The 72,089-nt window shown below is 36.6% G+C and overlaps 1 protein-coding gene and 1 pseudogene across 2 annotated transcripts; both read right to left on the bottom strand.

Moving 5' to 3' along the window:
• Window positions 1–20,125, bottom strand: part of LOC106842095 (SWI/SNF-related matrix-associated actin-dependent regulator of chromatin subfamily B member 1 pseudogene) — a 20,167-nt pseudogene extending 42 nt beyond the window's left edge.
• Window positions 20,126–26,848: 6,723 nt separating this feature from the next.
• Window positions 26,849–59,038, bottom strand: LOC139040378 (cytochrome P450 2C19-like). 2 transcript variants are annotated; one of them, XM_070486751.1, is made up of 10 exons: window positions 58,963–59,038; window positions 58,646–58,842; window positions 57,285–57,450; window positions 56,967–57,116; window positions 47,063–47,223; window positions 45,698–45,874; window positions 38,573–38,714; window positions 35,578–35,765; window positions 29,068–29,209; window positions 28,562–28,803 (listed from the first exon to the last, which is right to left on the bottom strand). In XM_070486751.1, exons 2-10 carry the CDS (start codon window positions 58,811–58,813, stop codon window positions 28,577–28,579), a joined length of 1,521 nt encoding a protein of 506 aa, XP_070342852.1. In that variant the 5' UTR covers window positions 58,814–58,842; window positions 58,963–59,038; the 3' UTR covers window positions 28,562–28,576. The 2 variants fall into 2 exon arrangements, with proteins under 2 accessions (XP_070342854.1, XP_070342852.1); XM_070486753.1 differs by lacking the exons at window positions 28,562–28,803; window positions 58,963–59,038 and adding an exon at window positions 26,849–27,468 and having other exon boundaries at window positions 58,646–58,909.
• Window positions 59,039–72,089: the final 13,051 nt, after the last annotated feature.

The raw sequence follows: 72,089 nt of genomic DNA, 5'->3' as shown, positions 1-72,089 counted from the left end.
ACATTCTATTGTATGACTTTTTGAAAGTCAAAACTGTAGTGAAAGCAGACAGATAAGTGGAAAAAATGGGTAGGTTGCAATAAGCGCATAAGGGAACTTTGGGGTGTCATGGAAATGTTTTATATCTTGAGTGGTGGTGGTTACATTACTGCACTTATTTGAACTGTACACTTAATAGAGTAAGTTTTATTTTACATAAATTATATCTCAATTTACAAAAATAATATTACATTGTCACAAAACAAATATGGTAGAAAGCAAGTCTCTCTCCTGTCTAATCACAGAACTTTATTTAAACTTTCAGAAACAACCATTCTCACTTACTAGTCATATGCCATTCCAGAAAATACATCTTCCATATATATTCTAAGCAGATCACATAGATAAACTTATACACACTTATGCTACTTCTTTTTTTACCTGTTGTCTTTTGTTTAAAAAGTATTGCTAACCCTGCCTGGGGTTCCTACTAAAACATACACACACTCCAAAATGAGGCTTCTTCCTACAGCAGGGTGGTGGGAACTGGGGCTCAGCCAATATAATGTGTGCCCAGGGGGAGGGTGACATGGAAGTTCCCCTGTCTCCCCGCTGTGCCATGTTCCTCAAAATGCCACCCAGCTGCCCCCTTGCTTCCCTCATTGCCTGAAGATGAAGGAGAGGCTGTATCATCTTCTGAATGCTCTGTGGGAGCCAAAGGCCAATTACCATGACCCCAGGAAGTGTTGGTGGAGATATCTCAAATGCCTCGTGTTCTTGTCCTGGTCACAGATCTTATTTTTCATCTTGGCATCATCAGTGTCTCCAGTAGTGGGCACCACTAATTAGCACCGCCTGTGTTCCGATGGCAATCTTCACCATAGGCAGGGCATTCTCCCTGAAGGTGTAGGTCTTCCTATGCCAGCTAGACTGTCCCTGAATGTTGTATGCAGCGGTGGTGACAACCTCCTCCATGCCCAGCCCCAGCTCTGAAGACAGCTTCAGGGCAAGGTTCTCTAGGGAGTTCTCCTTCTCTGACATGTCCCACTCTACTGATCCACTACGGCAACATTTCCCAAAGGGTTGTTCAGCTTAATGATGACGCACTGCTCCAACTGGTCCTCTAGGATTCTGTGGGTGGGTAGGACTTGATCTTCTGTGTGATGGCAGAGGTGATAGCTGAAACAATGTCTGCAAGTTCAAATCTAGGTGGTCACAGAAGATTTCCGAAGATGTCTCAGGGGTCATTGGCTTCTCATTCTGGTTTCAGGTAAAGGGTCTGGCACCTTCTGCCCCTTGGTCTCCATTTCCAGTGAGATGGGGACTAACACCACAGGCTGGGACATGTTGTCATGGATCACAGGTGGGTCGTGATCATCAAAGCAGAGAGGGAACGTTCTCTTCTTGTCCCAGCCCGTGAGGCTGCTGTTAATGGTAGTAGAGCATGGCACAGTATCCAGATGGTGAGAAATGTTGGGCAAGATGGGCACCCACTGGCTGTGTCTCTTGGTTTTCTGTTCCCTGAAGTAGTTTGGGGGCTCCATGCTGATGGACACATACCTTGTATTTCTCATCCTTGCTGTCTACTATCTCTTCCACCTCAGAGGCTTCTTCTCTGTTAGAGTCATGCTGGTGGCCAGGGTCGTGTATCCATGATCATGTGAAGATAAAAGTGTTTTCTTCCTCTTTTCCACTTTGGCCATTCAACTCCAGAGTGAGGGGACTATGGTACAGAAAACCTCGGAAAATACCTTTGAGATCTTTCTGACCTTAAAATTAGAGAAACAAATGGGATGGATGGATTTTTTTGGCAGCAAAGAGAGGTAATAGTTTCATCAGCTTTCTTTTAAGCTGAATATATTTGAAGTAGTCACATTTATGTCTTTTTCACAAGAAACACAAAAATTCAACTTTTCCTTCATATCAATACGAAAGTCAGAAATGACTAATCTCAGTCTGTGTTCCATGCAGGATCATGGGCATCATTGGATATTACAGAGGGTTCTTGATTGTGACAATGTAAGTAAAGCTAGAATGAGAAATTACTGCCTTCCACTGGAGAAAGTCAAGAGGAAAAAAAAATTTACACTAGGCTGCCTTTTTGACTGCTTGAGTTTTTGGTGATCTTGGTGTAATGGTCTCTCACTCATGCTAACTGCTGGCTGTGATCACCTCTTTCTTTGTTACAGAGAGCTCTAGCTGACCTCTTCCCACATATTATGTTAAATCATAATGACCATTTTCAGAAGGAAAAATTAATTTTATATCAAAATAATATGTAGTATTTGAAAAACTAAATTTTATTAATTGTTGTATAGGTATGTGTGGACGCGTGTGTGTGTATGTGTATGTGGAACCTGTAATAGTAACGTTTTCATCCTTCCCATGCCCCAGAGGAGGCCACTTTTATACATTTTAGCAGATCCTTCTAAAATTTATGTTCATATTTTAAAGTAATGATTCTATTTCTATTTATTGAGTCATCTATCTTTAGGCAATATCTAATGACTTTCTGGTATCAGAAATGAGGAATTACTTGTCCACCCCCACCCATACAAAATACACACAGACATACCCCAAACCAACAAATACACACACGCACCCACACACACACATACACACACTCACAGACACACATATTCCCCTCACTCAATTTTCCCCAATAGATTTACATCACAATATTTGGATATATCAATAATAAATGTTTACAATATTGTGACTATATAAATACTGTTCATTGGTGAAATAACTATGATTATGTTTCCTTTTTTTACAGATTTGGAGTTGAAAGTGTCTATTTTACTTCTAATTTCCAGATGCAGATTTGAGATTTTTTCTAAATGTTCAGATAGATGTTTCAAACACCTAGTAATAATTTTTCAAATGCTTAAATTTCACATTACCAACCACTTCTCTCTTGCTCTTGGTGTCTCCCCTCATGCCTGCTTTATCCACCTGGACCACTTTGAAATGGACATTTTCTAGGCCTGGTGCTCAACACCCTTCCTGACACACCCAGTCTCCTTCATGAGGTCTCCTGATTCCTGGAGCCCATGAGTTCCTCTGACTTGGTTTCAGTCATTCAGATGGAGCACATTCTCCACTATCTTTCTGAGTAAGTTTTAATAGAGGGTAAAACTTTCTTTCAAACTTTCAATTCTGAAAAAACTCTCTTTTCTGTTTGGATGGCAGAATATGGTGACTTTTGCACTGCGGCTATTTATTCTCTGCAGTTCTTATCTGGCTGCTGAATTTCAGAAAGCAGGATGGAGAAAGGAGCTTAGGGTCTCGGAATTTAAGAAGTCTTACCACCCTTTCTTTTTGGTCCTGCACCTCACCCTTTCTCTGTCACTGTCCCTGAGTGCAGAGATTCTTATGTTCAGTTTCTCTAGACAGTAGACCTCCCTTTTCCTGTGAGAGAAAGAGTCACCTTCTCACAGAAGTCTGCAGGGAGGCTTGGCAGGGACAGCCTCCATTTTCAGCCTCATTCTCCCAGTGTTCCTTTGAACTTGGTACTTCCAAATAGCGAGCTTTATGAGGATTTTAGGGACACAAATTAGCTTCTCCTCGTTGATAAATCTTCCTGTTAATACATTTTTGTCACAGCTTTGTCCTCTTTACTGAATTAGTTACCACTTTTCAACCTACTCTCCATATTTGAGAAATTTGTTGAAGACTGTTTGCTGTTTCTTGTACAACTCTCCCCAAATTTAAACAGGTATAATTCTCATTTATAATTAGTTTACAGTTCTTGAGTGAGATGCTGACACAGAAAAAAATATAATGTGTGTGTGTGGCTAATCTGTTATGTGTAATCATGATCTCCTTAAATGTAAATTAAAAAAAAATAGTTGTTCACAGCAGATAAAACTATTGACCCACAGAGAATTTTTTATCTTGGCAAAAAACAGTTTTTGTACACAGAATCCAAGAAAAATAAAATTTTTTTAGTCATATCTTCTGCATAGACAGGAATACCTTTTTTTTGGATGTAATCTTTGAGAATACTTCCCAGACTGTGGAAATTGTCTCAGGCTGCCTCATTAAATTTCAAGAATTTCCACTTATGTCTCAATAGGCACAGTCTCATCTTTTCTACTCCAGAATAAAAACACTGTATTTACAGAATAAGGAAAGATTTCTGCAAGAACATACCTGTTGTTCAAAGTGGCCTTATCTTAAGAAATCCAATATGCAGTCCTTAGCCAACTTGTGGTGATGATGTCTGCTGCAAATGACGGGCCATGAAATCTAGACACTGCAGTAAAGCTTAATTGCTTTTCCTACTGCCATGCTGTCTTCATTTTTCTCAGTCACCCTCTCCTATTGTGTGAAAATATGTCATTTTTATCCCTTCATCAAATTTGTACAAATTACAACTATTGGCACAGAAAGTTCAATAATGAAACTTCTCTAAGAGAAACAAGACGGAGTATACTAGCAGTGTCTCACCAAATTATATTCTGACACTCACCCTGCCCAACAAGTGTGATCACACCTGTGACCTCTGGGTGCTTCATAGGAAGTAGGAGTCCATATCTCAGGCTGATACTTATTGAGTGTGTCCCAGCACCAAACACACCAAATACATTGGTCATCAAGTTTTCAATAGTAAATTCAGACTATTGACTGTGGTTCTCCTATGAATGAGTTGATGCAATTATTTGACAAATTAATTTCCCAGCATATGTAATTTAATGGCTCCAAAACAACTCAGGCTATTGGCAAGTTAAGCAAACTTAGAAACTGGAGATTGCAGTGTTAGTAACAACTATTGTATGATATGGCACATATTGCAGATTGTTTAAATTACTTAGCCCCTTTCTATTTGCTTACCTAAATTTTTATTTTCTTACATCTTTTGCAGCTAGATTGGCCATAAAATGCAGTTCTTGCCAATGAAATATAAGAAGGTGCTATTGGTGCTACTTCATTTCTTTCCTTCTTAGTCAAAACACTGAGGAGAAAGTGTAGGTGGGGCAGACATTATCTTGGGACATGAGGGTTTAAACATGAAATTAAGGCCTATATACTAAGTATGGTGAAGGGAAATGGAAGACCTCTAATTCCATGATGCTTCAGGGCTACTGTAATAGTTCTAATCTGCCCCAAACAGGATTCCTTGTCTGTGAGATAAATATACCTACTGTGAGGGTTAATTTTGTGTGTCAATATGGCTAGGCTATAGTTCCCAGGTACTTAATCAAACACTAATCTAGGTGTTGCTGTGAAAGCATTTGTATATGTGGTTAACATTTACAACCAGTTAACTTTAAGCAAAGGAGATTATCTGCAGTAATGTGGATGGATCTCATCCAATCACTTGAGGCCTTGAGAGAAAAATTAAGGTTTCTCAGAAAAGAAGAAATTCTTTCTCAAGAAACATCAGTTCCTGCCTGAGTGTCCTGCCTGCTGGCCTGTCCTACATATTTTAGGATTTCCAACCCCACGATAATGTAAGCCAGTTCCTTAATTATTTTTTTCCTTTTTTTTATTCTGGTAAAATATACATAACATAATAGTTATCATTTCAACCGTTTGTAAATGTAAAATACAGCAGCATTATGTATCTTCACAATGTTGTGTAACCATCACCACTATCAATACCAAAAACTTTTTTTATCATCCCAGCATAAACTCTATACCCTTCTTCCCCCTGCCAGTGATAACCACTATCCTACTTTCTCTATGAATTTGCCTATTCTAGGAACCTCATATGTGTGAAATCATACAATATTTGTCTTTCTGTATCTGACATTTTATTCAGCATAAAGTTTAATGGTCCTTCCACATTGTAGCATATATCAAAATTTCTCTTTACGCCTGAATAGTATTCCATTGTATGTATTAACTACATTTAGTTTTTCCATTCTTGGGTTGATGGACGCTTAGGTTGTTTCCACTTTTTGGCTACTGTGAATAATGCTCCTGTGAACACTGGTGTACACATATTTGTTCAAGTGCTTTACTTTTGGATTCATACCTAGAGGTAAAATTTCTGAATCATATAGTAGAAACATGTTTAAATATTTGAGAAACTGCCATCTTGCTTTCCACAATGGCTGGACTATCTTACATTACTACCAGTAATGCATGAGGATTCTAATTTATCCACAATCTCACCCACTCTTATTTCCTGTTTTGTTGTTTGCTTTTGTTTTACTATAGCCCTCCTAGTAGGTGTGAAGTGGCATCTCATTGTAGCTTTAATTTCCATTTCCCTAATGACTAATGATGTTGAGTACCTTTTGTGTGCTTTTTGGACATTTGCATATCTTCTTTGGAGAACTGTCTAACAAGACCATTGCTCATTTTGTAATTGTGCTGTTTATTTGTTTGTTTTTGAGTTGTAGGAGCTCTTTATATATTCTGGAGATTAATCTCTCATCATATATATGCTTTGCAAATATTCTGTAAGTTGTCCTTTTGCTTTATTGATAGTGTCCTTCAATGCTCAAAAGTTCTTAATTTTGATGAAGTCTATTTATCTATTTTTAAATTTTATTCCCATGCTTTTGGTGTCATATCCAAGAGATTTTTGCCAAATCCAATGCCATGAAGATTTTCTGTAATGTTTTCTTCCAAGAGTTTTATGGTTTTAACTCAACTATAGGTTTTGATCCATTTTGAGTAAATTTTTGTATGTGGTTTAAGGTAAGGGGCAAACTTCATTCTTTTCCATGTGGACACCCAGTTTTCCCAGAGCTCTTTGTTGAAAAGACTGTCCTTACCCCAGTGAATGGTCTTGGCACCTTTGCCAAGAATAATTTGACCATATAGGGGATGGTTTATTTCTAGACTTTCTATTCTACTCCATTGGTCTATACGCCAGTCCTTTACTATTTTAATTACTGTAGCTTTGGAGTATGTTTCAAAGCCTGAAATTGTCAGTTTTCTAACTTTAATCTTTTTTCCAAAGTTGTTTTGGCTATAGCAATTCCCTTTCCATTATCAAGATCACAAATTACATCTTTATATATTTTGTGCCTATTAACATAAATTTATTTTTATGCTTTTGTCATTTAAATCTTGTGTAAAATAAAAAGTGGAGTTACAAACCAAATTTACAAAAATATCAGCATTTATAGTAGCCCATGTATTTATCTTTATCGGCTTTCATGTGGTTTTAAGTTACTGTCTAGCATCCATTCATTTCAACCTGAAGGACCCCTTTTAGCATTTGTTGTAGTATAAGACTAGTGATAATGGATGCTTTGAGCTTTTGTTTAAATTTCTCCTTCATTTTTGAAGGAAAGATTTTGAATTGTTTTCCTAATGTGATTAGATTTAAAGGTTACTAATAGCTCTGTTTCCAGCAGTAAAGAGGACACTGGTAGTCCATAGCATGATGTGGCAATAGAGATGCAGAATATCACCATTAAATACTCATAATGAAAGACTTCTAAGAGGCAGGGTCTGAGAGATGATGTATTTGACACCTTAGAACACGCTTTTCAAACTAATGAGTATGAGATTGAATGTAGATCCTAACCATGCTGGAGAAAGTAAAGAAAAGGATGAACTCAAGGTTTCAAGTTTGCAGTTCAACCTCTGCATAAATGACCTGACAGTTTTTATATCCAGCCTACAATAAACAATTATCTTCTGTAGGTGTAGTGCTGAGGTTGAAAACCAAGTCCCAATTCTCACCTTGAGAGTAGCTGAATTACAAAACAAATTGAATTCCCCCAACTTGCAGTGTGTCTGCTGTTAAAATGATGGCACTGAATGGGAATGAATGGAACCCTGAAAACTGTAATGGGGTCATGTTGACATACAGATTCTGATGATGCTGAGGACGTAGAACCCAAAAGTTCTGCTGAGTCTTCTTTGTCAACAGAAACAAACTTCCACCCCTGTCTGAAGAGATTAACTCTGCTTTGCCTGAAGAATCTGTTTATAATGGCTTCCACTGATGTATTTGTCTTGCAATATCCTGGTGATTCTCTACTAACCCTCTTTGTTTCTTTACTTATAACTAGACTCAATTCCTAGCAGGTCACAAATGGTAAAGTACAGAGTGTGCTCCATGAGGAGGTTCAATACACTCCAAAATAGCTGCATGCTTTTCAAATATATACAGATAGAAATCCAGGAAATATGTCTGACAATGAATATTAGAGGTATGGGATAATGGTGGAAGAAACACAAAGTTGGATCAGGCCAAATCATTGATATGAGTCCAGTAAGCAGAGATTCTGCATTCAATGTTATAGTCTGAGAGGTTAGAAAGGGCTTAACAAGATGTTTTGTTGTTTGGGTGAAACATCAACCAAAAAGTGGCTGTGATGATTAATTTGTCAAGTTGGTTGGGCCATGGTTCCAAGATATTTGGTCAGTCACTATTCTGAATAATTCTGTGAAGGTGTTTTTTTTTTTAACATTTAAAAATGAGTTTAACATTTAAGTTGATCAATTTTGAGTAGAGCAGATTGCCCTCCATAATGTGGGTGGGCCTCATCTAATCAGTTAAAAACTTTAATAGGATAAGGATTGGCCTCCCTCAGGCAATGAGGAATTCTGCCAGCAAATGGCCTTCAGCCTTGAACTGCAATGTTGACTCTTCCCTAGGCTTCTCCCACCAGTTGCCCTACTCTGCAGATTTTGGACATGCCAATTTCCTTAATAACATGAGCCACTTCATATATATATATCCTAGTGATTCTGTTTCTCCAGAAAATCCTGACTAATATAGTGGCCTACACTAAATTAAGCTTAATTTCCAGAATTGCCTTGGCATACTGTAAAGAAAGGCACCCAAAGACCTAAAGAGATTGAAATATTAGATTGAATTTATAATTAAGATTTTATCACCCACTCTGAGAAGGTCCAGAGGAAATAACTTATGCTATGACTGAGGAATAAATTTGTGGGGGGACCCCTGCATCCTTGAATAACTCTGTGACCATTCTTCTCTGCCGGTCAGGGATTACAGTGAGAACTGCTGCCATGGAACTGGGATCTTTAAATACAAATGAAGACAATTGGACCTGATGTGGCAGGGGTCAAATAATGGCATTTAATCACCAAAGACAAGGTAGGCTTGGTCACCATAATGTAAAGTGAAGCCAAAGCAATAATCATAATAATCTCACTCACAGAGACCTATAGTATTGGCTGGTCAATCCTGTTGCCCCTAGAAGAGAAACAGATCGCCAGTCTACTAAATTCTACTTGATCTGCATAAATAGGAAAGTTCTAGGTCAAGTGAACAGAAATCTAACTTGAATCACCCAAACATAGAGTCATGGCCTTTCAATTAATTCTCCAACTTGAGCCAGTTTATATACCCAAAACCCTTGAATGAAGGGGAAACTGAGTCCCTTTGATGAAGGTCTCCAGTACACTACTGAAAATTAATACTGATAATCATCCTCCCAACCTTCCTCAAAGGGGCCTATGGCCTTTTATCACGATAACTATACATTGGGGAAAAGGAAATAGTCAGACCTTCTGGGGACACTGGCTCTGAACTGACATTAATCCACAAGACCCAAAATGTCACCGGCATGATGTCAGAATAGAGGCTGAGTAGGTGCTTATGGGGGTCATGTGATCAATGGAGTTTATCTCAGGTCCATCTTGCAGAATTAAGTGTGTCCACAAACTCATCCTATGGTAATTTCCTTAGTCCAGAATTCATAACTAGAATAAACATACTTTGCAACAGGTAAGTGCCGCATATTGGATCCCACATTAGGAGTGGGTAGTAATGGTCAAATGAAAGTACTAGAACTACCTTTACCAGGAAAACAGTAAATCAAAAGTAATTCTGCAATCCTAGAGGGATTACAGAGATAAGTGCTACCATCAAAAACTTGAAGGATACAGGGGTTTTGATTCCCACCACATCTCTACTCTGCTTGCCTATTTAACCTGTGTAGAACACAGATTGATCTTTAAGAACAATAGTGGATTATCATAAATTAACCAGGTAGTGACTCCAATTGCAGCTGCTGTTTCAGATGTTTCACTTCTTCAGCAAATTAACAAATACCCTGATATCTAGTATATATTTACTGATCTGGCAAATGTTTTTTACTTGATGCCTCATCATAAAGATACAGGAAGCAGTTTCCTTTGAGCTGGCAAGGTGACTAATAGCACTTCATAGTTTCACCTCAAAGGTATATCAACTTTCCTGCTCCAATGTCATAATTATGTCCACAGGGAACTGATTGCCTTGCCCTTTCACGAGACATCACATTGGTCCATTAAATTGATGGTATTATGTTGATTGGACCTAGTGAACAAAAGTACCAATTACTTATTGACAAGACTTTTGTTTGTGAGAGGGTGGGAGAAAAAGTCAACAAAAATTCAGAGGCCTTCCATATCTGTCAAGCCCATAGCTAATACTATACTCAATGGTGAAAAGTTGAAAATTTCTCTTCTAAGATCAGGAACAAGAAAAGCGTGCACACTCCCACCACTTCTATTCCACATAATACTGAAGTTCTAGCCAGAGCAAGTAGGGAAGAAAAAGAAATAAAAGGAATCCAAATTGGAAAAGAAACAGTAAATTATATCTGTTCACAGTTGACTTGATGTTTACATAAAACATCCTAAAGACTCCGCAAAAAAACTGTTATAAATGATAAAGAAATTCAGTAAAGTTGCAGGATAGAAAATCAACATAAAAATTAGTTACATTTCTATACACTAATAATGAACCATCACAAAATGAAATTAAGGAAACAATTCTATTTATAATAGCATCAAAAAGAATAAAATTCTTAGCAATGAACTTAACCAAGAAAGTGAAGCATCTTTACCTGTAAAAATGCAAAACATTGAGGAAAGAAATGAAAAAAAAATACATATAAATGGAAAGAGATCCTATGTTCATGGTTTGAAAGAATTAATATTATTAAAAAGACCATATTACCCCAAGGCGATTTACAGATTCACCACTATCCTCTTCAAAATTCTAATTGCATTCTTTACAGGAATGGAAAAACAATACCAAAATCATATGTAACCATAAAAGATGCATGTTAACCAAAGTGATCTTGAGAAAGAAGAACAAAGCTGAAGTCATCACACCTCTGGTTTCAAAATATATTTCAAAGCTACAGTAATTATAAAGGAATGGAACTGGCATAAAGACAGACATATAGAGCAATGGAACAGATAAGAGAGCCCATAAATAAACCCACGAATATGTGGTCAACTGATCTTCAACAAGGGTGCCAAATACACAATGGAGAAATAGTAGTCTCTTCAACAAATTATGTTGGGAAACAGGATATCCACACGCAAAAGAATGAAATTAGAACTTTATCTTACACCATACATAAAAATAAATTCAAAATGGATTAAAGCCTTAAATGTAAGACCTGAAATTATGAAACTCCAAGAAGAAAACATAGGGGAAAACTTTCTTGACATTGGTCTTTGCAATGATTTCTTGGATGTGACATCAAAGGCATAGAGAACAAAAGAAAAAAATAGGCAAATCGGACCACATCAAACTAAAAATCTTCTCCCCAGCAAAGCAAACAATAAACAGATTGAAAAGGCAACATACAGAAGAGGAGAAAATATTTACATATCATATATATAATAAGAGGTTAACTTCCAAACTATATAAGTAATGCCTACAACTCAATAGCAGAAATACAACCCAATTTAAAAATAGGTGAAGGACTTGAACAGATATTTCTCCAAAAAGGACATATGAATGTACAACAGGTATGCGAAAAGATGCTCAGCATCGTTAATAATAAGGGAAATGCAAATCAAAACTACAACGAGATACCCCCTCACACCTGTTAGAATGGCTGTTATTTAAAAAAAAGTGTTGGTGAGGATATGGAGAAGAGGGAAGCCTTGTACACCATTGATGGGAATGTAAAATGTTGCAGCAGCTATGGAAAACAGTGTGGAGGTTTCTCAAAAAAATTAAAAATAGAGCTATTTTTAATAGAACTATAGAATAGGTATAGAAGTATAGAATAGAAATAGAACTATATCACATCAAGATGGTGATATAGGTTGTTACCAATTTAAGTCCTCCTCACAAAATGACCAACTCACAGCTATACATAGAACCGACACTATTGTGAAAATTCCAGAACACAAGGGTGATTCATAAGGTTCCCCCTGGACCATACACACTGAGGACTGCATTAGAAACATAAGGGGAACAGCTACACTCTGATTGCTTCACCCCATTCACTGGCCAGCACAGCACTGCACAATGGGCCCACCCCACCCCGGGACTACCATTTTTATCAAGTGGGAAAAAATCCAAAGATGACAGATAGCTCCCCCAGCATTGTGGGATGCTTCCTGGAAGCCTACTTGGGTCTAGCCTCATAGGGATCACAGAGGGAATCTGCAGACCTTGGCCACTGGAGATCAGATTAAGATGGAGAAGGGGGTGGGACTTACAGCAACCAGTGCTCAGACCTTGGAAGACCACATTTCCCTCTGCAGTAGTGCCCAAGTAGAGATCCCAGCCACCAGATCTACCCATCTTCAGAGCTGAGATGGTGACCTGATCTGGCCAGGGATCTTGGTAAGCAGTTCTGACTGACTCAGGTGCCCAGTCAAAAAGCCATAGAGGTTATGAAGGCTGTTCCACTGAAAGAAAGCAAATTTCATTCAGGAAGATCCTGTATTAAAATTCCTTTCTCAACTTACCATAAAGGTTAAGAACCTCATCATAAATGTTTAGAATCTTATCATAAATGTTTAGAACCTTACCATAAATGCTTGGAGCCCACCAATCAAAACGTATCCTGCCTTCATCTCCACATACCAGCCTGTTCTCCCTAACCTCTTTAATTTCACCCCAAATCCTGAATTGGGAGGCATGCCCCCTGTCTCCCTGGAGACTGATTTTTCAGATTAAAGCTGATCTCTCTCCCAAAAGCTGATGCCATAATTAATTGGTTTGTTTATGCACCTCAGGTGGGAGATCCCCATTTTTGTGCAGTAACAGTAGTATCCTTGGAGCCTGTTCTACTCCTCCAACCAGGCAGGAAAGCAAATCCAAAGCTCCATTTACTGCTGAATATAGTCCCCAATCCAACCCAACTGGAAACTAAACAGAACACCTAAGGAACTGCATAGCTCATCCTAAACCATGCTTACAGTGACACACAAGCAGAGAGCCCAGCCAGTAGATCTACCCATCTGCAGAGCAGAGCTGATGCTTCTGTCAGGCCAGGGACCTGGGTGGGCAGATTCATTTGATATGGGTCCCTAACCGGTAAGCCAAACCAGCTGTGAAGAAAATTCCAAGCACTACCTACTGGTGATCAAAAAACACTATGCAACTGTATTTTGTCAACAAGAATCCCACTTTAAATATAAAGACACACATAGATTAAAAGTAAATGGATGCAGAAAAATACACCATGCTAACATTAAACAGAAGAAAGCATGAGTAGCTATATTAATTTCATATATAGCAGACTTCAAAGTAAGGAAAGTTATCAGAGATAAAAAACAGCATTGTGTGTGATAAAATTATCAACTAATGATCAATTCTCCAAGAAGACATAACAATTCTTAATGTATATATGCTCATCACAGAGGATCAAAATAAGCGAGGCAGAAATTAATAGAACTTAAGGGAGAAATAGATAAATTCACTATCATAGTTGGAGACTTTAATACCACTTTCTCAGAAATGGAAAGATTCAACTGGCAGAAAATCAATAAGGACATAGTTGAACTCAACAACACAATCAACCAACTGGATATAATTGACATCCATAGACTACTTCACCCAATGACAGCAGAATACACATTTTTCTCAAGCTCGAATGGACAGTCACCAAATTAGACCACATTCTGGGCCATAAAACACAGTTTAAAAAGTTTGAAAGAATAGATACCATACAGTGTCTGCTTTCAGATCACAATGGAATTATACTAGAAATCAACAACAGAAAGATAACTAGAAAATACAAAAATACATGGAGATTAAACAACATACTTCTAAATAACACATGGTTCAAAGGAGAAGCCTCAAGAGAAATTTAAAAATCTTTTTAACTGAATAAAAATCAAACACAATTTGTCAAAATTTGTTGGATGTAACAAAGCAGTGCTTAAAGGGAAGTTTACAGCATTGAATGTGTATATTAGAAAATAAGAAATCTAAAATCAATAATCTAAGTTCCCAACTTAGTAAACTAGAAAAAATGCAGTAAATTAAATCCAAATGAAGCAAAGTAAAAAATAAAAATTGGAGGAGAAATCATTGCAATTATGATAGGAAATCAATAACAAAAACAAATTAAACCAAGAGCTGGTTCTTTGAAAAGATAAGTAAAATCAATAAGCCTCTAGCCACGTTAACTAAGAAGAAAAGATATAGGATACAAGTTACTCATATCAGAAATGAAAGAGAAAATACCACTACAGATCCCATGCAGATTAAAATAATAAAGGAACATTATGAACATCACTGTGCCCACAGATTTGATAACCTACATGAAATGGACTAATTCCCTGAAAGACACCATCTGCCAAAATTCACACAAGAAGAAATACATGATCTGAATAGGGCTATATCTATTAAGGAAATCGAATCAATAATTAATAATCTTTTAAAACAGGAATCATCAGGCCCAGATGGGTTCACTGGTGAATTCTAGCAATGATTTAAGGAAGAAATCATATCAAATCTCTACAACATCTGTCAGAAGACAGAAGAAAAGGGAATACTTCCTAAGTCATTCCATGAGGCCAGCATTACTCTAATACCAAAACCAGACAAGGAAATTGCAAAAAAAAGAAAACTACAGAACAATCTCTCTCATAAACATAGATGAAAATTTCCTCAATAAAATATTAGCAAGCAAGTCAAATCCAACAATATATAAAAACAGTTATACACTATGACCAAGTTGGATTTATCCCAGGTATGCAAGACTGGTTCAATATTTAAAAAAATCAACTAATGTAATCCACCACATCAAAGACTAAAAAAGAAAAAAAATCACATGATCGTATCAATACATTTAGAAAAAGTATTTGACAAAAATCCAACACCCATTCAGGATTAAAACAATACCAGTAAACTATGAATAGAGGGGAACTTTCTCAACTTGATAAAGACTATCTACAAAAAACCTACAGCAAACATCATACTCAATGGTAAGAAACTCGAAGCTTTCCCATTAAGATCAGGAACCAAGCATAGATGTCCCATCTCACCCCTTGTTACAACACCACACTGGAAGTCTCTACTAATGCAATAAGGCAATAAAAGTTATTCATATTGGGAAGGAAGATATAAAATCATCTTTGTTTTCAGAGAACAATCATCTCTGTCAAAAATCTGAAAAAATCAACAAAAAACTCCTGGAACTAGTAAGCTCTTAAATTTACAGGATACAAGATTAATATAAAAAAGTGAATTGCTTTCCTATGTTCTAACAATGAACAAGTGGGATTTCAGATTAAAAGCACAATACAATTTACATTATCACTCCCAAAAATGAAATACGTATAAATGTAACAGAATATGTACAAAATCTATATGAGGGAAATTATAAAACCAATGAGCAAAATCAAAGAACTAAATAAATGGAGAGGGATTCCACGTTCATGGATAGGAAGACTCAATATTGTTAAAATGTCAATTCTCAACTTGATTGATAGATTCAATGCAATCCCCCCAAAATCCAGGAAAGTTATTTTATGGACATTGACAAACTGATTCTAAAGTTTATATGGAGAGGCAAAGACCCAGAATAGGCAACACAACTTTGAAGGAGAAAAACAAAGTTGGAGGGCTTATACTACCCAACTTCAAGAGTTACTATAAAGCTACAGAAATCAAGACAGTGAGATATATGTGAAATAACAGACAAATGGATCAATGGACTAGAACAGAGAACCTAGAAATAGACCCCCATACATACAGCCAACAAATCTTTGACAGAGGGGTAAAGGCAATGTGATGGAGAAAAGATAGTCTCTTCAACAAATGGTACTGGAACAACTGGACACCTACATGCAAAACCTGAATCTAAGCACAGACTTTCCACACTTCACAAAAATTAACTCAAAATGGATCATAGACCTAAATGTAAAACAGAAAACTACAAAACTCCTAGAAGACAGCATAGGAAAAAACATAGATGACTTTGAGTATGGTGATACCTTTTTAGATATAACACAAAAGACAAAATCCATGAAAGATATAAATGATAGACTGAACTTCATCAGAATTCAAACTTCTGCTATGAAAAAGGTAATGTCAAGAGAATTAGAAGACAAGCCAGGAGACAAACTGGGAGAAAAATATTTGCAAAAAACATATCTGATAAAGAAAGTGTATCCAAAACATACAAAGGACTCTCAAAACTCAACAGTAAGAAAACAAGCTGATTAAAAAATACACCAAAGATCTTAACGGACACCTCATCAAAGAAGATATATGAATGCCGAAGAAGCATATGAAAAGATCCTCCACATCATGTATCATCAGAGAAATGAAAATTGAAACCATAATGAGAGGATGGCCTGGTGGTATAGTGGTTAAGTTTGCACGCTCTTCTTTGGCAGCCCAGGGTTCACCAGTTTGGCTTCAAAGAAAGGGTCAAGATTCAGGAAGGAATGCAACTTCTCCAAATCAACACAACAAACTATAATTCATTAAATAAAAGGCCTTAAACATTCAAAGAGATATTATTTACAATGTAGAAACCTATGCCTTGCCAACTTTAAAGTAAATGACAAGGAAAATGTCTGAAAATTTACCTTCCATGCACCTTTCCTAAGGAAAAAAGTGTGCTCTGCCAAACAAGAGAGTAAACCAGAAAAAGGAAGACTTGATGTTGACATAGAAGATGAAAACATATAGCTGAAGAGAAAACTTCAGACAATGCTGAAGGTAGACTCTAAGAGGTGAGCTTTGCTCTAGATTTCAAGAGCAACTAAAGCAGTTAAGAGTAAATAAGAAGATTGGGATATTTTTCTTCGAGAAGATAAAATTGATAGAATTTATCATGTATTTGATTGCACTGATAGTTAAATTTTACAACTCAGCGAGAGTTTAGAATTGAGCCAATGATAAGTATCTAGACTCGTCTAGAGAATTAAGCATGTGGGAATAAACAGACTACTTCCAGAGAAAACAAAATGTTGTAAAAGTGAAAGAAGAGTAACTATCATATACACTGCTAAGCTCTTTCAGTCATGAAAATGTAAGCACTGAATACTGACCTAATCAAAATTGTGTTACAGCTTTATTGGGAGGATCTGGGAGGGCAGTGGGTCATGCTCAGTTTGTGTGGTAATATGGTAAGATGAGGTAAGGGAGTCCACTAGGAGAGTACACTTGGAAGCTTGTGCCCGGTTTCCTCTGACTTGTATATACGTGACACCAATCTCGGTCTCCATCTTCACATGGCATGGTATTTAATATTTGGTCCTGGGCATGGGCTGCTCACTTAGGCCCCCGCTGAGGTCACCAACACCTATATAATGATGGTCAGGAAGGATCCGCCCAGGCTCAGCACCTGGGCATAACTAGGACCTGTGGGACATTACCTCAGGACTAAGTGAGGGTGTCACAGAGTTCCAGAAGATGCCTGAGGCCCCTCTCTGGCAGTCTACACAGTGGCTTCAACAGCAGGAACAGTACGTTCTAGAAGCTGCCTCTAGGTTCTATGGTAAACTTCAGCTCCTCCCCTCTCAAGATCTATGAGGGAAGGAGTCTTGAATTCCTGAAACTGGAATCCTTTTCTCCCTGGGGACCTGTGCCTAGCTGCTTTTCCTCTGTGTCCTTCAGAGTCTTCTCCCCACTCCTGTCTGCCCTAAGATGTAACCTTCTAGATAATGGCCTCTTAATCATTTAATGGACACATTTCTATATGTCCATGGTCAAGTTTCCTCTTTAATTACTGTTGCACATTGATTGTGAACTCTTCACCCCCAAGTAGTGGCTTCTCTCCGAACACATGCTGACTAAGCATCTCTAGTGATCTTTCTCTAAGGGGGTTCAGTTGAATGGGAAGCATGGGAAGAAAAAATGGACCATACTCTTTAATGGAGCAGTGGCTTTCTGGGATAGGGGTTGAAATGAACTTAACCTCTTATAAACACATGCACACACACTCACACTCACATACTCCTGCATGCAAACCCTCACACTTAGACACTTACATTTGTGTATACCATCACACATTCACACACACATACACAAAAACACACTTTGCATGTTACATTCTGTGTAATCATGGTCTCCATGAAACCCCTTGTGTCTCTCTTCATGTCGACACAATCTAGTGTTGAGCATTGTGTTGTTATGGAAGAATGCTCCTTATAAAATTCCCGTTAGTTTGGAGGACAGCACCTATGCCAGGAAGCAGTAGTGCCTGATGGGGTTGGAGCATGCGCAGAGGACAGGAATTCCATCTTTGAAAGCCTTATGATTAGAAGAGTCAGAAAACTGAACTGCTCTCTTACGTGGTAAGCTCCTGTTGACAGTGAGCATGCTTGGGATGAATATCTTCTTTATGAGGATCTATTGTGTTGCACTATTTCCATTCTGTATATTTAGCAATTAATACAATATATTAAACAGTATATTAGACACATCAGGAAAAACTTTAAAAATCACTGAAAGTGGTGTATCCTATGTAATTGATTAATCCTAAATTCAAATTTACAGATTTATAGATAATTAGGGGGAAGACTTGGGCTGATCTAATGAACAAAAAAGTTTTATATTAGAGGTTACAGATAACATCTCGATGTCGTCTGCCTTATTTCAGCTACAGTATCCAATTCAGCTCTGTCTTTTTATTATCTGCAGTTATCACAAGAACTTCATTCCTGTGGATGAAATAGACAAATGGCATCAGTGTCCCTTCAAAGCTCTCCTGTAATACTAGACTGACCTCCTACCCATGAGTCCCACCTCTTTAGCCTATGCCTCACTCTTTATCTCACCTCTCCCACACACCTGTAGACCTCAGTGGCAGAGGCTAGGAAAAGCACAGAATTAGGGGTGAGCCAGGCTTCAGGACAGTCGAACCCTTGTAACTGGATTCCTGAAAAGTGGAGCTGTGATCTCTGCATAGCTCACAATCAAACCAGGAATCAAATGGAGCCAAGGCTGCAAAGGTCCTAGACATGGAATGATCTCAGGAAGAAGACGATTGAGAAAGGACACATCCATCCAAGTGCTGCTCTGCCTCTTTGCTTTCCAGGCAGTGGTTTCCAGCCCTGTTCAATTGATACAGCATAAATACATAAGATCATAAGAGACTACTATAAACAAATATATGCCAATAAATTGGATAGCCTAGAAGAAATGGATAAATTCCTAGAAACATACAATGCACCAAGACCAAATCAGGAAGAAATCCAAAATATGAACTGACCAATATTTTGATGTTTGTGCTACTTTTTTTGTTGGTCAGTGTCAGAAATAGTGGAATGAAAGAATGCATTTTGGGAAAGGAGAAACATTTACCCATTTTAAGGTAGAATCAAAATAATAAAGTAAGAAAAAGGGAATGTTGCTGCCTTTCATTTTTTTTGCTAGTCATTAGCCGTGATTTTTTGCCTGAAGATAAATGATAATGGAAGTGTTTTGTGATTAGAGATTTTATTCAAGAAGTCAACTACTGTATATGCTGTGTACATATATTTTACATATATGCTTGTTCAGATTAACCATGAAAATTAAGGTTCTCTGAGAAGCAAATTACACCCGGTGTCAAGAAAGCAGATAAGTATGCACAATAGACATAAGCGAACAAAAGAATTTTTCAGTGAGGGCCTCTGGATGATAATAGATCCTTTTTAAGTCTGCAAAAAGCTGTTGCCTGAACTCAGTGGATGCTGCACAATGGAATGTCTGTGCTTATCATTATGAGAACCAGCATGACCTCTTTGAATTCTATGTCTTTTAATTTTTTAACCTGCATTATTTACAAAAGAGGACAATCTGAGAGCTGACTCAGAAAATAAGAAAAATTTTTCTTTGGAACATGCAGAGGAAAAGTGCCTGTGAATTAGCATACGTTAATAAAATATACATACCTGGTGGATTCCAAGAATCATTTTGAGAAGGCAATTCCACACCTAGGAGTCCAACTGCCTGACCATGGTCCATAGCTAGAGACCAAGACACAACTCCATACCTTAAGAACTTGGCTATAGCCATATTTGGCCTAGATTCTGTCACCAGCACCATATGCAAAGGACCTGGCAAGAGTCATGCTACCCATACCTTAAGTAATAGGCACACAGACACTGGTACGGGCTGTGAATCCTGAAGTGGCCCATGAAACAGCTTTAGGCCATCTTGGCTCCAAACTGGAAAACCCTGGAGTTAAGCCCATAAAAGTCAGTCTGACTGTAGATTATGAAAGGGTCCTATAAATGGTCTCTAGCCCCTCCCAGCCCAGTCCTTCAGAATAGAAATAAGAAGAAGAAACTCCTGCCTGTGCCCACAGAGATCCTGAAAGTGCCCTATACTCAGCTTCAGTCCTTCCAGCTATGGTTAGAGAGCAGTCCAACCTGACCAAGGACCCAGCAGGAGATACTCCCATTTTTCCCCCTAGAGATCCTAAAAGGGCCCTATAGCAGGCTTAAACTGCTCCAGCAATGGTGAAGAAGCAGTCCAACTTACCCAGGGACCTAGAGGGAGAGACGCCCATCCATGCCTCCAGAACCACATCTGCATACCTCAATCTTGTCTATAGACCCTAAATCAGCCCTGAGACTCAGTTCCAGCCTCTGTCAGTCACAGTCCATGATTAGTCCTGCCCACTCAGGGAACAACCCAGGGACCCTCCCAGGGATGTGGCAGAACTCTTCCCAGTGACTTGGCAGGACCCGCACCCACTCACACACCTGGTAAGAAGCCTGCTGTCAGAGGACCTGATTGTGGACCCTGAAGTAGATCCTTGTTCCATCACCACCATACTGAACAATGTCCTGGAGGTGGTCCCCATCCACCTGCTGACCAGACAGAATCCATGCCTTCCTGAGACCCTGATAACAGGCCACCTACCACAGAACCCACCACAGACCCAGCAACAGGCTCATAACCAGACTCCTCCAACCCATAGAACTGTTATTCCAGAGATAATCCCATGAGCATGAGGAACCTACAGGAGAAGGTATTTGCCTGTGGAAACCAGACTGTAAAGACTGGAATTGAAAAATTCAGTTCAGAGCTTCAACAGAAGACGTAATCATGCAGAATAAAGAATCGGTGAACATGAGGACAACTTATTTGAAGGCAGCCAGTTAGAGGATCAAAAATAGAATGAAAAAGAGTGAAAAAAGCCTATATGAATTACAAGACAATATTAAAGGAGCTAATATATGCATTATGGGAGTCTCATAAAGAGATGAGAGAGAGAAAGGGGCAAGAAGTTTATTTAAAGAAATAATGCCTGAAGACTTCCTAAATCATGGGAGAGATATGGACACCTAGGTATGTAAGCTTAAAGGACCTCAGGCAAGATCAACCCAAAGAAGATTACCCTGAGACATATTATAATCAAAATGCTAAAATTCACAAATAGAGAAAGGATTTTGAAAGAAGTAAGAGAAAACTGACTTAGCACATACAAGGGAATCTTCTCACTGTTGTCAATGGATTTCTCTGCAGAGATGTGTAAGCCAGGAGGGAGTGTGATGATATATTCAAATGTGCTGAGAGGGGAAAAAAAACCGGCCAACCAAGCATACTATACCCAACAAAACTATCCTACAGAATGAATGAGAGATAAAGATATTTTCACACAATCAAAAGCTAAGAGAGTTCATCAGAACTAGACCTGCTTTACAAGAAATGCTAAAGACAATTATTAAAGTTGAAATGAAAATATGGAACTTAACAACATGAAAACATATAAAAGTATGAATTTCACTGGCAAAGCTTAATATATAGTTAAAGTAAAAAGTGCCCTAATACTATTGGTGGTGTGTAAATCAATTTTATCTCTAATTTAAAATTTTAAAGACAATAGTAATAAAATAAGTGTAGCTACAATAATTTACAAATGAATTCACAATATAAATGATGTAGAATGTGACATCAGTAGCATAAAATGTGGGGGAATAAGAAGTAAAAGTATAAAGCTTCTGCATGCCGTTGAAGGTAAGTTCTTATCAGCTTAAAATAGACTGTTATAACTAAGATAGGTTTTATGTGAGCTTCATGGTAACCACAGAGAAAAAACCTATAGTATACACACCAATGATAAAGAATTAAAGCACTGAAAACATATCAAGTATCCTTTACGACCACAATGGTATGAAATTAGAAGTCAATAACAAGAGGAAAGCAGGAAAATTCTCAAATTGTGGAAATTAAACAACACATTCATGAACAATGAATAGGTCAAGGAAGAAATCAAAAGGAAATCATAAAATATCTACAGAAATTGAAAACAAAAACACAACATAGCAAAACTTAAGGGATGCAGCACAAGCACTCCTAAGAGAGAAGTTTAAAATGATAAATGAAAGATCTAAAATAAGCAAGCTAATTCTGTACCTCAAATAACTGGGTGAAAAAAGAATAAAGTCCAAAGTTAGCAGAAGGAAGGAAATAATAAAGATTTAAGCATAAATAAATGGAGACCAGAGAACAATACAAAAATATCAGTGAAACTAAGGGTTGGTTTTTGGAAAAGATAAACAATATTGATAAACTTTTAGCTTGATTAACTATTAAAAAAGAGATAGAACTCAAGCATGTAGAAATAAAGAGAGGCATTACACTGATACTATAGAAACATAAAGCATCATAAGAGACTCATATGAATAATTACATGCCAGCAAGTTGGGTAACCTAGAAGAAACAGATAAATTCCTAGAATCACACAATATACCATGACTGAATCATGAAGAAATAGAAAATCTGAACATACCAATAACAACAAAGGAGATTGAGCAATAATCAAAATCTCCAAACAACAACAAAATCCAGGACCAGATGGTGTCACTGGTGAATTCTACCAAAACTTAAAGAGAGAATTAATGTCAATCCTTCTCCAAATCTTCCCAAAAAATTGAAAAGGAAGAAACACTCCCAAACTCATTTTACAAGGACAACATTGTCCTGGTACCAAAGAGATATAAGGACACTATGAGAAAAGAAAACTAAGGCCATTATCTATGGTGAATATACATGCAACAATTCACAGCAAAATATTAGAAAACTGACTTCAATAGCACATTAAAAGGACCATACACCAACCATTATCAAGTGGGATTTATCCTTGGGTTGCCAGGATAGGCACAAATCAATAAACATGATAACATCACATTGACAGAAATAAAGATAAAAATTGTATGAATCTCTCAATAGATGCAGAAAAAGCATTTGACAAAATTTAATACCCTTTCATGATAAAAACTCTCAACAAATTCAACATAGCAGGATTATATCTCAATATAACAAAGACTGTATGTGACAAATGCACAGCTAACATCATAGTCGGTGAAAGATCAAGAACAGGACAAGAGTGCCAACTCTCACCACTCCCATTCAAAACAGTAGTGGAGTGCTAGCAAGAGCAATTTGGCAATAAAAAGAAATAAAAGGCATCCAAATCAGAAATGAAGAAGTAAAATTTTCTCTGTAGACAACCTAATCTTATATAGAGAAAATCCTAAAGACTCTACAAGGAAACTGTTAGAATGAATCAACGAATTCAGTACACCTGTAGATACAAAATCAACATACAGAAATCAATTGGATTTCTAATTACTAACAATGAAATGTCTGGAAAAGAAATGAAGAAAACAATCTCATTTAAAATAGCATCAAAACAATGAAATACTTGGGAGTAAATTTAACCAAGGAGGTGAAAGATCTTTATGTGGAAAACCACAAGACAGTGAGGAAAGAAATTGAAGACACAAATAAATGAAAAGATATCCCATGTTCATGGTTTGGAAGAACGATATTGTTAAAATAGCTATACTATCCAGTGTAATCTAGAGGTTAAATGCAAACCCTATCAAAATTCCAATGGCATTTTTTTCAGGAAAAAAGCCCTAAAATTTGTTGGGAACCATAAAAGACCCCAGATATCATAGATACCCTGAGAAAGAAGAACAAAATTAGAGGTCTCACACTCCCTGATTTCAAAGTATACTACAAAGCTATAGTAATAAAAATGTTGTGGTGCTGGCATGAAAACAGATGCAAAGACTCATGGCACATAATTGAGATCCCAGAAATAAACCCACACATATGTAGTCAATTATTATTTGACAAGGGAGCTGAGAACACTCAATATGAACAGGATAAATCTTCAATAAATGATGTTGGAAAAACTAGATACATGCAAAAGAATGAAACTGAACCTCTATTTTATACCACTCACAAAAATTAATTAAAAATGGATTAAAAACTTAAATCTAAGAACTGAAACCATAAAACTCCTAGAAGCAAACATAGGGGAAAAAATGCCTTCATGTTGGTCTTGGCAATGACTTTTTGGACATGACACCAAAAGCACAAGCAACAAAAGCAAAAGTAAACAGCCGAGACTTGTTGGTACACAACCTGCCTGGAAGCTTCCTGAATGTAATCTGAAACTGGCCTCTGTACGTGGAGGACAAGGAGAGACTGAAGAAAATAGCAGACCATTTCAGATTGGTAGGTGGCAGGTTTAATAATCAAGGATAATCAAGGGAACTTACTTGTGAGGTTTGTCTAGGGCAGCCACAAGATGAATAATTTCTTCCCTCCTCCTCCAAATCTTATAAGTTTATATAGAGAGGCCTTAACTGGATTTAGTCATGTGCACATGGAGCCTTTACTGGGCTCAATCATATACCCAGTCCGTATGGGCTCAACACTACATTATTGTCTCAAGGCTGTGCCCCTGGGCAGATGCCTCCTGGGGAAGGCAAGCAAAGGATGCATTCCAAGGACAGGGGAGGGGGAGAGGAGCCTCCAATTGCCTGAGTCCAACTCACAAGCCAAACTCGTGGTCATGTCTTCTTGATGACCTGCCTCAATAGTACTAAATCAAACTAGAAATTTTCTGCACAGCAAAGAAAATGATACACAAAATGAAACGGCAACCTATGAAATGGGAGAAAATATTTGCAAACCATAAATCTGATAAGAAGTTAATATCCAAAATATACAAGGAAGTCATGCAACTCAGTAGCAATAGAACAAAAACGGTAGTTCTCCCCTTTACTAAGGTTTCACTTTCTGCAGTTTCAGTTACCTGCAATCACTTGCAGGCCAGGAATATTAAGTGGAAAATTCTATAAATAAACAATTCATAAACTTTAAATTCTACACTCTTTTGAGTAGCATGATAAAGTCTTGTGCCATCTTGCTCTGTCTGGTTTGGCATGTAAGTCATCCCTTTGTCCAGTGTACCACTCTGTATACAGAACATGCATTACTAACCTGCCCATTACTCAATTAACAGCTGTCTTGGTTATCAGGTCTATTGTTGTGGTATTGCAGTGCTTGTGATCAGGTAACCCTTATTTTACTAAATAATTGCCCCAATATATAAGAATAGTCATGCTGGCAATTTGGATATGCTAAAGAGAAGCCATAAAATGCTTCATTTAAGTGAAAAGGTGAAAGTTCTTGAATTAAGGAAAGAAAAAAAATCTTATGCAGAGCTCCCTAAGATTTATGGTAAGAACGAATCTTCTATCCATGAAATTGTGAAGAAGGAAAAAGAAATTGATCCTACTTTTGCTGTTGCACTTCAAACTGCAAAAGTTACAGCCACAGTGTGTGATAAGTGCTTAGTTAAGAAGGAAAGGCATTAACTTTGTACAATAAGGTATTTTGAGATAGAAAGATAACAAATTCACATAACTTTTAAAGTTTCTTATTATAATTGTTCTATTTTATTATTAGTTACTGTTGTTAATCTCTCACTCTTCCTACTTTATTAACTAAACTTTACCATAGGCACACCTAGGAAAATACATAGTATATATAGAGTTTGGTACTTTATGCAGCTTCAGGCATCAACTGAGGGTCTTGGAAAATATCCCATGTAGATAAGAGGGGACTACTGTAATCTAATTAAAAATGGGCAACGGACATGAATAGACATTTTTCTTAGGAAGACATACAAATGGCCAACAGGTGATCAATATAAGCAATCATCAGGGAAATGCAAATTAAATTCACAATGAAACATCTCTTCATGTCTTTTAGAGTGGCTATCACCAAAAAGAAAAGAGATAACAAGTGCTGGTAGAGTTGTAGAAAAAGAGAACCTTTGTGCACTGAGGTAGGATTGTAAATTGGTACAGCCACTTTGAAAAACAGAATGGATGCTCCTCAAAAAAATAAAGACAGAACTACCATATGATATAGCAATTTCACCTCTGGGAATATATCTAAAGGAATTGAAATCACTCTCTGGAAGAGATATCTACACCCCAATGTCATTGCAGTTTTATTCACAATAGTCAAGACATGGAGGCAACTTAAGGATGGACATCCATGGATGAATGGATAAAGAAAATGTATATACATATACACAACCAATGGAATATTATTCATTCCTAAAAGAAAAGGAAATCCTGCCATTTTCAACCACATAGATGAACCCTGAGGGCATTATGCTAAGTTAAATAAGTCAGACAGAGAAAGGTAAATCCTATATGTTCACACTTAAATGTGGAATGTTAAAAAAGCCAAACTCACAGAAACAGAGATTAGACTGGTGGTTGCCAGAGATTAGAAGTGGAGGAAATGGGGAGATGTTGGTCAAAAGGTCCAAACTTCAAGTTGTAAGATGCATAGTTTTTGTGGATTTAATGTATAGCAGAGTAACTATAGTTAACAATACTATATTGTATACAGGAAAGTTGCTGATAGTAGATCTTAAACATTCTCACCACAAAAAAAGGCAACTATGAGAAGTGATAGATACATTAACCAATTTTATTGTGGTAAACTATTTGCAATATATCAAATCATCATGTTGTACACCTTAAACTTACACAGTGTAATATGTCAAATAAATTTCCATAAAACTGGCTGAAACTGTTTTGCTGTTTAGTATTGATAGCATAGTAACAACTCAAATAAGTATTAATGACTGTGGTGGTCCATACAAGTGTTACACAGTATGATGAATAGAAGGCATATGTTTTTGCCATTAAAATAAAGAAATTTTCCTTAATAGAGTTTGAATGTTCACTTAATGTTGAGGGAAGAGGGTAATGGAGAGAGGAGGGGATAGAGAAGGCATTTCAGGGAAAGGGATGAAGTGGGAAGGAGGTGAACAATATCTTGAAGGACCCCTCCTTCAGGAGTTGCAGATGACAGCCCATCAGCAGCCAAATGGTCTGCCCTTCTTCATACAGGAACGAAGCAAAGCTGATAAGAAGGTGGCACAGAAGCAAACCCATTGACAACTGGAGTGGTGTCAATGTCCTTTGGATCAACCACGGATTTCAGAGTAAATTTTTGTAAAATAGTGGTCAGGAATAAAAACAGCTCCATGCGGGCCAGGCTCTCTCCCACACAAATCCGTTTTCCTGAAAATAGCAAACACAGAATGTGGATACTCCTAGGACAGTATGTTTCTGATTGGCACAAAAAGAACAAAGAATACACAGCAGCTATCTGAGCTATGATTGATTGGGTGGGTGGATTGAAGGACGGACGGATGAATGGAAGACAGGACAGCTGGAATGGTAAATGGACAGACAGATGGACAAAAGATGGACTCACATCTTCTTTTAACAGGTACACTTCACGCAACAAATTTTACTGAGTATCAGCTCTATATCAAGCATTTCATTAAATATTCCCACTTTATAACTGCTATTTTGACATTAGGGGTTCTATCAATCTCTTCCCAGAAACACATCCATGTTGCTTGTATTCCCTGTTTCCAGCCTGATGGTCCATGATCTTCCTTGCATTCTTCATACTTTTTTCACTCTCAGTTCTCTATACACATACTCTTCATTAATCTTCAACATGCCATACAGTTTCAAGATATATCTGATATTTTTCCCTCTGGCTAAGATGCTCTTATACTTCTCTTAGAAACCAGGTCAAATCTACTCTCCTCCTTATAATCTTTGCAATCCCTTCAGGCAGTAGAGTCTTACTCTCTCTGGGTTTCCTCAGCATCATCTTTATGCTACCAACAAAACATAGATCACCTTGAATCATAATTCTCTACTTTTCTAGCCTGTTAAAAAATGAGTTATTGAAAGGAGGATTCAGTCCTTGTCATCTTAGTATGTGCAATGCCAGATCCAAAAGCAGGCATCAAAAGCCAAAGAATGAATGCAGGCAACACTATGGCCAGAAACTCAGTGCACAGCTCAGGTGCAGAGGCCCCAATGTTAAAAAATGAGATCTTTATCCTAGGAAGGTCTAGATGCCAGGGAATCATTAAAGGGTAATCTTTTACATTCCCAAGTTTTCCTTGACCCACAGGTATTGGCAGGATTTTCTGACATTCTTGAACTAAAGCACATGTCCTGCTTCTATGGTCCATTACCTCTGTTAAAATGTCCTGCCTCTATTCTTTCCTTTTTCTGTGCCTTTTATGAGGCAGCTCAAAATTCCTTTCTTCTAGTATAGTGTTTCCCAAATCGTTCTCCCAACAGTTTTAATCCATTTTAGGCCTCACTTTGAGTGTGGTATGAGAGACCAGGAAGGAGGCAGCTCTTTCTCCCCACCGCCGCCCACCCCACTCCACCCCCCCCCAGCAGACAAATTGTGCTTCCCTTTCTTACAGCACCAGTCATACTGGATTATAATCATCTGTTTATTCATCTGCTTCACTCCCTGAGATGTGAGCCCTTTGAGTGCCCATTCTGTGTTTGTGGATACTCGTATCTTCAGAGCTAAACCTGGGGGTAAGAGGCAGAAATAAATCAAACCACTCTCTAGCTTTCTTACTTTGGAAGAACTAGGTCAGCTCTTCAAATCCCACTAATGTGGACCAATAATGAGATGTATCATGAAGTAGGAAAGTGCATGGACATTGGGAACTGGTGTTCTTGATCATGTACAAAGGTAAATTCTATGAACCTGAGAGTAGACACTTCAAGTTTAACTGATCCTGTGAAGGTAACCTGTCCTCTGAAGTATCCATGGAAATAAGTTTTTATTACCTGCTGAGAAAGCCATGAAGTAGTCACTCTTCTTAAAGTTGCCACTCTCATCCAGGAAGTGGCCAGGATCAAACACCCTTGGGTTGGGGAATTCTTTCTCATCATGCAGCACAGAAGTCAGGGATGTTAATATGGTCGTTCCCTGGAATGAATAGGTGAAAGTAAACTGAGTTATAAAGAAGTCATGGAGCTGGAAGAAATGCTAGAAATTACTTACTCCAACATATAACCTATAGATGAGGAGATTCAGGTCCAAAGAAGAGCAATGACATTTCCAGACAGCTATACCAAGTAATAAACAAGGATGATTTTAAGGCCAGTGTCAGCGATCTTACTAAAAGTAGCCTCTAATTACATTTGAAGTACTGAGTACTTGGGTACTTGAATGGCAAGCCTTCTGAAACTTACCTCTCTTCCTTAGCATCACATTTGGACACTGGTGTATTTCCTCACCTGCTGCTCTAGTGCATCTTTTCCGTTTTCATGCATCTTATACGTGAACTATGGTTTAAAATGGATGTCTCTTTAGGCTCTTGAAATGTCCAGAGTATCTGTTCAGAGGGAGTTCTAAAATAGAGGTCTGATCTAAGTAGAAATTATCTCTTCTGGGATGAGAACAACAAGCACTGTAACAACTATGGAGTGTTTATCATTGACATGAAATTTGTTTCTCTTAATTTAAAAATGTGGAGGAGCTCTTCTCTACAGATGAATCCCAGAAAAACAAAATAAAATAAAAGGTAGAAGGGATGATAAATTAGAAAAAAATTGTCATTTTTCAAAAACAAAGGTCTTCAATTAATGCTAAAACTGTTGGGAGAACGATTTGGGAAACTGGATATTCACAAGGTCTTAAAATACCATGCTGTAATTTTGTATTAATTACATACGAAAAACAGAACCTTTGCAATGGAGAGATCTGGCAGCCTTCATCCTATTAAGTGAGGAACACAGCATCAAAAACAATGGAATAAGTGACATTATGGGCTCCTGCCTCCTCTGTGTAATTCAATGGCACATACACACCAAGAACTATGTAGTTTTCTTGTCAAAATTGTAACTGGAATATAATCTCTAGAAGACAATGACACAGAACTAGACTGAGGAACATTTTACATGACAACTGGCCTGGACTCTTCAAAATGTCATTGGATTGAAATGGAAGTAACAAACAAAGGGAAGAGAGCCATTCTTGATCACAGGGAGCTAAAAGGATAAGAAAATCAAATTATAAGCTTGTTCCTTGATTGAAAATTCAATTGCAAAGGAAAAAAAACTATAAAGGGTATATTTTTTCATTTTTCGGTAAGATTCACCCTGAGCTCACATCTGTGCCAATCTTCCTCTGTTTTGTATGCGGGATGCCTCCACAGCATAGCTGATGAGTGGAGTACGTCTGCACCCAGGATCCAAACCCGCGAACCATGGCTGCTGAAGCAGAGTATGTGGCACTTTGACCACTTAGCCATGGGGCTGGCCCCTAAAGTATGTTTTTTAAAAACTGGGAAAGTTTGAATTGATATTATTATGTCAGAGATAATTCCTTGAATGTGAATGCTATTATTGTTATGAAGGAGAAAATCCTTGTTTTTAGTAGATACATACTGAAGTATTGAGGTATTAAATGTGATAGATAGATATTTAGATATACAAGTACATATATACACACTTTCATATATAATACATATATAAATGTATACAATTGTTTTTAAATGTTATTTAGATTTAAAAGGTTTTTTTAAATATAAAGTTGGGGGAAATTCCATCTTCTGAATTTATCATATATAAAGTCTATAATTTTGATTTTAAAAGTTTTCCCTTGAATGTTTTTACACAATTAATATGTCAAAACATTTCTTGAAGATGCAAAAGTAGATATATTTTAAACAAATAGTGCTGGAACACTTGGACATTCATTAAAAAAAAAGAAATGATGTATGACCGTAACCTCACACTACAAATAAAAATTAACTTGAAATGGATCACTGATGTAAATGTAAGAGCTAAAAGCATAAAACTTCTAGAAAACGGTACAAATAAGTGCCTGGGAACTTGTGCTGGAAAGTATGTTTTAGACAGGACACAAAAGCACAAATAATAAAAGAAATAATTGATAAATTGGACTCCATTAAAATTAAACACTTCTGTTCTTTGTAGGCTGTTCTTAAGAAACTAAAAGAAGAAGCCACAGACCGGGAATAAATATTATAAAGCATGTATCTGATAAACAACTCATATTCAACATACATAAAGAGCTAGAGCAATTCAATCATAATAAAAAATGATATCATAGAAAATAGGCATATAATTTGAGCAGACACTTTGACAAAGAATATACTTGATGGCCAGTAAGGACGTGAAAAGAAGCCATACATTATTACTCATGAAGGAAATGATTGTTCAAACAAAATGTGATATCATTACACCACCCGTATAGTAGCTGATATTTAAAAAGACTAAACATGGCAAGTGATGGAGGATACCCGGCACAAATGGAACTCTCATGCATTGCTGGTGGGAATGCAAAATGGCACAACTGCATCATAAAACAATTTGTCAGTTATGTATAAATGTAAACACTTCTGCAACAACCCCACTCTTTAGGAATTTACTGAATAGAAATGAAAACATATGTCCATACAAATATCTGTATGTGAATGTTCATAGCACTTTTATTCAAATAGCCAAAAACTGGAAACAACTAAAATATCCACTACTGGAGAACAGATCTTCAATTTGTGGTGTTCCACATCACGGAATATAACTCAGAAATAAAAGGGAATGAACTACTGCTACATGTAAGAAAGCAATGATTCTGATCAAGTGTTTTCCCAGCTTCGAAATAAAAACTTAAAAACATGAAGGCATAATCTGGGCACATGAAATACAAATCGCCAATCTGCACTCAGAGGAAGTCATCCTTCCCTAAAAGTGTTTTCTCAGCCATCACAAGATTATCACTAGGCAAACAATTTTACCCTCTTCCTACTTTTCTGCATCAGCTTATTAAATTTGAACATTTGTCTCTTCAAGGTATAAATATACAATCCCTTAAGTGAAATCTCTGGATCCTAATGTATTCCCATTTTCAGAGTTGTTTAATATTTTAGAACGGATTATGTTGTATACACTGTAGAATTTATGATACTTGCAAAAGATTGTAGAGTTATACCATATCATAAAATACATTGATACTTTTTAGCAAAATATAAATATTCACACAAAGTAGGATAAGGAGGAATATAAATGGTTCACTTCAGTCCAAGTCAGGTTTTGACCACCAATGAAACTATACGAAACTTATATTTATTTGTATTTTCAGGACTTTCAGTATTGCAAAGTTGAGGATGAGGGATTTCTAACTCTGGATTTAAAAAAAATAATTTAGATCCACACTACCCAACACAGTAGCCACATGCCACACATGATTATTTTTATTTAAATTAAATTAATTAAGAGTAAATAAAATTAGAAACTGGAGCTCAATAAGCATATGGGACAAGTGGCTACTGTATTGTACAGCACAGATAGAGAACATTTCCATCACTGCAGGAAGTTCTATTGTACAGGGCTGTCTTAAATCAGTTGTCAGCAAAGCACAGCTTGTGCAAATCCAGTCTGACACTTGTTTTTGTATAGCCCATAAGCTAAGAATTTTAAAATTGAAAAAATCAAAAGAAAAATAATATTTTGTGACGGGTAAATTATATGAAACTTAAACATCGTCATCCATAAATATTGGAACAAAATCTAATTTAATTTACGTACGGTCTATGACTGCTTTTGTGTTACAATGGGAGAGTTAAGTAGTCGCGACAGAGACCCCCATTGCCCCAATATTTACTATATGGCCCATTACAGAAAATGTTTGCCAACTCCTGTCTTAGATCAGTATCTCCACATAGCTCAGTGGCTCCACCCTGTGGTAGAGAAATCATTTATCTGCTTAGGAAGAGGGTAGATAGAATCAGCCACTCAGTCTTGCTTATTTCTATACTAGGCTGTCCCATGCAGAGAGAATGGGTCATTCCCTTGGGCTCTTGGTTCACCCTACTCAAAAGTCACCAGGAACAACATGATCTGCCATGCAGAGAAATTTATGGGTGTGTTCGGTAGATGCAATGCTGCCCTCAAGCAGGTACTCAAATCTGATGTAGCAGATGGAGGAGACTGGCAATCCTTATCTGATTCCTCAGTCTACTTCCAATTTAGTTAGTAACAGGAGGAGAAGCAAGTTTTATTAATATTACCCTCATGCTCCAAAATTAAAACAGAAAAGCCTTTGCCTGGTAGCGTTTTTTTGTTGAAAAAACAGTGGACTTGAAGTCCTAACCTTTGCATCTGATCTGTGGTCATCAGGGCAAGACCCATTACTTGTTGGTAAAGTCCTCAATTCCCTCTTCCCCAGAGGATGGTGATGGTAATTGCAACCTTACCAAGCTTACAACTCTTTTTCCCTCATAGAAATAGAATTTTTAGTTAAATTATTTCTTATTTTGCTAGTAATATGTGTTAGTTTCAAGTGGAATGAAGCAGCTTGCAGCATAGCAACTATAAAATCTGAATAAATATAAAAATAATGTGTTAGAAAGCATTGGAAATCTGCTAAAACAAAAACTTTTCTCAAGATTCTAGAGATGAGAGAATCTCAGAGAGGTCAGCTGACACCTACAGTCAATTTTAGACTGTCTTCATTTCCAATTCTGAATGAGAGCAGGAAGCATTACATTATTCTGACTGCCTAGTGGAGAAGAGCAGAATTCCTTCTAGAGGAATACAAACCTCTCTGAAACACTCTCGTTTTTCATATGTAATATCTTGTATTTAACCAAAATTGATTAGGCATTCAAAGACACTACTATGCGGCCAGAAAGAGTGAGAGGAGAAGGCAGTAAAAATAGACATAAACTAGGTAACATTTCCCACCTCATTTTATGATGCCAGCAATACTTTGATATCAGAAAACCATCAAGAAAATTTTGAGAAAGAAATATTGCAGATCAATCTATCTTATGAATGTAAGAATAAAAGCCAAGAACAAAACATAGCAAATCAAATCCAGCTGTGTACTTATAATGTGTATATTTAGTGGATAAAGGAGGGCCAACGTATACGATTATATCAATAGATGCAGAGAATCTTTCTGACAGAATTGTATACACATTCATGACAAAATATCATACAAAAATAATAGAAAGTGAACTTCCCTAATCTATAAAGAATATCTACCAAAATATACGTAATAAATCATTATCAATAGTGTAGTGTTAAACCTCCAACACCTCCTGGAAATCAAAAATGAAACAAGGAGGTCCATTAGTACCATTTTTTGAACACTATCTTGAAAATTCTAGCCAATGCAATAATTCAATAAAGAGAAATTAAAATCATGAGTATTGGCAAACAAGAAATAAAACAAATGACCAAACAAAACTAATAGATACAGAGAATAGATTAGTGGCCGGCAAAGGGAAGGGGGGTTGGGAGTTGGGTAAAATGGGTAAAGGGGGTCAAGAGGTACAAACTTCCAGTTATAAAATAAATAAGTCATGGGGATATAATGCACAACATGGTGACTATAGTCAATATTGTATTGCATATTTGAAAGTTGCTAAGAGAGTAGATCTTAAAAGTTCTCATCACAAGAAAATAAAATTTGTTCACTTTGTATGGTGACAGATGGTAACTAGCCTTATTTTGGTGATAATTTCACACTGTAATAAATATAGAATCGTTATGTTGTACACCTGAAACTAATATAATATTGTATGTCAATTATATTTCAATAAAAAAGAAACACAATAAACATTGACCCATACAGCAGGATTGTGCACAATGAAACTCCAAATGAATCTACACACAAACTATTAGCAATGATTAGTAAATTTATCAAGGTTGCTACATAAAAGGTCATCAAAATAATAAAATTAATTACATTTCCATATACCAGATGCAAAGAAATGGAAAAGACATTTTTAAAATTATACAATTTATAATAGGGTCAAAAATATTAATTCCTAGGAAAAAACTAATAAAAGATATGCAAGCTGTTGCAATGAAAGAAAACATTATTTAAAAAATAAAGAAAGCTCAAATAACTTGGAAGCATATGCCATATTCATGAATTCAAAGTGTAACATGTCAATTTTTCGTGATGCCAATTCTTTTCAAAATGATCTGTAAATTTAATGTCACCCTGATAAAATCCCAGGAGAGTGTTTTAGGAAATTAACAAACTAATACTAAAATTTATTTGGAAATGTAAATAGCTATGGTTGGTCAAAATAATCTTGAAGAAGCAGAAGAAATCTGCAAGACTTACACTGCCAGGTATCAAGAGCTGTTATAAAGCTTGTTAGCCCAAATTACATACAATACAAAGTCCTTCAAAGCTGCCAAATGCATGATTTTTGCATTTCTCTCTTCTTGTGTTGGTAGAAGAGTGGAACTGTATTGTGAATATGGGAACTTCAAAAATGTTCAGGTCACTATAAGAGAAACAAATCTTACCTTGGGGATGAGGTAGTTTCTGAACTTTATATCTTGTGTCACTGCGTGAGGCAAGTTGGTGGGAATGAGGTCAATGTATCTCTGAATCTCGTGCACCACAGCATCCATGTAGGGCATGTGGCTCCTGTCCTGCATGCAGGGGCTTCGGTGTCTGCCAATCACGCGGTCAATCTCTTCCTGGATTTTGGCTGATAAGACACAAGTAAGATTAATGGATAAGAAGTAAAATGGCTCATTTGCCACAGCAATTTGGGGTTACATTAACAATTATGAAGGTTTTCCAATGTCACTACAAATGTAATTTGTATGCCTGTAAGTACACCTAGATTTGGAGAATCGCTATACTACAACATATAACTCTCCTACAAGGTAGGCATTAGATGTATCTGTACATACCTACACATTACCATTAGGGATAATTAATACAAATAGAAATGATGAAATTTTACAAAATATGAAGCATTATCACATAATTAACTCAAGAAATTATTGTCACTGCAGAAAGAAAAACAGGAATAAATATTAATTTACATAAAAATAATACACAATGTTTTAGTCTGTATGGATGTAAGTCTTTGTGTGTGTGTTTGCATGTGTGCACACGCAACTTGCAGTGGATCCCTTTCAACCCCCCACTCCCCAGATACAGCCTCTGAATCACTCTAGCAGTTTCTTCTGAAATGTATATTCATATTTCTAAATAGTGACTCTTTCTGATTGTACTTATTCATTTATCCAACTTTAGGCCTTATCTAATGAAGTCATGGTATGAGAGATGAAGATTTACATCTCCATTTCCACTCCACACAAAATACACATGAAGAGACACACACACAAGCATATACACACACTTCACCTCATTCCACTTTCACCTATACGTTTTGATCATAATTCTGAGTATATCAATACACATTGTTTATGCCATGATAACCACATAAATATTGTTCACTGGTAAGATAACTATGATTATTTTTCACTTTGCATATTTTGAAGTTATTTTTAAACAATTTATATCAATTCCTAAATTTCTCGTTGCCTATTTAGAATTGTTCCCAAATGATCAGGCAGATGCTTTAAACTCCTAGTAACAATTTTTTCAAATGCTCAAACCTCAGATTGTCAACCATTTCTCTCTTATTTTTCTTAACTTCCTTCACACTTGCTTTATCTATCTAGTACAATGTAAACTGGTTGTTTCCCAGGCCTGGGCTCAAGTACCCTCCCTGAAACTTCCATCCTCCTACAGGAGGTCTTCCAATTCCTGGAGTCCATGACCCTGTCTGACCTGGTGTCAAGTATTTGGATGGCTTATATCCTCCAGTATCCCTCTGAGAAAGTGGAAAGAGGAAGTAAAATTTTTAGTTAACATGCACATGTGAAAATATGTTTTTTCTACTAATACACAAGATGATAGTTACTCTTGAGAATGCTGATACCATTCTATTCCTAATCTTTTATATATACGACCTGATTTATCTCTGAATGTTTTTGTGGTTTTAACTTTTCCCTGATGTTCTGAAATTTCGTGATGCTGTGCTCCACGTGCATGCCTTTATTTCATTTACTCTGCTAGATACTTGGAGAGAATGTTGTATCTTGATGCTGGAATATACAGGCAATTCATTTGGGAAAACTCTCTTTCCTGTGAGAGAAAAACAATTACCTGCTCCAAAAAATTACAGAGAGAATCTGTACAATTATACAAACCTGTACACATTGTAGAGGGAGCCTCCTGTCTTCTGCCTCATTCTCCCCTAACTTATCAGACACTTGGTACTTCCAAATAGAGAGAATTGTGGAGATTTAGGGACACAAATTAGCTTTTCCATGTGGACAAATCTTCTGACATTTAGGTTCTAACTTCATCCTCTCTGCTGAGGTAATTATCACCCTTCCTTCTGCTCTCTGTGTTTCATAAATTTGTTAAAGACTTGTTGGCTGCTTCCTGTACTCCTCTTCTCAAACTTCAAAGGACTAATTAATTCTCATTTGTAATTATTTTATAATCATTTCAATGAGATCCTGACACAAAGAAAGGCAATGTATGTTTCTAATCTACTATGCACAACTGGAACTCTTTTGAGGTAAATTGGTAAAATAAAATTGTTCATAAAAGATAAAATTATTTGGGGCTGGCCCTGTGGCCGAGTGGTTAAGTTCGCACGCTCCGCTGCAGGTGGCCCAGTGTTTCGTCGGTTCGAATCCTGGGCGCGGACATGGCACTGCTCGTCAGACCACGCTGAGGCAGCGTCCCACATGCCACAACTAGAGGAACCCACAACGAAGAATACACAACTATGTACCGGGGGGGCTTTGGGGAGAAAAAGGAAAAAATAAAATCTTAAAAAAAAAAAAAGATAAAATTATTTGCCCACCAAAATTCTTATTTTGGCAAACTCAGTTTCCTGGAAACAGACTTCTGAAATAATAAAATGCCATTAAGCACGTCTTCTGCTTAAATAGCAACACCATTCTTTGAATCTAGCCTTTTGAAATATTTCTCAGACTGTGGAAATTTTCCCAGGCTGCCTCACTAAATTTCTAGAATTTCCACTTATGTTTCTGTAAAAATAGTTTCCATATTCCCTACCCCATCGTTAGAATGCTGCTTTATTTTCAGAATAAGGAAAGATTTCTGCAAGAACATAACTGCCATTCAAAGTGGCCTCTTCTTGAGAAAACCAATAAGCAATCTTTGGTCAATTCACAATGGCTGTTGCCTGACACTAATCACCTCCCAATGGAATCCAGACACTGCACCAAAACTTTATTGCTTTCCTATGACCCACACTGTCATTCACTTCTCTCAGTCACTAACCTCTATTGTGCAAAGCTGTGTCATTTTTATCCATTCATTAAGTTTCGACAAATTACAGCTCGTGGTACAGAAATTTCAATAATGAGGCTTCTAAAGAGACATAAGATGCAGAACACTAACAGTGTCTTGCCAGATTTCTATTATTAAATTCACCCTGTTCACAATCTGTAGTCATACCTGTGACCTCTGGGTGCTTTATCAGAAGCAGGAGTCCATATCTCAAGGTGGTGCTTGTTGTCTCTGTCCCAGCAGAAAATAAATCAAATACAGCGTTTATCAAATTTTCAGTAGTAAATTCAGACTGTAGATTGTGCTTGTCCTAGGAATGATTTATTGCAATTATTTGCAAATTAGTTTGCCAGCATATTTAATTACAATAAATGCAAAATAACGTAGATTGTTATAAAGTTAAGCCATCATTGAAACTGAATAGTGCAGTATTAGAAAAAGCCACTGTATGGTATGGTAGATTGCGGAATACTTGGCCCAATCTTCGTTTCCTACTCCATGACTCCTTGCTTGCCTAAAAATTTCATTTACGATTATTTTTTTTTTAAGATTTTATTTTTTTTCCTTTTTCTCCCCAAAGCCCCCCAGTACATAGTTGTATATTCTTCGTTGTGGATCCCTCTAGTTGTGGCATGTGGGACGCTGCCTCAGCGTGGTTTGATGAGCAGTACCATGTCCGCGCCCAGGATTCGAACCAATGAAACACTGGGCTGCCTGCAGCAGAGCACGAGAACTTAACCACTCGGCCACGGGGCCAGTCCCACATTTACCATTATTTTTGCAGTTATCTGGGCCATATAATATATTTTTGGCAAATGAGATCAAGCAAAATCTTATTGGTGCCACTTCTCTTTCCTTCTTCTTACTCAAAACACAGAGGCGAAAGTGGAGGGGAGGTAGACATCATTTTGGGACAGCAATATTTAAGCATGAAGATGAAGGCCTGTATACTAAGTATGGTGAAGGATAATGGAAGGTGCTTGACCCTGTGATGAGTCAGGGCTACTGTACTAACCCTAGAATGGTTCACTACAAGACTCTACGTATGTAAGATAAATCAGCAAACTATTTGTTTAAGACATTGTTAATTGGATTTTCTCTTATTTGTAAGTAAATATAATCTTAATTGATTCTAATGAGTAAATTAGAGCCATATCATGGAAGATGTAATAAGCCTAAATCAAGAGTATGCAGTTCTCTTTTTTTATTTTTTTGAGGAAGATTAGCCCTGAGCTAACATCTGCTACCAATCTTCCTCTTTTTGCTGAGGAAGACTGGCCCTGAGCTAACATCCATGCCCTTCTTCCTCTACTTTTTTTATACGTGGGACACCTACCACAGCATGGCTTGACAAGTAGTGCCATGTCCGCACCCAGGATTGGAACTGGCGAACCCTGGACCGCCGAAGCGGAAGGTGCGAGCTTAACTGCTGCACCACCGGGCCGGCCCCAGTTCTCTTTTCTTTTAAAGAGCTTAGCTGGATTCACTATTACCTAAAGATTCATTATGAAATTGAAATTGTACAACAGCTAAGATGGCAGTACATCCTAGAACAGGTTATAGAGAAAGAGAATGGATTCACAAAAACAAGATGAGGCTGACCACTATTGTATTCCAGATGTAAGGCAATAGGCAACTTGGTCTAGGAAACAAGTGCAGGGATGAATAGAAATTATAAATATGAGGGACACCACAAACATGAAGACAGAGAGTTCAGGCATTAATTCCCCAGAAGAGAAAGTTGAGGGTAAGGGTAGTGCAGATGCTAAAGATAAGGGACAGAATAAATGGAACTCTCAACAATTGGTGATTGGAAGAGGGAAAGCACTTGATAAGGACAACTAAGGTTGATTTAGGACTGAGGGGATTATGTGACACAAAAGTGACAACAAGAGGTTAATTTTTAATGTTGACTAGACAGTCAAAAAATATATGTTTAGTCCTTAGGCCAGCATTAATTTAACGGTGCTCTTATAATCTCCAGGTGACCTGTGGCATGTCTAATATTATGTAATCAACAACATTAAGACAGATTTAACCCTCTGAACAGATGTACTTCCTAGACAGAGACAGTTATAGCCCTTATTAACATTGGCTTTCCATGATTTTCTAAGCTTTTCAAATCAAAATTACCTTAAAGTCAGTAAGAAGAGCAGTATACTCATAAACTAATATTAATATTTTATCTGTTGACATGAATTTGGATATTTAGTGGCAATGTGCATATATTCAAACAAAATTAAGCTAGACTATATAGAGCAATGTTGAATGAAATCAAAGAAGACCTAAAAATATAGAAACAAATTCCATGTCATGAATCAAAACACTTAATATTGTTCAAGTGGCACAAAGACGGCAGAGTAGAAAGTTTCAGAAATGACTCCCTCTACAGAAAGAACTATTGACCTGGTATGAGCTTCTGAAGCAACTATTTTGGAACTCTGGAGTCTAGCTGAACACTTAGAGCATCCAGGGGAGTGCTTGATGAGAAAGAAGTTCATAAATTTTCCTTTCAGTTATTATGTTTTTCAGCTCTTATTGATTCTTTCTTATATTTTCTATCTCTTTGTTGAAGCTTTCACTGTGCTCATTCATTCTTCTTCCAAGTTCAGTGAGCATTTTTATGACCATTATTTTGAACTTTTTATCAGATAGGTTGCTTATCTCCATTTTGTTTAGTTCTTTTTTCTGATATTTTGTCTTGTTCTTTCATTTGACTCATATTCCCCTGTCTCCTCATTTTGACTAACTCTCTGTGTTTGTTTCTATATATTACCTAAATCAGCTACTTCTCACAGTCTTGAAGGAGAAGGCTTGTATAGGAGAATTCCTATGGGACCCAGAAGCTCAGTCTTTTCTGGCCACCTGAGCCAAGCACTCAAGAGGCATCCCCTATGTGATCTGCATGAGACATCCTGTTGCAGCCAGGCTGTAACTGTGGAATGTTGATCGGGGCTGGCTTTCAGCCCGCTGCAAGGTGCAGTCATGACCACTGTGGTGCATTGGTAGAGGAGGCAGGCCCAAGGCCCAGTTTCTGGTTTCATCCATACCTGCCACAAGCACATTGGCGAGTGGGGTTTGCCTTGGGCTTGCTGCTAGGTGCATCTTTGAACCACTTTCACACATTAGTTGATGGAGTAAGTCAAAGGCTGTCTTCTAGGTATGTCTGTGACTGCTGTGACACATTGGTGGGCAAGACTGGTCCCTCGTCTGTCTGAAAGGCATGTCTGTGACTGCTGCAGTGATTTTGTGGGTGGGGTTTTCACTGGGGTGCACCCACTGGCACTAACAGATTAGAGGGAGAATTTCAAAATGGTACCCATCAGTGCTGGCATTAGCAAGGTAGACTGAAATCACAAGAATGGCTCCTGTTACTGTCTCAGTGCCTGGGGGAAGTTTCTGCTGATTCGTGCCTCTCTGGCCAATCCTTTAAAGTCAGTAATGAGTCTCCTTTACCTATATTTTATGCATTTTCCAAACTGCTGTCTTTGGGCTGGTTTACAGGTTGAGTGAATCAGCAGGCAAGCACTTTTAAGAGTGGGTTTTCCATTTCCTATTGTTTTATAGTTTTCCTGGACATATCCCCATTGATTTTCGAAGCCCAGTGTTTGAGGGGCTTGTCTCTCTTATGCAAGATCTAAAGTTTGTGGTGGCTGATGTGGAGCTCAAATCCCTTGTTCCTAAGGGGAGCAATTCATACCTTTGAGATCTCTCTAGATTGTGAATTGCAGTGGCTGCGGTGTGTTTTTTCTTTGGTGGGCCCATAACTCTACTTTTTTTTTAAATTGTTTTGATGCTGCCCCTTTATCACTCATTGTGGAGGCTCTGTTCATCCAATCTTCAGGTCCATTTCAGAAGAAATTATTCCAAACCGTTGTAGATTTGGTGTTTGTGGGAGGAGGTGAGTTCAAGATCTTCCTATGCCATGATCTTGAGCCTCCTTCTATTTACATAATGAATCTAAAATGAATTGTAGACCTACATGACCAAGCTAAACTTATACCACTGTTAGGAAGAAACAGAGGCATAAATCTTTGTGACCTTCTATTAGGTAATTTTTCTTCAATATGACACCAAAAGCTCAAGCAACCAAAGAAAAACAGATAAAGTGAACTTCATCAAAACTAAAAAGTTTTCCACTTTAAAAGACATCAAGCAATAAAAAGATAACTCACAGAATGGAGAAAACATTGGTAAATTATCTGATAAGGAATTTCTATCTAGAATACGTAAGAACATTTACAACTTGATAATAAATAAAAACAAATAACCTGAGAGTAAAAGGGGAAATAATTCCAAGATTATCTATCTATCTATCTATCTATCTATCTATATAAATGGCTAATAAAACCATGGAAAAGATGCTCAACATCATTAACCATCAGCAAAATGCAAGTCAAAATACAATGAGAGACCATTTCACATCCATTAAGATTGCTATAATCAAAACTACAGAAAATAGCAAATGTAATGGGGATATGGAGAAATTGGGACCCTCATATGCTTCTAGTGGGAGTATGAAATGGCTCAGCTACTATTCTGCCTGTGTTTTCTTCTAAGAGTTTTATAGTTTTATCTCTTCCATTTGGATTTTTGATCCAGCCTCAGTTCATCAAAAGATTAAACATAGAGTTACAACACGACCCAGGATTTCCACTCCCAGGTATATATCCAAGAGATATAAAACCATAGGTCCACACAAACAGTTCTACAGAAATGTTTATAGAAGTATTATTCATAATAGCCAAAAAATGGAAGAACTGAAATATCCATCAATTGATGAGTGAATAAATAAACATAGTATACCCATACAATGGAATATTATTCATCCGTAAAAAGGAATGAAGTCCTGACACATGCTACAATGACGATAAACCTTGGAAACAGGCTAAGTGAAAGTAGTGCTTTCAGTTATGCCAAGTGAAAGAAGGCAATCACAAAAGTCCACACATTATAAATTCAGTTTCTCTAAAATATCCAGGATAGGCAGATCTACAGTAACAGAAAGTAGACTAGTTGTTGCCTAGGGCTGGGATGTTTGGGGAAAATTGGGGAATGACTGCTAAAGAAAGGAGATTTCTTTTTAGAGTGATGAAAATGTTCTCAAATGATGATGATGATGGTTTCAGAACTGTGAAAATACTGAAAACCATTAAATTGTGCACTTCAAGTGGGCAAGTTGTATGATATGTGAATGCTATCTCAACAAAGCTGTTACAAAAAAATTTAATCAAGATCTTAAATACATTGTGAGACCACAGAAACAATATTTTTCTTTTTTTGAGGAAGATTAGCCCTGACCTAACGGCTGCCGCCAATCCTCCTCTTTTTGATGAGGAAGACTGGCCTTGAGCTAACATTTGTGCCCATCCTCCTCTACTTTATATGTGGGATGCCTGCCACAGCATGGCTTGACGATTGGTGGGTAGGCCCGCACCTGGGATCCAAACTGGTGAACCCCAGGCCACTGAAGCAGAACATGTGAACTTAATCACTGTGCCACTGGGCTGGCCCCAAAACAATGTTGTTTTTAAATGTAGTACTCAGGAAATAACAACTTGAAATAGAAACATCAGAGATCTTACAGCTCTCCCTGACCTGAGATTAATGAAGAGGCTTCACAGCATCAAGGAAAGTCCAATAATTATAAGAAAAATATGGTGAAGTCATGTAGGTGCATTTTTCTGGGAAATTCTCCACACATTTAATCAGTTTTTCAAATTAACACACCCCAAAAAGAATGTCATTGCTTTAACAGAAAAGAAGGCAGAGAGGCAAAGTAATTTGCTTTTTCCCTCTTCTAGTTTCTTCAAACCATTTCATCTTGTTACTTTATTACGGTTATAACACATGATCTTAAGGTCTAGCTCAAATTCTAAGGGTGATTCGTTGAATATCATCTCCTTCAGCATCTGTGACTCACTTCACATCTTGCCCTAATAAGTGATTTTTCATATCTTCTCAGTGCTACAAAGTTATTGAGTAAAATAATGGTAGCCCCAGGGGAAAGAATTTTCTTCTCTGAAGTTAGCTTTTTACAAATTATGCTGGAGTCTACCTCAGCTCACATCAATGAGAACCTTGTTCCAACACAAGTGTCTTCCTGGTAATGGTATCTATTAACTTCTTTACTTAGTTTTTCAACTTGACGCTACCACTATTGAAATTCACCATTCAAATCTTTCCCACCTTAGTCGAACTTCCCAAATGGGACATTTGATCTCATCCTTGAAGTTTCCTATACAAGTCCCTGTAATTTGCCTTCCATCCTTCCCTCTCTACTAAAGCACTCTCTGTAGAATTCCTCTGGCACAAAATCTAATAAAATCCAAGGACCTTCCCAGGGATGGCATTCTTTATTTCCCAATTTTATCTGTTCCATTTCTTCTAAAATGTTGCTTCTACTTTGACTTCTATGGTACAGTCTAATTAATTCTCTCCCTAGATCTCTGAAATTTGATATGATGGATAAACCTGATTTTATTTGAGATTCCTCTGCACTTCTATGGCCCAGACCGCCATCAAGTCTAAGTTTAAAGAGATGAAAAATCTCCAAGCTAGTCCTTGAACTCCATTCTCATCATACAGATCCCTCCATAGGATAACTTTTCTTAATAATTATCTGAATTGCATTCTTGTTTTGGCTCATATTTCTTCCTGAACAAATCAAAATTTTCCATGCCAGCATTCATGCTTACACATTACTTGAGAATATCAACTTCCAACTCTTTATCATTCCAAATTCATTTTCAGTTACACTCAGTTACGGCTTCCCTTTTTCATCTACCTAATCTTTTTGCCAACACACACCTCTGAACTTTTGCATTCACCAGTCAATCCACCAGAAATTCCCTTCCCTGTCCCTCATTGAAAACATTTTAAGATCTACTCAAACCTCAGAATATTCAAGAAGCCCACCTTGGTCAAGCTGTTCCTTCCCATTCATCCATATACTGAGTACAAATGATCATTTCCATCTTCATTTTATTGCTCAATACTTTGTATTTTGTTACTTTTTGTAATTGTACCCATATCACCTGAGTTGTGCATCCTGTTCTTCCTTGAATATATTATTAGCACCTAAGAACAAGGTCCATTTATTCTAGTCATCTAACAATTCAATTTTAAATTTTCCCTGATGCCTAATGCAGATCCACCCTCACAATAAGTACTTAAAGTGCTTGGAAAGTATTTCTTGTCTGACCATTTAAACATCCCTAGTAACTACAGTATTAATCAATGAACCACAAAATGCACAAGCAGTCAAATAATTGAACTGTTGTTAACATTTACCTGTTCCATTTTGATCAGGAAACAATCAATGAAGTCCCGAGGATTGTTAATGTCTAGAGATTCTTGGTGTTCTTTTATTTTCTCCAAAAGATAACTTTTTGTATAAGTAAAATTTTTAGATAATTTATTATGACTCCCTGGGAAATACTCCATTAAAGCAGGAAAAGCATTGCAGATCTAAAAGATAAAAAAAAGTTTATTAAGTAAAAAACACTCAGTGAAGACATGTAAATCATATGCAAAGTCCTGGCTAGAGACTGTTAATATACAACCAATAAACTATGGTCTTTCCCTTAAGGGAGGAATTTCACTGTGCATATAGTAATTCTCTATGCTTACAAAAACTTCAGGAAGAGAATATGACCAAAGAATAAAATGATAATCATTTCTTAGACTTATAGATCATTGTCAAAAATAAATAACATGTTTATATCAAATCTCTCATGTGTAACATCAACTTATCCTACCAACTGGAAATATAGGGTGACATTAATTGATATGATTCACATTTTGTAGATGAGGACAGAGGTTAAGAGAGTTTGAGTAACCTGATAAAGAGCATAAGCTAGTGTCTGCTGTTTCTCACTTGCATCAAACAACCTCACAAACAGAATCAGTACGTTATTATGGAGAATGTCTTGAAAATAACAAGAAATCCAATTGAGCATTTTATGTATAAAATAACTGTGCACAAGAGCAGTTAAGTGAGTTCTCTAAGATCACACAATTATCTCTTAGACGGAATATAAGACATGGCAGCTCAGCATAGGGTGATATTGTGTTTGTTTAGGGTTCTTACACCACAAAGCCCAATCATTTTGTCATTCCTAACCCAGTTATCTTTTCAGCTAGGATCCCAACTGAAGCATCAAACATCCCCTCCCAGTTCAGAGTTTCTTAGCAGCATCTATGCTCTCAAATATTCTCCTTCCTTGATATCCTAAATTAGGATATTACTGACAAGGAATGCGATGGGGAAGTTTCTAAGTGTTGATTGAAAGGCAATCCTTGTGGGTAATGGAAGTCTTTCAGCAAGAGTTTGGGTGCCCATTGAATGCTATGGCCATATTTAGTGGACAGTCAACAAAATGACTTATGGAAATTAGTCTTTGAAATTCAGTGGAAAAACTACTGGACAGGGAGCAAACGGACTCAAATTCAAGATCTGTATTTGGGCATTCATTTTCTTGTCTGTAAAATAAAGGGCTCAGCCATCTTTCCCAGAAGTTTACTCTATGACACTAAGCTCTGGGCAGGACTGTGGTATTCAAATATCCACTTCACAGTTTTGTCCATAGAGAATTTTGGTCTTGTCAGAGAAAGGAGTATCAATGGTTTCTCAGAAAGAAAGGATCTTGGTCTCACCTGCACCCATGGGGAGCTCATAATACTGACGGCTTCATTCAATAATTTCAACAAGTTAAGAAAATTCTGATCTGTATAATCAAAACGATTCTGGAAAATAATGGAGCAGATCACATTGCAGGGAGCACAGCCCAGGATAAAAGTGGGATTGCAAGGTGAAGCTAAAGAATCGGAAACATTAAAAAAAAATTAAAATGCACATATAAAAGTGTTTGCATTTGAGATAACAGAGAAAAGTAATTTTAGAAACTTTAAAGCAATATCTCCCTAGATATTCACTTAACAGGAAAAATTGATCGTGCATTAAATCAACATATCACTTCTATATTAAACCTGAGTTGACCATTACATACTAGCCAGTTAAATAATGGTTTTCCCTATACTCTATTCACATCCACCACCTTTTTTTACATCATTCTAACCCAACATACCTCTTATTTTGGAGGGAACTAGAACACATTTAAAAAGTCCATTTCTTAATTTATCTGTGCAGAATAACTTCTATTTTCAAAGACTGTAAACAATTAAGGACTGATATAGGAAGAAAAAATTGATAGAGACTTCCAACTTTTTATATTTAATGAATAGTTGAAATAATTGTAAAACATAAGGGGAGACTAAAGAGACAGAGATTATGGGTGAATTTATGTATTTGAAGGAATAAATGTATAACAGAAGAATGCATCAATGATTTCTTGAAAAAAAACTAATGTATATGAATAACAATAACCTCAAGAAATGAGGAAAATCTCAAGTAAACAATCTTGCACAATGCTTAAAAGAATTAGAAAAAGAATAACAAAGCCCATAATCAGTAGAAGGAAAGAACTAATAAAAATCAGACCAGAAATAAATGAAATTGAATCTAAAAAGTCAATAAAGATAAGATTGATTCTTTGAAAAGATAAACAAAATTGATAAACCCGTAGCAAGGCTCACTAAGGAAAAAAGAGATAAGACTCAAATAAATAAAGTCAGAAATGAAAGAGAAGAGATTTCAACGGATGTCATAGAAATACAAAGGATTATAAGAGAATACTATGAAAAGCTATATGCAAAGAAACTGGATAACCTAGAAGAAATGGATAAATTCTTAAAATCATAGAACCTCTCTAAACTGAACCAAGAAGAAACAGAGAATCTGAATAGACCAATCACAAGCAAAGAGATTGAAACAGTAATCAAAAACTTCCCAAAAAACAAAAGTCCAGGACCAGATGGCTTTCCTGGTGAATTCTACCAAACATTCAAAGAAGACTTAATACCTATTCCTGTCGAACTCTTCAAAGAACTGAAGAGGAAGGGAATCTTCCTAACTCATTCTATAAGGCCAACATTACCCTGACACCAAACCAGATGAGTGCAAGGCACATACAAAAAATTAAGGCCAATATCCCTGATGAACATAGATCTGAAAGTGCACAACAAAATATTAGCAAATTGAAAACAACGGTACATTAAAAAGATCATACACCACGATCAAATGGTATTTGTTCCAGGGACGTAGGGATGGTTGAATATCTGCACATCAATGAATGTGACAAATCACATTAAAAAAAATGAGGAATAAAAATCACATGATCGGATCTTGTCAAGATGGCAGTGTGACGACATGCCAAAATCTGTGGGATACAGCAAAAGCGGTTCTGCAAGGGAAGTTTATAGCAATTCAGGCCTACCTCAGCAAAGAAGAAAAATCCCAAATAGACAATCTAAAAGTGCACTAAAGGTACTGGAAAAAGAACAACAAGCAAAGCCCAAAATCAGCAGAAGGAAGGAAATAATAAAAATCAGAGCAGAAATAAACAAATAGAGACTAAAAAAAAAAAATAGAAAAAATTAATGAAACCAAGAGCTGGTTCTTCAAAAAGATAGACAAAATTGCCAAACCCTTAGCTAGACTCACCAACAAAACAAGGAGGAAGGCTCAAATAAATGAAATCAGAAATGAAAGAGGAGAGATTACAACGGACACCTCAGAAATACAAAAGATAATAAGAGAATGCTATGAAAAGCTATACGCCAACAAATTGGATAATCTAGAAGAAATGGATAAATTCTGAGAAACATACAACCTTCCAAAATTGGACCAAGAAGATGTAGAAAATTTGAATAGACCAATCACCAGAAAGGAGAATGATACAGCAATCAAAAACCTCCCAAAAAATAAAAGTCCAGGACCAAATGGCTTCCCTGGTGAATTCTACCAAACATTCAAAGAAGACTTAATACCTATCCTTCTCAAACTCTTCCAAAAAATTGAAGAGGTGGGGAGGCTTCCTAACTCCTTTTACAAAGCCAACATCATCCTGATACCAAAACCAGACAAGGACAACACAAAAAAAGAAAATTACAGGCCAATATCACTGATGAACATTGATGCAAAAATCCTCAACAAAATACTAGCAAATCGAATACAACAATACGTTAAAAAGATCATACATCATGATCAAGTGGGTTTCATTCCAGGGATGCAGGGATGGTTCAACATGTGCAAATCTATCAATGTGATACACCACATTAACAAAATGAAGAATAAAAATCACATGATCATCTCAATAGATGCAGAGAAAGCATTTGACAAGATACAGCATCCATTTATGATAAAAACTCTAAATAAAATGGGTATAGAAGGAAAATACCTCAACATAATAAAGGTCATATATGAGAAACCCACAGCAAATATCATTCTCAATGGAGAAAAACTGAAAGCTATCCCTCTAAGAACAGGAACCAGACAAGGATGCCCACTCTCACCACTCTTATTTAACATAGTATTGGAAGTCCTAGGCAGAGCAATCAGGCAGGAAAAAAGAAATAAAAGGGATCCACATTGGAAAAGAAGAAGTGAAATTGTCACTCTTTGCAGACGACATGATTTTATATCTAGAAAACTCTAAAGATTCCACTAAAAAACTGTTAGAGGGGGCTGGCCCCGTGGCTGAGTGGTTAAGTTCGCGCGCTCCGCTGCAGGCGGCCCAGTGTTTCGTTGGTTCGAATCCTGGGCGCGGACATGGCACTGCTCATCAGACCACGCTGAGGCAGCGTCCCACATGCCACAACTAGAAGAACCCACAACGAAGAATATACAACTATGTACCGGGGGGCTTTGGGGAGAAAAAGGAAATAAAAAAAAATAAAAATAAATAAAAAATAAAAAAAATAAAAAAAAAACAATACTGGGAGGTGTACCAGTATTGTTAAAAAAAAAAAAAACTGTTAGAAATAATAAAGGAATACAGTCAAGTCACGGGATACAAAATCGACATGCAAAAATCTGTTGCATGTCTATACACTAACAATGAAGTAGCAGAAATAGAAATTAAGAATACAATCCCATTTACAATTGCAACAAAAAGAATAAAATAACTAGGAATAAACTTAACCAAAGAAGTGAAAGATCTGTACACCGAAAACTATAAAACAGTGTTGAAAGAAATCAAAAAAGACACGAAGAAATGGAAAGATATTCCGTGCTCTTGGATTGGAAGAATTACCATCGTTAAAATGTCCGTACTTCCTAAAGCAATCTATAGATTCAATGCAATCCCTATCAAAGTTCCAACGACATTTTTCACAGAAATAGAACAAAGAATCCTAAAATGTATATGGAACAAGAAAAGACCCCGAATAGCTGAAGGATTCCTGAGAAAAAAGAACAAAGCTGGAGGTATCACACTCTGGGATTTCAAAATATGTTACAAAGCCATAGTAACCAAAATAGCATGGTACTGGCACAAAAACAGACACACAGATCAATGGAACAGAATTGAGAGCCCAGAAGTAAACCCACGTATTTATGGACAGCTAATATTCGACAAGGGAGCCAAGAGCATACGATGGAGAAAGGAGAGTCTGTTCAATAAATGGTGTTGGGAAAACTGGATAGCCACATGCAAAAGAATGAAAGTAGACCATTCCCTTACACCATGCACAAAAATCAACTCAAAATGGATTAAAGACTTGAATGTTAAATCCGAAACCATGAAACTTCTAGAAGAAAATATAGGCAGTACACTCTTTGACATCAGCCTGAGCAGCATATTTTCAATCCCATGTCTAACCAGGCAAGGGAAATGAAAGAAAAAATGAACAAATGGGACTACATTAAACTAAAAAGCTTCTGCACAGCAAAGGAAACCATCAACAAAACGAAAAGGCAACCTAACAATTGGGAGAAGATATCTGCAAACCATATATCAGATAAGGGTTTAATATCCAAAATATACAAAGAACTAATACAGCTCAACAACAAAAAAACCAACAATCCCATTATAAAATGAGCAAAAGATATGAACAGAGATTTCTCCACAGAAGATATATGGATGGCCAACAGGCATATGAAAAGATGCTCAACATCATTAGCTATCAGGGAAATGCAAATCAAAAGTAAAAATGAGGTATCACCTCACTGCGGTCAGAATGGCTATAATTAACAAGACAGGAAACAACAAATGTTGGAGAGGATGTGGAGAGAAGGGAACCCTTGTTCACTGCTGGTGAGAGTGCAAACTGGTGCAATAATTATGTAGAGCAGTATGGAGTATCCTCAGAAAATTAAAGATAGATCTACCATATGATCCAGCTATTCCACTGCTGGGAATTTATCCAAAGAACTTGAAAACACAAAGGCATAAAGATACTTGCACCTCTATGTTCATTGCAGCATTATACACAATAGCCAAGACTTGGAAGCAACCTAGATGCCCATCAAGAGACCAATGGATAAAGAAGATGCGGTATTTATACATGATGGACTACCACTCAGCCATAAGAAATGATGAAATCCGGCCATTTATGACAACATGGATGGACCTTGAGGGTATTATGATGAGTGAAATAAGTCAGAGGGAAAAAGTCAAATACCATATGATCTCACTCATAAGTAGAAGATAAAAATAATGACAAAGAAATACAATGCAACAGAGATTGGATTGGTGGTTACCATAGGGGAAGCAGGGAGGAGGAGCGCAAAAGGGGTAATTAAGCTCACATGTGAGAGTATGGACTATAATTAGTTTTTGGGTGGTGAACATATGTAATCTACACAGAATTCGAAATATATTATGATTTACATCTGAAAATTAAAAAATAAACATTGTTCAACCTCAAAACAAACAAACAAAAAATCACATGATCATCTCAACAGATGCAGAGAAAGCATTTGGCAAGATCCAACATTCATTTATGATAAAAACTCTCAATAAAATGGTATGGAAGGAAAGTACTTTAACATAATAATGGCCATTGATGCCAAAACCGCAGCAAACATCATACTCAATGGTAAAAAACTGACAGCTGTTTCTCTGAGAACAGAAACAAGACATGGAAGCCCACTCCATCCACTCTTATTCAACATAGTACTAGAAGTTGCAGCCAGAGCAATAATACAAGGAAAAAATTAAATGTGATCCAAATTGAAAAGGAAGAAGTAAAACTGTGACAATTTGCAGATGACATGATTCTATATATAGAAAACCCTAAAGAATCCACCAAAAATTATTAGAAATAATCCACCAATGCAGTGAAGTTGCAGGGTACAAAATCAACATACAAAATCAGTTGCATTTCTATACACTAATAACAAACTAACAGAAAGAGAAATCAGGAATACAATCCCATTTACACTCATAAAAAAGAATAAAATACTTAGGAATAAATTTAACCAAGAAAGTGAAAGTCCTAAACACAGAAATCTCTAAGGTATTATTGAAATAAATTGAATAAGACATAAATAAATGGAAAGATATTCCATGCTCATGGATAGGAAGAATAAATATAGTTAAACTGTCTATATTGTCTAAAGAAATCTACAGATTCAATGCAATCCCAATCAGAATCCCAATGACATTCTTCATAGAAATAGAAAAAAGAATCTTAAAATTTATATGGAACAACAAAAGACCCCAAATAGCCAAAGCAATCCTGAGAAGAAAGAACAAAGTTGGAGGTATAACATTCCCTGAATTAAATTATACCACAAAGCTATAGCAATCAAAACAGCATGGTACTGGCAGAAAAACAGACACATAAATCAGTGGAACAGAATTGAGAGCCTAGAAAGAAAATCACGCATTTATACTTAGTTATTTTTTGACAAAGGAGCCAGGGGCATACAACGGAGAAAGGAAATCTCTTAAATAATTGCTGTTGGGAGAATTGGACAACTAGGTGCAAACGAATGAAAGTAGACACCACCTTACACTATACACAAAAATTAACTGAAAGTGTATTAAAGCCTTGAATGTAAGACTTGAAACCATAAAACTCCTAGAAGAAAATATGGGCAGTATACTCTTTGGCAATGGTCTTAGCAGTATCTTTTTGAGTTCCATTTCTACTCAGTGAAGGGAAACAAAAGAAAAAACAAACAAATTGGACTACATCAGACTGAAAAGCTTCTGTGAGGCAAACAAAACCATCAACAAAACAAAAAGACAACCCACCAACTGGGAGAAAATATGTGCAAATCATATATTCGATGAGGCATTAATTTCCAAAATTTGTTACGAACTCAGACAACTCAACAACAAAAAATGAACAATCTAATCAAAAAATGGCAAAGGATATAGACAGACATTTTTCCAAAGAAGATATACAAAACATTAATGTGTAAAGATATATTCACCCTTATGTTCATTGCCTCATTTTTCACAATAGTCAAGACTTCGAAACAAGCTTAGTGTCCATCAAGAGATGAATGGATAAAGAAAATGTGGTGTATATATCTACAACAGAATACTACTGAGCTATAAAAAGGGTGAATTCTTGCCATTTGCAACTACATGGACGGAACTTGAGGGTATTATGCTAAGTGAAATAAGTCAGATGCAGAAAGTCAAATTTGTTATAATCTCACTCATAAGTAGAAGATAAAATCAACAACAATAAACAAACACATAGATACAGAAATTAGATTGGTGGTTACCAGAGGAGAAGGGGAGAGGAAGGCAAAAGGAGTGACAAGGCATGTGTATATAGTGATGGATGATAATTGGTCTTCGGGTGGTGAAGAGGATGTAGTGTACACAGAAATCAAAATACAATGATGTATATGTGAAATTTATATAATGTTATAAACCAATGTTACCTCAATAAAAGAGTTAGCCAAATTAAAAATAAAATAAAATTCCTTAATCAAAAGAAAAGAATGGACAATGAAAACAAGACAATTTCATTTTTAAGGAATCATTGAAGAGTAAACATTTTACATCATAACGTTATTTGACCACTACTAATTATCACAGTAGATATTATGCAAAATAGACTGGAAATTTACAATACCCTTATTGAGTATATTAAAATTGTATACTTTCTTGCATCTTACATTTGCTTTCCTCAAAAGAACTTTATAAAACACAGACGTATTTTGTATGGCAAAAGAATTCTGGATAAAGCATATAAAATTCTTTTAAAAAAAGATATACAGATGTCCAAAAGGTACATGAAAAAATGTTCAACATCACTAATTATTAGGAAAATGCTAATCAAAACTCCAGTGAAATATCAACTTACACTGGTCAGAATGGCAATAATTAACAAGACAAGAAATAACAAGTGTTGGAGAGGATGTAGAGGAAAGGGAACCATCATGCACTGCTGGTAGGATTGGGAACTGGTGAAGCCACTATGGAAAAAGAGTATGGAGGGGTCTTGAAAAATTAAAAATGGAAATACCATATGACCCAGCTATCCTACTGTGAAGTATTTATCCAAAGAACAGGGAATCAACAATTCAAAGAGATTTACACATCCTTATGTTTGTTGTAGCATTATTCACAATAGCCAAGACTTCGAGGCAAGCCAAGTGACCATCGATGGATGAATGGATAAAGAAGATGTGGTAGATATAAGCAATGGAAGACTACTGAGCCACAGAAAAAGACAAAAGGGTGTCATTTGTGACAACATGGATGGACTTTGAGGGTATTATGATAAGCAAAATAAATCAGAGAAAGACAGATGCCATATGAATTCACTCATATGTGGAAGATAAACAAACACACATGTGGATAAGGAGAACAGATTGCTAGTTACCAGAGGAGAAGTGGGTTGGGGCAGGGTAAAAGAGGTAAAGGGGCACATTTGTATGTGATGGATAACAACCAGATGATTGGTAGTGAACATTTCACTCCATACAGTAACTGAAATGTACACCTGATATTTACACAATGTTATAAGCCATTAAGACCTCAATAAAATAATTAAAAAATAAGAAGGTAGATTTGTTTATCTAAAATAAAAGTAAAATGAGAAATTTTTATTTCAAACTGAATCCAGGGTAAGGCAAACAAAAAAGTTAAAGTTGATAAATGGAGTCCTTTTACTTCCTCATTTCATATATAGAAAACAAAAGCAGTTTTCTGCAATTAGGAAATACAGTGCTCCACCATCACTAATTAGCCCCTAAATTTAATTTATTTGGGTAAAACTACCCTTTGTAGACCTGTGGGATATTATTCTGCATAGTCATCAACAGTACAGCGTATTTTAATAAATTTTAAAATTTGACCATCATTTTGTCAATTCTATCATTTTATAGGTGAAGAAATTAAAGTAGAGGAAAGGTTTTCTTTTTGGTGGGGAACTTTAAAATGAAATCATAATCAAATGACCAATAAACTTTATATGCAAAATGCTCCCAAATTAACTTTTATAGCTTTACTTAAAGGTAACTTGAATAATAAATGATATAAAGAAACAATAGGGCATTGAATACTAGGAAACCTGTTGAGTTATCTGCTTCTATGCCAGGCTCCTTTACACATTCTAGGGTTCTGAAATTTCAAAAAAAGTTTTATTTTAGCTAAGAAGGTGGACAATAATTTGCAACAACTAGGGGATGTGTGTATGTGAGAGAGATTCACAGGTAAAATCAGATTTGTAGTTTTTCCTTTCACTTCTTTTGGGAGATACATTTTAAAATAGGGCAAATTGGAATCAAAGCAGAAAATCAGTCATTGTGAAAAGCATGTGATAGGTTTGTAGAGTTGGCAGAGGAAGGTAAATAATTACCATTTAATTCTAATCCAAAATCCAATAAAGAGGGGGGAAAATAAGTAACATTGAAAACAGAACCAATTATAGTTAGGGAGAGGGATTAGTAGCAGTTGAAGTTTAGTTAAATGAATCCTTATAATACTTGGTATTTGTATATTTTGCAGAATTATGCTGTAGCGTATACATTCATGAAACATGTAACTCAAGACAATATAGTAAGTGGTGGCTAATATGAAATAATTCATGCTGATAGTTTTTAAATCATGCTTTGTTTATATGAAAATTATAATTGGTGAGAATTCCACAAAGATATGCCAAAGCAATTAAAACCATATAATTAAATCATAAACCATATATAGCATTATTTCTGGTGGGACTGGAGGAAGGTACGTTGGAAAAAACCATCAGACACATCAGTGAGGATGACCATACAAACACAGTCCAATTAAATGAGAGCACATGTCAGTTGGTTCAGCAACATAAGGGTGTGAAATTTTATTCACACTTGACAAGTGTTCCCTGGTGAGATGTTCTGGAATAGGTAACTCACGATTATGCTATGGGAAGAACAATGCTCTTTAACTTTTAAAAAATGACTCAAAACCTTCTACTTTTACAATCTAATGATTTGAAAATAAACAAACAAAGCTGGGACAGGACAGGATTAAATGACCTTTTATGCCCACACTGTATGCACAATCATGAGTGTACACTCACAACAAGCAGACATACACAAAATCTCCCTTGGCTCTCTGCTTTACACTCTCCTTCTTCCATCTGAGACCTCATAGCCACTACCCATAATGAAAGATTTTCCTTCCCCTGAAAAATTTTCAAGGACGTTATTAGAAAAGAGAGCTAGCTGTCTGTTAAGGTCAGAGGTAGAGAGTATGAAATCACTCACCACCAGTTTTTCTCAACTCCTCCACAAGGCAGCTGGCTTCCTGTTGAACACGATCTTCAATGCTCCTCTTTCCCATGCCAAAATTCCTCAAGGTCATGAGGGAAAAGCGCCGTATCTCCTTCCATCTCTTCCCATTGCTGAGCACTATTCCTATCAGAGGGGAAACAGAAACTGGAAGGGAGGTTCTCTACAAAGAAAAGGAAGCTGACACTTGGCACCCTTGTGGATGGGCCAAACTCTGCTGAGGAGATTTTCAAGTCTCTGTTTTCTATTTTCTCATTCCCATTACCACTGCTGAACATGCACACACACACCTACCATGTCTTTTATTATTAGTTCTTTCAACTATTGGGAAACTGCCTCTTCCAGAAAACTCCTCTCCCTGATCAATCAGGGCTTCCTTCACTGCTTCATATCCATGCAGCACCACAGTGGGCTCCAAGCCCAAATACAGAGTGAACACAGGACCATAGACTTTTGAAAGCTGGAAATGGAAAGATAATACCAGTAATAACAAAAGAAGTCACAAATTGGTCTACATTTTGTACATGATATTATCATCGTGTATTTTATATGTTTATTCTGCCATCACAGCTTTAAATACTTCTGAATTTTATTCCTAAACATGTTGATTATTATAGCTGCCACATATGGAGGGCCTATGTTATGCCATGATCTGGGCAATTGGTACACAACTTACATATAATCCTCACATCAACGCATTCAGCAAGTTTATTTGCTGTGTTTCACAAATAAAGAAATTAATGTCAGAGAAGTACAAATTCTTTTGCAGTGCACATTGGCTAATAAATAGAAGATCCAAATTTGAACTTATGTTTTGTCAACTTCTGATGCTTGAGCAATTTCTCAGTCCCCAATGTCTCCCATCTTTGGAACAATATGAGGCTAATTGCTTCAGTATCACCTGTGGAACTTCTCATTGGAATTCTGTTTTAGTAGCCTGTAATGAATACTAGAAATCTATATTTTTAAAAATGAGCACAGATGATCTAACACCTACTCCACTTTGAAAGCACTGGTATTACTAACATGGAAAGAGAGGAAGCATCACAGAGGCAATGCATGAACATATAGCATCTCATGGAAGAACAATTTCTTCTATCCTGCATCATTCATAGGGCATAGACAGCAGCTTTGTGCAGAATCCAAAAGAGCACTCTTACCACCCAATGGATCCTGAATGATTATTTCTTTCACTCAATTTTGCTGATTATGAGCCCATAGCTATTTCTTGAGATTAGACATAATTTGCTTCTTCAGAGAACTTTAATTTTCATGACTAATCTGAACAAAACCCATAGCTCATAAAGAAGGTAACTTCTTGAATAGGCTCTCTAATCTTTTTCTCCTTCAGGAAAAATATCTCAACAAATGACTATAAAACAATTTAGACCAGTGGCATTCCAGACTTTTGCCACTTTATTATTTTGATCCTATTTTAGGATTACTTAAATTTTTCTCTTCTTCCAAAATGCATTACTTCATTCCACTATCTGACAATGACAAAGAAAAAAATCAATGGAAACATCGACGTGTGCAGTATTTTCTGTACAATGATCTATTTTAATCATTTGCCACTAGGAATGCATTTTATTTAAAAGTAAAGGTTAATTTACTTACCCTTTGCAAGCCACAGAAGGAGCACAAAACATACTTACATTGAGTAAGGATTTGCTTATGTCCTTAACATCTAACCACAGGATATTTCCAATAATAGGGAGAGGAGTGGGACCAGGTGGCAGCTTCCCTTTCCTGGAGCTTTGTTTCCAGAGTGAAAGGAAAAGCAAACAGGAGAGACAGAGCCCCAGGACCACAACTGGATCCATTGTCTCTTCTTGCTTAGACAGCTGTGAGCCTGAAATCCAAATCTTTTATGACACTCTCTGTTAATTCAGCAAGTGCCCCCTCTGACGTATAAAAAGACTAACCAGTTAAATCCTCTTTATATTCTCTTTTGAGTGGACTTTTGACCCACCGATAAAGATGGAAATAAGGTGTTCTTTGGTCTTGCTCTTCTTCTTTCCGATCTCTTATCCTTGAGATTCAGGTTTAGTTTGCCTGGAATGGGCCAAGAAGTAGCAATTAAAAAACAAATAAACAAAAACCCTCACGTAGTTTCAAGTGCAGCCGAGATAAAGAACCACTGAAGTAAGCGATTTGGTCCAAAATATTGCGCAATATTCTGGATTCTCAGATTGATGACCAGTTGAGAATTTATGACTTTAGGGGAAATCAGTGAATTCTATTTCTTAAATATAAAAAATATTTATCTTGTAATGTTTTATCAAACATTAAGATACTTTCTCCTTAAAAATGTAAGCCTTTTAAATATTTTACTGTACTGTACTAACATTACAGACACCTAAACATAAAATAGCTACCATAACTCACATCTTGTATAACTATATATATATATATATATCAAGTAAAGTGCTAAGTAAATATACACATCTTTTACTATTAACCCCCCTAAAAATCACAGAAAAATAGAGTTTGTTATCTTTTATTTTTAAAATGGATAAGGGAGACACCAGGATCAGACAGTTCACAGGTGGGAGGACTGAGATTAGAACTGAGACTTCTGATGGCCACTGTGGTGCACTATTGCTTACACTACTCTGCCTCAAGAACAATTTTAGAAAAACAAAACAAAACAAAATAGTATTTACTCTGAATTTACACCCCATTGACCCTGTTCATGAGATAACAGGATTCGCATTAAATAGATGTCCCTTATTTGATTCCAAGGATAAAAAGACCATAGGTTCTCCACTCTCTCTGTCACTACAGAGGTGAAACTTGCTCAGTGTAACTGAGGGAAGAGTGAATCTCAGAGAATTTAGGCAAGGAGAGCTTGAGAACTATGGCTCCCTCCATCTCCCAGTTGCCTCCAGAGACAGCTGCTTCTGTGCTTTTTTGGCCTGTCATTGTCAGAAATAATGAAATACTGTAGTATGTAGTAAGCAGATGGAGATTGTAGACAGAACAATAGGTGTGGTGTGGCTTCAGTGAAGGATGAAAGGCAGAGACTTCATTAAACAGACCCACAGCACAGAACCACCACAACGTGCAGACCTGATAAGAGATGACATTTAGTGGTGGTGAGGATCTAAATATTACTGTAATGATATACGTTAGTAGATAACTAATGGGAAAGCTTGAACAAAGACATGCTCTGTAAAGATATCATTGTAGTGTTCCAAATTGATTAGAGCAGTTATTTCTAACCTCTTTTAGGAAGGGAAAAATTAAAATGTGTCAAGACCTCTGTTACAAACTGTTTTAGTTCTCATGTTTACAGGGAGGCTGACAAATAGAAATTTTCGCACCCATCATAATCCTTTCAGTTCTCTAAATTATCTTTGCCTAAGGCGAAATTATTCCCATTTTAATGATGAGGAAGCTGACCTTGGAGTTTCAGCATCTTGACTAGGTACACAGACTGCGGGTGGTAGAGCTCAGACCTCACATCCCCTGAGTCCTGCATGCTACCTCCAAGAAAAACATTGAGTTCAAGTAAGTTCTCCAAATTTACTGAGTGTGTACTCTGACTCAGTATTCCATGATTCACCCTAAAAAGTGACGTTAAAAATAAACATTAATTTAGTTAATGATTACAGCAACTGTTGATTAAAATGGGGTTCAGAAAAGTTTAGTTTTGTAACCTTTAGAACTTGAGTGAGTCCAGGTCTCTGTGAACCTTGTATATATGACAAAGAGAAGCAGTAATTTGCTGCTTGACTCACTTGTTTTAGTTCTCATGTTTACAGGGAGGCTGACAAATAGAAATTTTCGCACCCATCATAATCCTTTCAGTTCTCTAAATTATCTTTGCCTAAGGCGAAATTATTCCCATTTTAATGATGAGGAAGCTGACCTTGGAGTTTCAGCATCTTGACTAGGTACACAGACTGCGGGTGGTAGAGCTCAGACCTCACATCCCCTGAGTCCTGCATGCTACCTCCAAGAAAAACATTGAGTTCAAGTAAGTTCTCCAAATTTACTGAGTGTGTACTCTGACTCAATATTCCATGATTCACCCTAAAAAGTGACGTTAAAAATAAACATTAATTTAGTTAATGATTACAGCAACTGTTGATTAAAATGGGGTTCAGAAAAGTTTAGTTTTGTAACCTTTAGAACTTGAGTGAGTCCAGGTCTCTGTGAACCTTGTATATATGACAAAGAGAAGCAGTAATTTGCTGCTTGACTCACTTGGATGTAAACTCTAAGAGATATTCACCAGCTTATTTTAGATAAGATAAGTTCAGTCTCTCTCTTTAGAGTAATTGTTTTACTCCCAGAGAGACAAGTATGTCTTCCCTGCTCCTCCTTCCTTCTCCTCAGCGTCCTTCCTGGCCTTTTCTTTACTAGAATGAAAGAGTAATAGATAATTTGGAGATAAAAGATATCTCTGAGGTCAGTTAGTCTAATCTTTAATTTTAGAAATGAAAAATTTATGACTCAGTGAAGTGAAGTGTCACCAATGCATCTGTTCAAGACGTTATGTTAGAGTCCAGGTTTCCCCACTCCCAGTTCAGTGACTTCTCCCATTGAAGAGATTTCCCATTGCTGACCAAATAGATGGACAGGAGAGCATCAGTGTGAAGTCCTCCACAGTCACAAAGTAATGCAAACTTTGGCTTGGCTTGAGTTGTGGATTAGACTGTGATTTTTTAAAATTAATAGACCTTATTTTTAGAGCAGTTTTGAGTTCATGGCAGATTAAATAGAAAGCACAGAGAGTTCCCACATACTCCTTCCCACACTCACACATTGGCTCTCCCACCATCAACATCCCATACCAGAGTGGTACATTTTTTACAATTGATGAATCATCATTGGCACATCATTATTAACAAAAGAGGACAGTTTACATTTGGGTTACTCTTTGTGTTCTACATTCTATGGATTCTGAAAAATGTATACTAACATGCATCAACCTTTGTAGTATTATACAGAATAATTTTACTACCTTAAAAATCACATCCCCTGAGCTATACTTATTCATTCCTCCCTCCCTCAAATGCTCGACAACCACTGATCCTTTTACTCTCTCTATAGTTTTTGCTTTTCCTGAATGTGGTATATTTTTGGAATCATACAATATGTGTCTTTTCAGATTGGCTTCTTTCACTTAGTAATACACTTTAAAGTTTCCTGTGTGCCTTTTAATGACTAAAGAGGTAATTTATTTTTAGTACTGAATAAGATTCCATTGTATAATAGTACCAGGGTTTATTTATCTATTCACCTACTGAGGGATATCTTGGTTGCTTTCAAGCTTTATCCATTATGCATGAAGCTGCAACAAAAGTTCATGTGCAGGTTTTCGTGTGACGTAAGTTTTCAACTAATTCAGCTGATACCAAGGAGTGCGATTGCTGGATTTTATAGTAAAGCTATATTTAGTTTTTTAAAAACTGCCACACTGTTTTTCAAACTGGCCATACCCATTCCCACAAGCAATGGATGAGAGTTCTTCTTGTTCCACATCTTGCCAACATTTGGTGTTGTCAATGTTTTTAAAATTTAGCCATTCTACAGTTGCGTATCAATATTTCATTGTTGGTTAAATTTGCAACTCCTAATAATGTATGATATTGAATATCTTTTCACATATGTATTTACCATCTGTATATCTTCTTCGGTAAGGTGTCTCTCAGACTTTTTGCCCATTTTTCAATTGGGTTCTTATTGTTGAATTTTAAGAGCTCTTTGTATATTTTGTATAACAGTTCTTATCTGATATGTCTTTTGAAACTATTTTCTCTCAGCCTGTGGCTTGTGTTTACATTCTCTTGATAGTGTCTTTCATAGGCAGAAATTTTTAATTTTAATGAAGTCCAATTTATCAATTCTTTTTTTTTCATGAATTGTACCTTTTGTGTTGTATTTAGAAAGCTGTCACCAGACATCAGCAAGATGATAGAATAGAAGATTTCTCATTCATATCTCCACAAAGAAACAATAATTTGGCAGCAATTAATGGACAAAATTGCCTTTGCAGGAGCTTTAGGATCCAGGAAGGAGGTTTCAAAACCCCAGTGGAACCCAAGACTGAAGAGGGCAATTCTGAGAAGAGGCTTGCCAACCATGGTCCTGACAACAGATCTGACAACAGCTCCATCCTCCTGTGGACTCAGCTACAGCCCTCTTAGCAATGGTCCTACTTCCAGCACCATTCACCAAGTGACCCCGGAGGAACCCGACACTCCCCTGCTTTAGGTAAGAGGCCATTGAAACTTAGTCCCAACTGTGGACCCTGAAGTAGGTTATGATACATCTCCAGACCCTTTTAGTCATAGTCCTGGAGCAGTCCTGCCTACCTAGGGATCTTATAAGAGACCCACCCGTTGTACCTTAAATATATAAATTTGTCAATTACACCTCAAATATACCTCAAAGATAAAAATTTGTCAATTATATCTCAATAAATTTGGTAAAATAATATAAAATTTTTATTTAGTGTTTTTCCATATTTTCTGTGTTTTTTATTCTGGCATTCTTCATCTTTCCATTTATTTCTATAAATCTTTTCATCAAACTTGCTAAATTGCCATTTTCAGATAGTTCTAATACTTAGATTTAACAGGTTTTTCTTTCTATTGTCTACTTTTTATTCTCAAGCTTTTTGTGTACCTTGTTTGTAGGTCAGGTTATTGATTTATCTTTTGTTCTGTTGAAATATAAAATGCATCCAGTAAAGTGCATTGATCTTAAGTATATACTTGGGTGAATTTGTACATATATATACATTTTTATAAGCACCATCCATGTCAATAACTAGAACATTTCCCAACACCCCAGGAGGCTCTTTCATGGCCTTTTCCAGTACTTTCACCACACAGAATTAACCATTATTCTGACTTCTGTCAATGAAGGTTAGTTTTGCCTATTCTAGAAATGTACAAGATTAGAATCTTCCAGAATGTGCTTTTTTTAATAAAAATGAGGTCATATTGGCTTGTAAGGTTGTGTAATATCAAGTGTGCACTATTATATTTCAGTTTCTGTATAGACTGCATCGTATTCACCACCAATAGACTAGTTTTTATCCATCACCATACATGTGTGCCCCCTTACCGCTTTTGTACTACCTTCACCCCCTTCTTCTCTGGTAACCACTAATCTGTCTTCCTTATCTATGCATTTGTTTATCTTCCACATATGAGTGAAATCATACAATATTTGTTTTTCTCTGTCTGGCTTATTTCACTCAGCATAATATCTTCAAGGTCCATCCATGTTGTCACAAATGGAATGATTTTGTCTTTTTTATTGCTAAGTAGTATTCCATTGTATACAAATACCACATCTTCTTTATCAATTCATCCATCAATGGGCACTTGGGTTGCTTTCAAGTTTTGGCTATATATATAATAATTCTGTGATGAACATAGGGATGCATAGATCCCTATGCATTGGTGTTTTCATCTTCTTTGGATAAATACCCAGTAGTGTGATAGCTGGATCATATGGTATTTCTATTTTTAATTCTTTGAGAAATCTCCATACTGTTTTCCATAGTGGCTACACCAGTTTGCATTCCCACCAGCAGTGTATGAGTGTTCCCTTTTTTGCACATACTTCTTCCTTTCCTATTTGGATTCATTTTGTTCCCTGCATAATTGCTCTGGCTACAACTTCCAGTACTATGTTGAATAAGAGTGGATAGATTGGGCATCCTTGTCTTGTGCCTATTCTCAAAGGAATAGCTTTCAGTTTTAAACCATTGAAGATGGTGTTGGCTGGGGGTTTATCATAAATGGCAGTTATTATATTGAGGTTCTTTCACTCCATAACTATTTAACTGAGAGTTTCATCATAAATGAATGTTAGATCTTGTCAAATGCTTTCTCTGCAACTATTGAGACGATCATGTGATTTTTATTCCTCATTTTCTCAACGTGATATATCACATTGATTGATTTGCAGATTTTGAACCATCCGTGCATGCCTGGAATAAATCACACCTGACTGTGGTGTATAATTCTTTTAATGTATTATTGTATTTGATTTGCTAATGTTTTGTTGAGGACGTTTACTTCTATGTTCATCAGAAATATTGGCCGGTAATTTTTTTTTCTGTGTGTTGTCCTGGTCTGGTTTTGGTGTCAGGGTAATGGTGGTCTCATAGAGTGAGTTAGGAAGTTTTCTCTCCTCTTCAATTTTTTGAAGAGTTAGAGAGGAATAGGTATTAAGTCTTCCTTGTATGTTTGGTAGACTTCACTGGGGAAGCCGTCTGGTCCTGGGCTTTTGTTCTGGGGGAGGTTTTTGATTATTGTTTCAATCTTTTTGATTGTGTTTGATCTATTCATATTCTCAATTCCTTCTTGATTCCGTTTGGGAGGTTGTATGAGTTTAAGAATTTATCCATTCCTTCTAGGTTTTCAAGTTTGTTGGCTTATAGCTTTTTATAGTATTCTCTTCTAATCCTTAGTATTTTTATGGTCTCTTGTAATTTATCCTCTTTAATTTCTGATTTCATTTATTTAATTCTTCTCTCTTTTTTTCTTAGTGAATCTGGCTAATGGTCTGTCAATTTTTTTTTACCTTCTCAAAGAAACAGCTCTTAGTTTCATTGATACTTTTTATTTTTTTTTAGTCTCTTTTTAATTTATTTCTGCTCTGCTTTTTATTATTTCCTTCCTTCTATTGACTATGGGCTTTGTTTGTTCTTCTTTTTTCCAGTATTTTTAGATACAGGGTAAGATTGTTTATTTGAGATGTTTCTTGTTTCTTGAGGTATGCTATAAGTTTCCCTCTGAATACTGCTTTTGCTGCATCCCATAAGAATTGTTTGATTTCGATTGTTTCTAGGTATTTTTTTCCTTCTTTATTGGTCCAATAGTTATTCAGGAGCATGCTGCTTAGTCTCCACATATTTATGAATTTCCCCACATTTTCTTTTAGTTGATTTGTAGTTTCACAGCTTTGTGGTTGGAAAAGATGCTTGATATGATTTCAATCTTCTTAAATTTATTGAGGCTTGCCTTATTTTCCAACATATAGGCTATCTTTGAAAATGTCCCAAGTTCACTTAAGAATGTGTATTCTGCTATTTTGGAGTGGAATGTTCTATATATATTTATTAAGACTATCTGGTCAAGTGTTGTATTTGAAGTCACTGTTTCCTTGTTGACTTTCTGTCTGGATGATCTATCCATTGATGTTAGTGGGGTGTTAAGGTCCCATACTATTATTGTGTTGCTGTCAATTTCTTCCTTTAGTTCTGTTAATAGTTGCTTTATAGTTTGGTGATCCTGTGTTAGGTGCATATATATTAATAAATATTATGACATCTTGGTGGAATGTAACTTTTATCATTATATAATGGCTATCATCTCTCATTATCTTATTTATCTTGAAATCTGCTTTGTCTGATATCAGTATGGCTACACCCACTTTCTTTTGCTTGACATTTGCTTGGAGTATCAACTTCCATCCCTCACTCTGAGTCTACGCTTGTCTTTAGCACTGAGATGTGTCTCCTGTGGGCAGTACATTGTTGGGTCTTGTTTTTTAATCCATGCAGCCAGTCTGTGTTTTTTGATTGCTGTATTCATTCCAGCTTAGATGTAGAGTGATTATTGATATATAAGTGCTTAATTCTGCCATTTAACCTTTTGCTTTCTGTTTGTTCTATAATTCCATTGTTTCAGTTTCTTTGTATTTCCTTTTATCATTTCAGTTTGGTTCTTTTCTGTGATGTATTTTCAGTTTTCTCCTTATTTAGGATTTGTGACTGTGCTCTGATTTCTTCTTTTGTGGTTACCATGAGGTTGGTATAAATGATCTCATAGATGAGATAGTCCATTTTTTGCTGATAGCATCTTATGTGCATTAGCCTATGCAGATTCTCTCCTTTTCCTCTTCCCCTTCTATATTCTTATTGTCAAAAAGTATTCTTTCTTTTGTGCTGTGATTCATAACTAAAGTGTTTATAGTTATTTTTGATGTTTTCTTTGCCTTTTTCTTTTAAGTCCTAATCAAGTGTTTGCTAACCAATTCTAATATAGAGCTGCAATTTTCTAAATTTGTCTATTTTTCTCCTTGCTCAAAGCTTTGTAAACTTTTGCCTTTTTGTTTCAGGGAGGTGGGCTCCCTTCATCATTTCTTGTAAGGCAGGTCTAGTGGTGATGAATTCCCTCAGCTTTTGTTTATCTGGGAAAGCTTTTATTTCTACATCATATCTGCAAGAATTTCACTGGATAGAATATTATTGGCTGATGGGTTTTGTCTTTCAGTATTTTGAATATATAATTCCATCTCGTAGCCTGTAAGGTTTCTGCTCAGAAATACTCTGAAAGCCTGATGGCGGTTCCTTTGTAGCTTATTTTCTTCTACCTTGCTGCCCTTAATATTTTTTCTTTGTCATTGACTTGTGACATTTTTGACATTATATGCCTTGGAGAAGGTCTTTTTGCATTGATGTAATTAGGATTTCTACTGGCTTCATGTATTTATATGTCCAATATCTTCCCCTGGTTTGGGAATTTCTGAGTTATTATTTCTTTGAACAAGCTCTCTTCTCTTTTATCCCTCTCCTCTCCCTCTAGAATACCTATAATACTTATGTTACTTTTCCTAACTGAGTCAGATATTTCTTCCAAAATTTCTTCATTTTTAAAAAAGTCTTAGTGCTCTCTCCTCCACCTGAAGCATTTCTAGGTTTCTGTCTTCAAGATCACTAATTCTCTACTCTACTAGGTCTGCTCTATTTTTATGCTGTCTGCATTATTTTTTTACCTCAATTATTGTGATCTTCATAACCAGAATTTCTGTTTGGTTTTCTTTTAGGTCTTCAATCTCTTTGGTGCAGTATTCTTTCTGTCCATTAACTTTATTCTTGATTTCATCAAACTGTCTTTCTGAGTTTTCATGTAACTCATTGAGTTTCTTTATGACAGCTATTTTGAAGTCTCTCAGTTAGATTGTATTATTTTTTGGCTTGAGGTTTGGTTTCTGGAGAGCTGTCATTTTCCTTCTATTATGCAGTGTTACTGTAATTCTTCATGGTGTTTTATGAATTGAATCCCTGCTGGCACATTTGTGGTAGCAATCACCTTTTCTTATTTGCCTATGGCTTTGGTTACTTTGGTAAACACCACTGTGCCACTCCTCCCAGGTTTTCTTGGGGTGCTGGTTGGATTGCTGCTAGAGGTGCTGGGTTCATGTATGTCCTGTTGCTTGTTGGGGCCAGAGACCTGGGGACTTGTATACAGCCCCTGTTGCTGTTGAAGCTGGTGTCAGGGTTGCCATCACTGGAGGCTGGCTCATTCGCTCTGGTGTAGTTCCTGTTGCTTCTGGTTGAAGATTCCACCTGCTGCCACTGAGGAGGAACAGGGGCATTTTTTCCATTCTTGCCCTGTCTGCTCATACTTCTACCAGTTGGACTGTTCTGTGTTGATGGGGGTTGGGCCACAGCCATTCAGCAGGGCACATTTGCAGGCACTGAGCAGTCGCCACTCAGCAGGGAGCATCTGCATGGATGTGGCCACTTAGGCAACAGTAGGTGCACCTTCAGGCTGGAATAGTGCCAATCCACAAGCATTTAAATGCACGCTGGGCTGCTGCTGCATCCATTTACAGATGTTCAGGCTGCTATGTGAGGATCTGTGACCTGGATTGCTGCCACTTGGGAGGGAGAGGGGACCACTGTCTTAGTTCTACTGTTTTCTAGGGGCCCAGCCCACCCACATTCAGATATATAGCTTCATGGATCTCTCAGTACTATTGTTGTTCTGTGTAGAGAATCCTCTGTTGGTTAACGGATGTCTGTTTAGCTGTAACTTAGAAAGGACAGACAAAGGTGACAATGCACTCTGCCATCACACTGATGTCCCTTCAGAATGTACTTTTTGATGTCTGCCCTTTCATTAAAACTTATATCTATGAGATTCTTCCATGTTTCGACAAGTAGCAGTGGCTTGTTCTTTTTTATTGATAGTAGTGTTCTATTGTATGAATATACCATGATATGTTTATGTAATGTTAGTGGGCACTGGGTTGCTTCCACTTTGGAGTTACTATGAATAAAGCTATTGTAAGCACACATTGATGTCTTTTTCTTAGATATATGCACAAATTTCTTTAGGGTGTGCAGCTAAGAGTAAAGTCCCTGGACACTAGGGGTAGGCACATATCTAGAATTAGAACATATGATCAAACATTTCAAAGTTTTGCAACAAGTTATGTAACCAAGTGAAAAGGGACTTGTTCTGCTTGCTGCAATCTGGTGCCAATCAATTGCAAATGAGCTGATGGTTGAGCAAGGAAAATATACAATTAGCTAGCATAATCAGAAGATAGCAGACTAATGTCTTGAAGAACCATCTTTAAATCACACAGAATCTAGAGGAAGTTACGGGGGGAAATGGATAGGGAAGGAAGGGGTTTAGGGATGTCGACCATCCGGTGTGATGCACTTCAAGGCACCACATTATCTCTTTCTTTGTCATTTGTGTTGGGTACCAACACAGATTTTTCTTTCTGAAGGTCATTGTGTTCCTGGGGAACTCAGAGAGCAAAGTTGTCTTATCACAGCTGGGAGATGTACGTAAGCAAGAGTCATGGAACTAAAAGACAGTGTATTTTGTAAAAGGAAGAGGCACTTAATCATCTAGGCCACAAGCAGGCTAGAATGTATTTACAGAGACTAGTGAGTCAGGATCATAGTCACAATATTGCTTCTTTTCCCTAAGATTGCTTCCTTAATGTTAACTTAAGATCTAGCTGTTAGAGTTATTCCCCCACCAGCAATATATGAGAATCCAATTATACCATATCCTCATGAATACTTGAGATGTCAGGCTTTTCTTGTTTCCATTCTGGAAGGTATGTATTAGTAATTTATTGTGGTTTTAATTTTTATTTCCCACATAACTAACAAAGTTGAGTACCTTCTCTCATTTTTATTGACTAAATTTATATTCTCTTCTGTGAAGTGGAGGTTCAAGCAGTTTGCCCTTTTAAAAATATTTGAAGTGTCTTTTTCTGTTTTTAGTTGTTTATGTAATCTGGGTATAGGTACTTTCATGGATATATTAAGTGCAAATATTTCTCTCAGTTTGTAGCTTGCCTTTAGATTAACTTAAGTAGTACCTTTTGATAAATAGGAGTGTAAATATTAATTTAAAGAAAGACCTATTCATCAATCTCTTATAATTAGTGCTTTCTGTGTCCTGTTTTTAAATTCATTTCCTAACCATAACTCCTAAAGGAATTCAAGAGCATATCACCTCATTCCAAATGAGGAGATTGAGTTTCAGAAATATTAGTCAACTTGTCTAAGACATTAAACTATGATAGAGCTAGAACCCAGTATTCATCCCAGTTTACCCTACACATATTTCTACAGAGTCACCTGAAAAGTTTTCAAGGCTCAGATCTCTTTTTGTAATGAAGAAACTGGGTCATAAAGATTAAAGAAATGTTGGGCTGGCCCCGTGGCCGAGTGGTTAAGTTCGCGCGCTCCGCTGCAGGCGGCCCAGTGTTTCGTTGGTTCGAATCCTGGGCGCGGACATGGCACTGCTCATCAGACCACGCTGAGGCAGCGTCCCACATGCCACAACTAGAAGAACCCACAACGAAGAATACACAACTATGTACCGGGGGGCTTTGGGGAGAAAAAGGAAAAAATAAAATCTTTAAATAAAAAAAAAAAAAAAAGATTAAAGAAATGTCCAAATTACTTAGCTTATTTTTATTAGGCATTCCAAACCCTCAAGAGTGTGCACATTGCCCTTATTCATCTGGCCGTTCCCAATCCTAGAGTTTGCTGACTCTGCTTTAGACAGTACCTTCATGAATTAAGAACCTTGGTAAACATTGAAACAATTTACTCTGGCTGGTAGCTTGTATCAAACTAGGTAGAGAATCGAGAAATCTAGATTCTAGGTCTAACCTATTCCTTTTCTTGGCCAGGTTATTTTGAAAAATGTGCTTAATATCTCTGGGTGATATTTTCCTGTTTGAAAAAAAATGAGAATACGCTATTTGTTCTCTAGAATCCTTTGTAGGTGGAACACATCATAACCTTATGATCCATGCAGAATTTTAGTTGTTAATGATTGCACAATGTAGATTACTAACATTTTCTGGCAGTGTACTATAGCAAGAAATACATTTTACATCACTATCCTCTTTATCTCTAGATATAAAAATCAGAAAAAAGAAGTTTCTCAAATAATATCTTGTTATAATTGATGCAATATGACATTATTTTTTCTTTCTATTACTTTATTTCACGTTTTAAATTTAATTTAAACACATTAAATTGATTTGATAACTCACTATTTGATTACAAATGATAGTTTGATATTCATTACTTTAGCCATCTTGAAATAGGTCAAAGGGATGTGGTAGGCATGAACAATAAACTAGCTTGAAAATTCTTTTTCATTTAAAGAAAATCTTGACCTTACCCGTATCCAGGAGGTGCCTAAAATTCTGAGGCTTAAAATTCTGAGGCTTTTATGAAAATAATGTATCAAGGCTGGCAATTTCTTACCACTGTTCTCAAAACGATCCTGGAAAATAATGGAACACATCACTTTTCTTTTTTTAAGATTTTATTTTTTTCCCCAAAGCCCCCCGGTACATAGTTGGATATTCTTAGTTGTGGGTCCTTCTAGTTGTGGCATGTGGGACGCTGCCTCAGCGTGGTTTGATGAGCAGTGCCCTGTCCGCACCCAGGATTTGGACCAACAAAACACTGGGCCGTCTGCAGTGGAGCACGCGAACTTAACCACTCGGCCACAGGGCCAGCCCCTGGAGCAGATCACTTTTAAGAGAGCACATCAAATTGCAAGAAGCATAGGCCAGAAGGATAGTAGGATCACAGGGAGATGCTAATAACAACATAAGTTAGAAGTTAGAGCATATTTTCATATAAATCTTACATTGTTTAAAATAACTGAGAAGGGTTGACTTCTAAGATTTTTTTAGGTATAGAAACAACTTGGACACTCCATCATCACTTTAGACTCAACATGCTTAAAATGAAATTTATTCTGTTTCCCCAAGCAAAAGTGTCTAATCTAGTCAAATTTATTTATTAATTTACCTCAAGTATTCTCCCATTTGTACCATCTTCCA

Source organism: Equus asinus, chromosome 2 (genome assembly GCF_041296235.1).
Source record: "Equus asinus isolate D_3611 breed Donkey chromosome 2, EquAss-T2T_v2, whole genome shotgun sequence".
In the NCBI taxonomy this organism is placed as follows: Eukaryota; Metazoa; Chordata; class Mammalia; order Perissodactyla; family Equidae; genus Equus; species Equus asinus.
The sequence above is the reverse complement of the archived record's forward strand: the minus strand, read 5'-3'. Positions and strand labels throughout refer to the sequence as shown.

Coding starts and splice junctions, on each gene's coding strand:
- LOC139040378 (XM_070486751.1), bottom strand. CDS start 58,813: ATGGATCCAGTTGTGGTCCTGGGGCTCTGTCTCTCCTGTTTGCTTTTC. Junction 45,875..47,062: donor TGAGCTCCCCATGGGTGCAG/GTGAGACCAAGA, acceptor TTTATCTTTTAG/ATCTGCAATGCTTTTCCTGC. Junction 35,766..38,572: donor AAAGCACCCAGAGGTCACAG/GTATGACTACAG, acceptor GTGTCTTATCAG/CCAAAATCCAGGAAGAGATT.